The following is a 72,089-nucleotide window of genomic DNA, read 5'->3' as shown; positions in this document are numbered from 1 at the left end:
TTTCTTATGGGAAATATTACTTTGGTTTTCATACGTTTTGGATTTAGAATGACCTTCTGGAATGGATTAAGTACGAAATCCCAGGTACCACTGTACTCAGATTTTTCTCAGTAAATACGTTAGAATTTTTTTTGGAGGTTTGCAACTGAAAAAATTAAGAAAAAAGTTTGGTATGTCATTAATCCATAAACTATAGGTAGATACTAGTCTATTTTATCCTTTACTACCATAAAATATACACAAATCTATTAGGATAAGTTTATCAAAACTTGCCTATGCAAAGAATTACAGATTATACATGTTCCATTCATAGTTGAGAGAAATGTAAACAAACGTAAAGATGCAATAATGTAATAGTATTATAATAATAATTTATTATTATTATTATTATAATGATAACTAAGTGCTAAACCCACATGGGTCAATATAATAATAACATACTATGTAATAGTGAATTTACTGATAGGTGAACATGGACAGCAGGTGCGTTAAGGAAAACATGCAGGCATGTGTGAGCATGTTAGATAAGAATGAATGGAGACGAATGGTTTTTGAGAGTTGGCAAGCTATTGGAGTGGGAGCAGGGTAATATTTAGCAAAGGGATTCTGGGAAACTCGTTACCTGGACTTGAGTCCTGGAAGTGGGAACTGCAATACCTGAACTTTAAAGGAGGAGTTTGGAATATTTTCTGAACTCTAGTATTTGGCTGCCTCTACAAATACAGTGATTATGTGTGAATGACGATGAAAGTGTTGGTAGGTGACAGCCGACATATTAAAATAAATAATAATATAATTAATAATAATAATAATATAGATCATACACATTCCATTGGCAGTTGAGAGCAGTGTAAACATATGTAAAGATGCAATACTAAATCATAAATAAATGTAAATTTCTTTTTCACATTATCTTTTCATATTTGATATCTAGTGTTAGTAATACATATATCTACAGTGTTTTGTATCATATAAGACAATGTTGATGTAGGTACTGACAAACAGACAATTCATCTCGTAAACAGACGAGGTAGACTTCAGTATCGATAAATACAGTACAGCATGGTAAATGTATTTTATCTTCCTTATGATTTTCTTAACATTTTCTTTTCTCTTGCTTACTTTATTGTAAGAATACAGTAGGTAATACATATAATGTACAGAATAGTGTGTTTAATCAACTGTTTGTTATTGTTAAGACTTTTGGTCAACAGTATGCCATTAATAATTAAGTTTTGAGGAGTCAAAAGTTTTACGCAGATTTTCTACTGCGCAGGGGGTTAGCGCCCCTAACCCCCCACATTGTTGAAGGGTTAATTTTATGTAAATTTTTAATCTGTGCATGGTTTATCTAGACTTGTCCTAGTATATCCTCTGGCTTTCTTTGTATATATGTTTAGACATTTTTTACTGTTTTATTTTTTCTAGATGTTTATAACAAATATTTAAATCATCATATATCTAAATCTAGGAATGATAGACGACCACAGCAGAGCCCTCTGAGGAGCAAGGAAGCACCTAGAGAACAAAATAAGCTTACCACTGAGGCAAAATTGAAGGCATTTAAAGACTCTGAAACAAGACTAAGGGCCCAACACACAAACAAGCAGGTAGGAAGTTATGATGTATGTATATATACAAGTACCATCAGACTTATGAACGAGCTTGGTTCCGACCAACTGGTCGTAATTCAAAATCAACGTAAGCCGAACCTTTGAAAATTGCCAACATACTGGGTAGGACATGTCAAACCTTTGCTATATAAACTACATACATAGTACCGTAATGTAATATACAATCATTATTTCATTGTTTTTACCATAATGTACTATTGATACATTTTAATTTTTTTTTTTTTCAACAAGTCGGCCATCTCCTACCAAGGCAGGGTGACCCAAAACTAAGAAAATCCCAAAAAAGAAAATACTTTAATCATCATTCAACACTTTCACCTCACTCACACATAATCACTGTTTTTGCAGAGGTGCCCAGAATACAACAGTTGAGGAGAATATACAGTGGACCCCTGCATACCGTACGCATCGCATAACGTTCAATCCGCATACCGCTCGCTTTTTTCGCAAAAATTTTGCCTCGCATACCGCTCAAAAACCCGCTCACCGCTCTTCGTCCGAGATGCGTCCAATGTGCGCCCTTAGCCAGCCTCACATGTGCCGCCGGTGGCATTGTTTACCAGCCAGCCTCCGCGGTAACATCCAAGCATATAATCGGAACATTTCGTATTATTACAGTGTTTTTGGTGATTTTATCTGCAAAATAAGTGACCATGGGCCCCAAGAAAGCTTCCAGTGCCAACCCTACAGCAATAAGGGTGAGAATTACTATAGAGATGAAGAAAAAGATCATTGATAAGTATGAAAGTGGTGTGCGTGTCTCCGAGCTGGCCAGGTTGTATAATAAACCGCAATCAACCATCGCTACTATTGGTGGTACAGCTGCTGCTGCTGCTGTACCACCGTCAGCTGCTGCTGCTGCACTGTCAGCTGCTGCTGCTGCTGTACCACCATCAGCTGCTGCTGCTGCTGTAGCATCGTCTGCTGTAGCACTGTCAGCTGCTGCTGTACCACCGTCAGCTGCTGCTGTAGCATCGTCTGCTGCTGCACTGTCAGCTGCTGCTGCTGCTGTACCACCGTCAGCTGCTGCTGTAGTACCGTCTGCTGCTGCTGTAGCATCGTCTGCTGCTGCTGTACCACCGTCAGCTGCTGCTGTAGTACCGTCTGCTGCTGCTGTAGCACTGTCAGCTGCTGCTGTAGTACTGTCAGCTGCTGCTGCTGCTGCTGTAGCACCGTTGTTGGTGTGGCTTATTGAGAATACCAAGAAACAATTAACCCCAGAGGATTTGCCACCCAGGATAACCCAAAAAAGTCAGTGTCATCGAAGACTGTCTAACTTATTTCCATTGGGGTCCTTAATCTTGTCTCCCAGGATGCAACCCACACCAGTCGACTAACACCCAGGTGAACAGGGGAAAATGCCTGGAACTAGTGCTCATATTGGTGAATTTAAAGCCAGCAAAGGTTGGTTTGAGAGATTTAAGAATCGTAGTGGCATACACAGTGTGATAAGGCCTGTTCTGGAAGAAAATGCCAAACAGGACCTACAGTACTCAGGAGGAAAAGGCACTCCCAGGACACAGTGTCTCATCAGTCATTGCTGCATCTTCAATAAAGGTAAGTGTCATTTATTCTTCATTTAGTAGAGTAGTACATGCACAATATATATTGTGCATGTACTACTCTACTATTGTGCATGTACTACTCTACTATTGTGCATGTATCCTTCTCTTTGTGTGTAGGAAAATGTATATTTCATGTGGTAAAATTTTTTTTTTTCATACTTTTGGGTGTCTTGCACGGATTAATTTGATTTCCATTATTTCTTATGGGGAAAATTCATTCGCATACCGATCATTTCGCATAACAATCAGCCCTCTTGCACGGATTAAAGTCGCTATGCGGGGGTCCACTGTACGTATAAAGATACACAACATATCCCTCCAAACTGTCAATATCCCGAACCCCTCCTTTAGATTGCAGGCATTGCACTTCCCATTTCCCGAACTCAAGTCTGGCTATATAAAAATCCCTTCACTAAATATTGCCCTGCTCACACTCCAACAGCTTGTCAGATCCCAAATACCATTCGTCTCCATTCACTCCTATCGAACACACACATGCTTGCTGGAAGTCCAAGCCCCTCGCCCACAAAACCTCTCTTAGCCCTTCCAACCTTCTCGAGGACGACCCCCTGCCTTCCTTCCCCTACAGATTTATACACCCTCCATGTCATTCTACTTTGATCCATTCTCTCTAAATGACCAAACCACCTCAACAACCCCTCTTCAGCCCTCTGACTAATACTTTTATTAACTCCACGCCTTCTCCTAATTTCCACACTCCAAATTTTCCGCATAATATTTACACCACACATTGCCCTTACACAGGACATCTCCACTGCCTCCAACCTCCTCCTCACTGCAGCATTTACAACCCAAGCTTCACACCCATATAAGAGAGTTGGTACTAATATACTTTCATACATTCCTGTCTTGGCCTCCATAGATAACGTTTGTCTCCACATATACCTCAACGCACCACTCGCCTTTTTTTCCTCATCAGTTGTATGATTAACCTCATCCTTCATAAGTCCATCTGCTGACACGTCAATTCCCAAATATCTGAAAACATTCACTTCTTCCATATTCCTCCTCCCCAATTTGATATCCAATTTTTCTTTATCTAAATCACTTGATAACCTCATCACTTTACTCTTTTCTATGCTCACTTTCAACTTTCTACCTTTGCACACACTCCCAAACTCATCCACTAACCTTTGCAGTTTTTCTTTAGAATCTTCCATAAGCACAGTATCATCAGCAAAAAGTAACTGTCAATTCCCATTTTGTATTTGATTCCCCATAATTTAATCCCACCCCTCTCCCAAACACCCTAGCATTTACTTCTTTTACAGCCCCATCTATAAATATATTAAACAGCCATGGTGACATTACATATCCCTGTCTAAGACCTACTTTTACTGGGAAGTAGTCTCCCTCTCTTCCACACACCCTCACTATCCTCATAAAAACTCTTTACAGCATTTAGTAACTTACCACCTATTCCATATACTTGCAACATCTGTCACATTGCTCCCCTATCCACTCTATCATATGCCTTTTCTAAATCCATAAATGCAATAAAAACTTCCCTACCTTTATCTAAATACTGTTCACATATATGCTTCAATGTAAACACTTGATCTACACATCCCCTACCCATTCTAAAACCTCCTTGCTCATCTGCAGTTCTACATTCTGTCCTACCTCTAATTCTTTCAATAATAACCCTACTGTACACTTTTCCTGGTATACTCGGTAAACTTATTCCTCTATAAGTTTTACAATCTCTTTCGTCCCCCTTCCCTTTATATAAAGGAACTATACATGGTCTCTGCCACTCCCTAGGTACCTTCCCCTCTTTTATACATTTATTAAACAAAAATACCAACCACTCCAACAATATGTCCCCCCTGCTTTTAACATTTCTGTCATGATCTCGTCAGTTCCAGCTGCTTTACCCCTTATCATTCTACGTAATGCCTCACGCACCTCCCCCATACTCACATCCTGTTCTTCACTCCTAAAAGATGGTAACCTCCCTGGCCAGTGCATGAAATTACCGCCTCCCTTTCTTCATTGGCATTTAAAAGTTCCTCAAAATATTCTCGCCATCTACCCAATACCTCCATCTTCGCATCTACTAACTCCCCCTACTCTTTTTAACTGACAAATCCATTCGTTCCCTAGGCTTTCTTAACTTGTTTAACTCCAAAAATTTTTCTTATTTTCATTAAAATTTCTTGACAGTGCCTCTCCCACTCTATCATCTGCTCTCTTTTTGCATTCTCTCACTACTCTCTTCACCTTTCTTTTACTCTCCATATACTCTACTCTTCTTATAACACTTCTGCTTTGTAAAAACCTCTCATAAGCTAACTTTCTCTTTTATCACATTCTTTACTTCTTCATTCCACCAATCACTCCTCTTTACTCCTGCACTCACCCTCCTGTAACCACAAACTTCTGCCCAACATTCTAATACTGCATTTTTAAAACTATTCCAACCCTCTTCAACTGCCCCCCCCCCCCCCAACTACTCATACTTGCACCAGACCACCCTTCTGCCAATAGTTGCTTATATCTCACCATAACTTCCTCCACCCGTAGTTTATACACTTTCACCTCCCTCTTACTTGTTGTTGCCATTTTCCTCTTTTCCCATCTACCTCTTACTCTCACTGTAGCTACAACTAAATAATGAGCCAATATATTAGTAGTTTCCCCTCTATAAACGTGTACATCCTGGAGCCTACCCATGAACCTTTTATCCACCAATACATAATCTAACAAACTACTTTCATTACGTGCTGTATCATACCTTGTATATTTATTTATCCTCTTCTTCATAAAATATGTATTACTTATTACTAAACCTCTTTCTACACATAGCTCAATTAAAGGCTCCCCATTTTCATTTGCCCCTGGCAGCCCAAATTTACGTACTACTCCCTCCACAACATTTTTTTTTGCCCACTTTAGCATTCAAATCCCCAACCACTATTACTCTCACACTTGGCTCAAAACTCCCCATGCATTTACTCAACATTTCCCAAAATCAATCTCTCTCCTCTACACTTCTCTCTTCTCCAGGTGCATATATGCATACTATAACCCACTTTTCACATCCAACCTTTATTTTACTCCACATAATCCTTGAATTAATACATTTATAGTCCCTCTTTTCCTGCCATAGCTTATCCTTCAATATTATTGCTACTTCTTTAGCTCTAACTGTATTTGAAACCCATGACCTAATCCCATTTATTCCTCTCCACTGAAACTCTCCCAACCCCTTCAGCTTTGTGTCACTTAAAGCCAGGACATCCAGCTTCTTCTCAGTCATTTATGTACTGTATATTATGTATACATGGTAGTGGACTGTATTGTAGATTTTACATCTCGTACAGTATTGTATGTTTCTGTTATCTTTAAGTATTGTCGACACAGTGGAATGGGAGAAGACCAATGGTAGTCCTACAACCTATGCCCTAAGTAAAGAGAAACGACTCTGGAACGTGTAATACATATTCGGCTGGCTAGCTGGCTTGGTGGGTGGTTGGCTGCCTGGCTGACTGAATTTGGCTCTCTCTCCATCTGTATCTGTCTCTCTGTATCTCTGTCTGTCTCTCACAGGTACACATAAGTAAAGTTATCATTTTTTTTTTTTCAAGTCGGCCGTCTTCCACCTAGGCAGGGTGACCCAAAAAGAAAGAAAAAAAGTCCCAAAACCGAAAATATTTTCATCATTCAACACTTTCACCTCACTCATACATAATCACTTTTTGCTGAGGCACCCAGATACAACAGCTTAGAAGCATATATAAAAATACAATATAAAAAGTTACCTGAAATAATATAATAAACTCCATATAGAATATAATATCAGGGCCCCAATTATATATATACCATCCTATTACACATCCCTCCAAACTGCCAATATCCCAAACCCCTCCTTTAAAGTGCAGGCATTGTACTTCCCATTTCCAGAACTCAAGTCCGGCTATATAAAAATAACCAGTTTCCCTGAATCCCTTCACTAAATATTACCCTGCTCACACTCCAACACCTTGTCAGGTCCCAAAAACCATTCATCTCCATTTACTCGTATCTAACATGCTCATGCACGCTTGCTGGATGTCCAAGCCCCTTGCCCACAAAACATCCTTTACCCCCCCCCCCCAACCTTTTCAAGGACGACCCCTACCCCGCCTTCCTTCCCCTACAGATTTATACGCTCTCCATGTCATTCTACTTTGATGCATTATCTCTAAATGACCAGACCACCTCAACAACCCCTCTTCAGCCCTCTGACTAATAAATACTCTTATTAACTCCACACCTCTTAATTTTCACACTTCGAATTCTCTGCATAACATTTGCACCACACATTGCCCTTAGACAGGACATCTCCATTGCCTCCAACCGCCTCCTCGCTGCAGCATTCTCAACCCAAGCTTCACACCCATATAAGAGTGTTGGTACCACTATACTTTCATACATTCCCTTCACTGACATGGCTAACATATTTTGTCTCCACAGATACCTCAACTCACCATTCACCTTGTTTCCTTCATCAATTCTATGGTTAACCTCATCCTTCATAAACCCATTTGCTGACATGTTAGCTCCCAAGTATCTGAAAACATTTACTTCTTCCTTACTCCCTCTCTCCAGTCTGTTGACATCAAATATAAAAGTTTAACTCTAAATTTTTTCCCATTAGGTACTGTATGACAAGCAACCTGAAGCTCATCCTGACTACAATCGTGAGTGGAAGATCTTCTGGGAACGTCGGTGTGGTGAACTGGAAGAAAAGGGGATTGATGCATTTAGTCATGATTTCAAAAGTGAATGGGCAATTTTTTGGCGTCAACGAATCAAAGAACTGATGACCAATGAATTTAAATCCAGACGATATTCCCTTTTGAGGAAGTTTAACATGGATGATCCTGATTTAGAATTAAGGAAAAATTTTGACTCTCATAAAACAGATACAAAAGTCAATTCATCATGGAGCCCTGTTAGAAAAGATACAGCTAGTCGCATTGACAGATCACCAAGCCCTTGGGAAGATGAAAGAGTTAGTAAAAGTGCTAAAAATCCTTCCCCTCCTAAGGAAGTCAACAATACTCAAGTTGACCCTCCTAACACTTACGAAGAGGAATTTTCTGTTATTGGAACTTTGAAACTTCTAAATGAATTAGAAGATCAGCTTGGTTCTTTTGGTCCTGCTATCACAATCCTTCTTGATAAAGCTATTGAAAAAACTCAGAATGGTGGTGATGCAATGGATCTCTTTAGTGATCCAGATAATTTTGTCCTAGTTCGTTATGCAAGAGAGAAATTAAGTTCACAAGTTTCTGCAAGAATTTTAGGAGTTTCAGTTTTAGTGCGCACTCAGATGGCTGTTGAAAGAGCAATGTGGCTGCAATCAGAAGCGGAAAAATTTGCAAATAAAGAAAAATACCTTGGATTGGATATTACTAGCATTGCTAGAGCAACTCTTGGTAAAGATAAAATACAAGTTGCGCAATACATTGCACAACATCTCTTAAACGTTGGTAACTCAAATGCAAGTGAAGAAGATTTGCAAAATATACTAATTGCAGTTTCTGCTACTCATGCAAAAATTTTTATAGAGCAAGCAACAAAGCAAGCTCAAGACACCCCTTCAAATGTTTCACAACCTATTTATAGTTCAGTTTCAGAGCCTGTTCATAGTTCAGCTGCAGAATCTGTCCATAACTCAGTTGAACCTGCTTGTACTTCAGTTGAACCTGTTTGTGGTTCATTTACAGAACCTGTCTGTGGTTCAGTTGCAGATAGTCCTTTAAGGGAAAAGCCACAAAAATTTAGTACACTATCAGATACATCTCGGTCAAACAAGTCTCTGTTCCCATCAGCTATGTCAAGTAATCATACATCATCTACTAGTTCTGGTCATGATAGTTCTTCCAAAAGTCTTGGCTTGTCTATGTTACAGTCAGCATATGAAGATGAAACTGCAAAAGATATGGAAAAATTATCATTAGAAGACTTAAGGTCACTTCTGGCAAATTTCCGCTCATTAAGCCCAGAGGAACAGCAGGCTCTTACCACTTACCTAAAAAAATTAGAGGCGACTGATAGCAATAAAGTAATGAAGCTGCGTGAAGAAATGCAGAAAAGTGCGAAAAGTGCTGGGAAAAAGATAATGACCCCATCAAATGCCAACAATTCTCAAAAGCAATCTAATGAACTGTCCAGAGATTCTGTTGCCAGTAAGGATATACAGCATCCTGTCACTAATCCTCCAGCAAATCGGAATGCAGAGACGATTTCAACTCGGCAAACAAAGTCCAGTATGCAAAATGAACCTATAATATATAATCCCCTTGTAAAAACAGGTTTTTCAGATAGCTATCCACCAGAAAATTTACATCGAGCAGAACCTGAGAGAGAAAAACCACCCACTTATCAAGGAAGCTCAAAATCTCCAGTTGGTCTTACTGAAGCATTTAGAGAATTTGAATCTTCACATAATCAGACTGCTGATTCACAGAACAGGATGTCATTTGTTGGTAGGCCTTGTACAGCAAGGGATGGTTCAAGTTTCACTTCAAGCTCACGTTATGCTCAGCAAAGATTTTCAGAATCTTTTGACAAAGATTTCTATGGAAGTGATTATAATAAACATTTTGGACAAGGTGGCTCTCATAGCAGTATCCCAGAAGGTCCAGAGGGTCTACCAAGGTACAACAAACCAGGTGTACAGGATTTGCCAAATTATACACCTGTTCATGATAGAGGTTATCCATCTCGAGGTAATCAGTTTCAAAATAATTTTAATGAACAAGGGGAGAAAAACTGGTATGATGGAAGGCCGCCTCCTTTTGGACCACCAGGGCAGATCCAACAAAGTGGCTATGACAATTCCCATAGGAAAAGGCCACCTTTGGGAGGACCTCATGGGCCCCATGTTCCATTTCAACAACCATGGTAATTATCAGTAATGCATTTTCCATTTGTATATTTAAAAAAAATGTTTAAAAAAATGTTATACAAACATTAGGTTGATCTAAGCTCATTGTACTGTAATACACTTTTGAGAAAGAAAATTTGTAACACGTTATTTCATAAGATGTATTAACCCTTAAACGGTCCAAACGTATATATATGTTCTTACGCGTAGCGCCGCAAAGGTATATATACGTTTTATTTTTCGTGCCTTCAAATTTGGCATGATTGGCCTGAGATGACTTGTCAGCATAGAATAGGTCCTAACACTCAGTGTGTGTGGTATTATAAAAATCTGGGTCTCCTTAGTACCTTGTGGGAGCGCCAGTTAAATTAAGCGCCAGCTTGAGCAAACAGTGTGGCAAACACTAAGGATTCACTGATGTAATGTCATATTAACACTCCTCTTTTAAGAGGAAAGTGATGTTAACCCCAAGTTTAGGGTCTGTCTGTCTCTTCCTCTGTCTGTCTGTGTGTCTGTCTATCTCTGTATCTCTCAATCTGTCTCTCTTTCTATCTTGTCTGTCTATCCCTGTCTCACAGGTACACGTAAATACAAGTATGTATAGTGTAAATTACCTAGGATAACCCAAAAAATTCAGACAAAGTGCTATACTGTATTCTGCTTGAAGATGTGAGCAAACGTGGACGCAGTCTTGTGGCTCTCTGAGACAGAGAGCTAGACCGATAGACAGGAAGCTTGACAGACAGACAAATAGACAGACAGACATGTTTGTGTACCAGTGAAAACAAAGTGAGGGGGATGTTCATCAAATATCTCTAATCTTTTCTTATCAGCTGCACCCTCCCCCACCCTCGTGTATGCTCATCAAACGTCAGCTCTTTCAGTTGTTATCTCATCATGTCACTGTCAGGGGTGGACTTTGTTTGTCATGCTTCAAGGGAACTTATTATTCTTCTTTCTTTCTTTCAACACACGGGCCGTATCCCACCGAGGCGGGGTGGCCCAAAAGGAAAAACGAAAGTTTCTCCTTTTACATTTAGTAATATACAGGAGAAGGGGTTACTAGCCCCTTGCTCCTGGCATTTTAGTCGCCTCGTACAACACACATGGCTTTCGGAGGAAGAATTCTGTTCCACTTCCCCATGGAGGAACTTATTATTACCTATTATTATTATTCTTCCCCATGGAGGAACTTCTTATTACCAATTATTATTATTATTATTCTTCCCCATGGTGGAACTTATTATTACCTATTATTATTATTCTTCCCCATGGAGGAACTTATTATTACCTATTATTATTATTCTTCCCCATGGAGGAACTTATTATTACCTATTATTATTATTCTTCCCCATGGAGGAACTTATTATTACCTATTATTATTATTCTTCCCCATGGAGGAACTTATTATTACCTATTATTATTATTCTTCCCCATGGTGGAACTTATTATTACCTATTATTATTATTCTTCCCCATGGTGGAACTTATTATTACCTATTATTATTATTCTTCCCCATGGAGGAACTTATTATTACCTATTATTATTATGTATTATTATTCTCCTCCCCCCTCCTCCTCTTCCTCCCTCCTTTTCCTCCTCCTTCTTCCTCCCTCCTCCTTCCTCCCTCCTTTCCCTCCTTCTCCCTCCTTTCCCTCCTCCTCTTCCTCCCTCCTCCTCCTCCCTCCTCCTCCTCCTCCCTCCTCCTCCTCCCTCCTTCTCCCTCCTTCTCCTCCCTCCTCCTCCTTCCTCCTCCCTCCTCCTCCTCCTCCCTCCTCCCTCCTCCTCCCTCTCCTCCCTCCCTCCTCCCTCCCTCCTCCCTCCTCCTCCCTCCTCCTCCCTCCCTCCTCCCTCCCTCCTCCCTCCCTCCTCCCTCCTCCACCCACCTCCTCCTCCCTCCTCCTCCCTCCTCTTCCTCCTCCCTCCTCCCTCCTCATCCTCCTCCCTCCTCTTCCTCCTCCCTCCTCTTCCTCCTCCCTCCTCTTCCTCCTCCCTCCTCTTCCTCCTCCCTCCTCCACCTCCCTCCTCCTCCTCCCTCCTTCTCCTCCCTCCTCCTTCTCCTCCCTCCTCGTCCTCCCTCCACCTCCTCCTCCCTCCTCATCCCTCCTCCTCCCTCCTCCTCCCTCCTCCTCCCTCCTCCTCCTCCCTCCTCCTCCTTCTCCCTCCTCCTCCTCCCTCCCTCCTCCTTCTCCTCCTTCTCCTCCCTCCTCCTCCTCTCCTCCCTCCTCCTCCTTCTCCTCCCTCCTCCTCCTTCTCCACCCTCCTCCTCCTTCTCCTCCCTCCTCCTCCTCCCTCCTCCTCCCACCTCCTCCCTCCTCCCTCCTCCTCCCTCCTCCTCCCTCCTCCTCCTCCCTCTTCCTCCTCCCTCTTCCTCCTCCCTCTTCCTCCTCCCTCTTCCACTCCTACCTCTTCCTCCTCCCTCTTCCACTCCTCCTCCTTCCTCCTCCTTCCTCCTCTCTCCACCTCCTCCCTCCTCCTTCTCTTCCTCCTCCTCCCTTTTCCTCCTCCCTCCTCCTTCCTCCTCCCTCTTCCTCCTCTTCCTCCCTCCTCCTCCTCCCTCCCTCCTCCTTCTCCTCCCTCCTCCTCCCTCCTCCACCTCCCTCCTCCTCCTCCTCCTCCTCCCTCCTCCTCCTTCTCCCTCCTCCTCCTTCTCCTCCCTCCTCCTCCTCCCTCCTCCTCCTCCTCCTCCCTCCTCCTCCTTCTCCTCCCTCCTCCTCCTCCTCCCTCCTCCTTCTCCCTCCTCCTCCTCCCTCCTCCTCTTCCTCCTTTCTCCTCCTTCTCCTCCCTCCTCCTTCTCCTCCCTCCTCCTTCTCCTCCTCCTTCTCCTCCCTCCTCCTTCTCCTCCCTCCTCCTTCTCCTCCCTCCTCCTTCCTCCTTCTCCTCCCTCCTCCTCCCTCCTCCTCCTCCTCATTTACTTCCATATATCCAAAACATTGCTGGGATATGTAAATACTTTGTATATATTCCAAGACAATAGTAAATGGCTAAGGCAGGTGTAAATGTCAACCTGTCAGTGTGTGACAATTTGAGTACAATTTCAGTACCAAATACTAGTGTCAGAACAAAGATTGGTTATAAAATGACAAGAACTACTACAACTTTTAATTAATCAGAACATAAAAATTACATAAGATATGAAAAATAGAAAAAAAGGTATATCGGCAACACTTCTGCAAGCGGCAGGACTCCATGTTGCTGTCACTTGAGCATCCAGTGCCAACTTCTCCGCCTCATATCTCGGTAAGTACTGACCCTAATTTTTTTTTTTTTTTTTTTCCAAAATATTCGGGGCATAGTATATATATGTTTGGACCATTTAAGGGTTAATAATATGAAATTTTGTAATTTTTGTTGATAAAATGAAAAATGTAAATAAAATATATTGTACAAGAAAAACAATTATTGTATATTATTTAAGATGATACACCTGCAGGAATATGGTTCCATTTATTTTCTTTATTTCAGAATATGAGATACCGTGCAAGGTATGTTACCTTCTTAGGATATCCTCAGATTTTTTAAATAAAAGCTATTTGAATTTTGAATATATGTTAAACCTTTTATTAAATTGAAAAAATGGTTTCCTCAAATGATACTGTGATAAGTAGTATGAGTTATGAGGTCAATGAATTAACTGCAGCCTGGCTAATTAAAGTAATATAAACATAGACAGCAGCCTTAAGCAAAGACCAATGATGGAGTAAAGTTACACTAGGTTATTTTTTTGTTAGGTGGGTTTCTTTAGGCTTGGTTAGTTTTATTATTTGCACGGCATAATACTATCTCCTAAAATCCACTCAGTATTGTACAGTCAAACTATTTCATTGCTAAAATATGTAGAGAAGCAACATTATCTATACCCTCCCCTCAAGGGAGTTTCTTACATGATGATGAGAGGCTCTTGATCTAGGGAATTTAACCTGTGCTCCAGTTCCTTGAATTGAGCCTAAATGCCTTCCACTCTCTTCCCTTCCCCTACAGGAGCTTCATAATCCCTATGGGTTTAGTGCTTCCCCATGATAACTCCTCTTATAACATTTTCTTGACTAGACTAGCATTAAATTGTTTAGCTAATATCTCCTGATGTTCAATATCCAGCTTTTCTCTTTTTTTTTTTTTTTTTTTTTTTTTTTTTTTTTTTTTTTTTTTTTTCAAAACTATCTCTAGTATGTATTTGATTTAGACTCTGTAAGAGTTTCCACTCTAAGCTCTTGCTGTTAAATTCAGAAATATCCTGAGCTAGCTGCACCTGCTGCTCTATTTCTGTCATATGCTTAGGTATATCTGCATAACCACCTTCCATATTAATTTACTGTAATAAACCATTAATTTCCTTCTCTGCTTGAGCATTATTTTAAGCCAGTTTCTAATCTGTTGCTTCCCTTGTAATTACTGCTCTGCTTAATATTTTATGCATTTGTTGCAGGGAAAGCCTTAAAGCTTCTTTAATTTTTTAAGTTGCATTTTTATTATTTATCTCTTAATCCTTGCATTACTTGATTTTGTTCAATTTTAGCTAGTTAAGCCTCCATTCACAAGTTTTCTTGTATGTGGGTATATAACCATACATTTGCTTTTTATATCCATGGTATACAGTACCAAAATTTTGAAGAATAAGAGACACGGGCAGCATCTGGGCATCTTTATTGCTGAAACATCTTGCCTGCACAGTAGGCTTCTTTGGTTTATTATTATTTTTTTTTTTTCTTTTTCTTTTTTTTTTCCAACAAACCGGCTGTATCCCACCGAGGCAGGGTGGCTCAAAAAGAAAAACAAAAGTTTCTCTTTTTAAATTTAGTAATTTATAGAGGAGAAGGGGTTGCTAGCCCCTTGCTCCTGGCATTTTAGTTGCCTCTGACAACACGCATGGCTTACGGAGGACGAATTCTGTTCCACTTCCCCATGGAGGTAAGAGGAAATAAACAAGAACAAGAACTAGTAAGAAAATAGAAGAAAACCCAGAGGGGTGTGTGTGTGTATATATGCTTGGTTGGGATATTGGCAGTTTGGAGGGATATGTTGTGTATCTTTATACATATATGCTTCTAAACTGTTGTATTCTGGGCACCTCTGCAAAAACAGTGATAATGTGTGAGTGTGGTGAAAGTGTTGAATGATGATGAAAGTATTTTCTTTTTGGGGATTTTCTTTCTTTTTTGGGTCACCCTGCCTCGGTGGGAGACGGCCGACTTGTTGAAAAAAAAAAAACATGTATGTGTAGTGTGACCTAAGTGTAAGTAGAAGTAGCAAGACGTACCTGAAACCTTGCATGTTTATGAGACAGAAAAATGGACACCAGCAATACTACCATCATGTAAAACAATTACAGGCTTTCGTTTTACACTCACTCATTATTATTATTATTATTAATTTAAGGGCTAAATCCATAAGGGTCATACAGCACTGCAAGGAGGGATGTGTGAATGTTAAAAGTTAGTGAGGGGTAGCAGTGAACAAAATTAGGGGCTAATGGAAGTGGGGCCTAGTGTAAGAGTAAAACTGAAATTAAAGTTGGTGTATTAGGTTAGTTTCCTTTAAAATTTCAGTGTGTATGCTTCAGAGGTGGGCCTGTGAGAGAGTATACCTACCTTCACACCTGTTTACCTGGACCTGGAGTTTACCTGGAGAGAGTTCTGGGGGTCAACGCCCCTGCGGCCCAGTCTGTGACCAGGCCTCCTGGTGAATCGGAGCCTGATCAACCAGGCTGTTACTGCTGGCTGCATGCAAACCAACGTACAAGCCACAGCCTGGCTGGTCGGGTACCGACTTTAGGTGCTTGTCCAGTGCCAGCTTGAAGACTGCCAGGGGTCTGTTGGTAATCCCCCTTATGTATGCTGGGAGGCAGTTGAACAGTCTCGGGCTCCTGACACTTATTGTATGGTCTCTTAACGTGCTAGTGACACCCCTGCTTTTCATTGGGGGGATGTTGCATCGTCTGCCAAGTCTTTTGCTTTCGTAGTGAGTGATTTTCGTGTGCAAGTTCGGTACTAGTCCCGCTAGGATTTTCCAGGTGTATATAATCACGTATCTCTCCCGCCTGCATTCCAGGGAATACAGGTTCAGGAACCTCAAGCGCTCCCAGTAATTGAGGTGTTTTATCTCCATTATGCGCGCCGTGAAGGTTCTCTGTACATTTTCTAGGTCAGCAATTTCACCTGCCTTGAAAGGTGCTATTATTGTGCAGCGATATTCCAGCATAGATAAAACAAGTGACCTGAAGAGTGTCATCATGGGCTTGGCATCCCTGGTTTTGAAGGTTCTCATTATCCATCCTGTCATTTTTCTAGCAGATGCGATTGATACAATGTTATGGTCCTTGAAGGTGAGATCCTCCGACATGATCACTCCCAGGTCTTTGACGTTGGTGTTTCGCTCTATTTTGTGGCCAGAATTTGTTTTGTACTCTGATGAAGATTTAATTTCCTTGCGTTTACCATATCTGAGTAATTGAAATTTCTCATCGTTGAACTTCATATTGTTTTCTGCAACCCACTGAAAGATTTGGTTGATGTCTGCCTGGAGCCTTGCAGTGTCTGCAATGGAAGACACTGTCATGCAGATTCGGGTGTCATCTGCAAAGGAAGACATGGTGCTGTGGCTGACATCCTTGTCTATGTCAGATATGAGGATGAGGAACAAGATGGGAGCGAGTACTGTGCCTTGTGGAACAGAGCTTTTCACCGTAGCTGCCTCGGACTTTACTCTGTTGACTACTTCTCTCTGTGTTCTGTTAGTGAGGAAATTATAGATCCATCGACCGACTTTTCCTGTTATTCCTTTAGCACGCATTTTGTGCGCTATTACGCCATGGTCACACTTGTCGAAGGCTTTTGCAAAGTCTGTATATATTACATCTGCATTCTTTTTGTCTTCTAGTGCATCTAGGACCTTATCGTAGTGATCCAATAGTTGAGACAGACAGGAGCGACCTGTTCTAAACCCATGTTGCCCTGGGTTGTGTAATTGATGGGTTTCTAGATGGGTGGTGATCTTGCTTCTTAGGACCCTTTCAAAGATTTTTATGATATGGGATGTTAGTGCTATCGGTCTGTAGTTCTTTGCTATTGCTTTACTGCCCCCTTTGTGGAGTGGGGCTATGTCTGTTGTTTTTAGTAACTGTGGGACGACCCCCATGTTGGCAACAACATTGGTCTGATTTGCTATATAAATTACATTCTATTAAACCAGGTATAGGTTTCTGGCCATCTTGTCATCAGTGTCGAGGTTGGGAGACTACTCTCCCGTCTTTACATTGGCCACACTCGTCTTACTCGCAGGTATCTCATGAGGAGGTACCCTGTTCCATTTTGTGAGAATTGTCAGGTTACAGTTTCTGTTAGCCATATTCTGTTGGACTGCCCACTCTATCAACGAGCATGAAGAATTTACCTCCAACGTTGTCAATGCTCTACTGCCCTTACTTTACCTTCCCTTCTTGCTGGTGGACCTTCTAACCCAGACACTCTCGTTGACTTTTTGATGGCAACTGATTTCCTGCACAAACTCGGATGATGATGATGCTAGCACTCCTCACAGCCTTTTCTACATCACTCTCTTGCTACCCTTTACCCCTGCACTATCCACTGCCCTGCTGCACTCCATGACCTAATAATACCTCTTCCTCTTGCTAGCCAATTCCCCTGCACCCTTCTCTGCCCTGCTGTGCTGTTTGACCGTTGTAGGTTTAGTGCTTTTTTATTATGTGAGAATGTGTTGGGGTGGTTTAGACATCAGAATTTGATCTTGTTTGCACTGATATAGGACAATCTATTAAGGTATGTTGGAAGGACAGTGCAATGCTACAATCCTTGCAGATCAGTGCTGGTCATTTCTCCATGTCATATCTGTGAGTGGTGTGTGTCCAATATGTAAACATGAAAATGGTCTCCCAAACCTGGCAATGATGGAAAGGTCATGGCCAGAATCCTAAACAGGGTTTGATAGAAAACAATGTTACGATTCAGTGTGGACTTATGGTGTTGCCAGAGGTTGAGAGAAATCACAAAGAGAGTCTAAAAACAACTGTGAAAGGACAAGGCAGATATGGTCGTAATGTGGATGAAACCAGCTAAAATTGCATGTCTACATATCTGGAGGGAGTTCAGGGGGTCAACGCCCCTTCGGCCCAATCTTTGACCAGGCTTTCCTGTAGATCGGGTTCTCAAGGAAGGTTCCTTGATGCTGGTGAGGGGTTCTTGATCTAGGGAATTGGATCTGTGCTCCAGTTCCCTGAATTAAGCCTGAATGCCTTCCACATCCCTCCACAGGCGCTGTATAACCCTTTGGGTTTAGTGCTTCCCCCTTGCTTATAATAATAATGTGCTCCAGTTCCCTGAATTAAACTTTAATACATTCCATGTCCCCCCACAGGTGCTGTATAATCCTACGGGTTTAGCACTTCCCCCTTGTAGATGACTGGTTCAGATAACCGACAAGTTGATAAATTAGACACACATGCAACACTTGGGTATCTTTAATGAGGAAACGTTTTGCCATACAGTGGCTTCATCAGTCCATACAAAGGAGAATGGTGAAGAAAAGGAGTTTGAAGTAATTTACTAACTTTTTTCATTAAGGTGTTTGAGGAGGTAGATCATGGTAATGAATATGATATTGTGTATATGGACTTAAGTAAGCCTTTCGATAGAGTTCCACATCAGAGGCTATTGAGGAAACTTAAGGCACACGGAATAGGAGGAGAAATTTTTTCCTGGGTAGAGGCATGGCTGACAAATAGGCAGCAGAGAGTTTGCATAAATGGGGAGAAATCAGAATGGGGGCACTTCACAAGCGGTGTTCCTCAGGGGTCAGTGTTGGGCCCGTTCTTCACAATTTACATAAACGACATAGATGAGGGAATAAATAGCGACATAAGCAAATTTGCTGATGACACCAAAATAGGCCGTCCAATTCATTCTAATAAGGACACTAGAGCACTCCTCTCTGCTGTATAGTCCTTGTGGCTTAGCGCTTCTTTTTGATTATAATAATAATAATAATAACTAGAGCACTCCAGGATGATTTGAATAGACTGATGCAATGGTCGGAGAAGTGGCAGATGCAGTTTAATATTGACAAATGCAAAGTTCTAAATGTTGGACAGGTAAATAACCATGCCACATATAAACTAAATAATGTAGATCTTAATACTACTGATCACGAAAAGGATTTAGGAGTTCTGGTTAGTAGTAATCTAAAACCAAGACAACAGTGCAGTAGTGTCCGCAATAAAGCTAACAGAATATGTACTTGGCTTCATATCTAGAAGTATAAATAATAGAAGTCCTCAGGTTGTTCTTCAACTCTATATATCCTTGGTTAGGCCCCATTTAGACTGCTGCTCAGTTCTGGTCACCGTATTACAGAATGGATATAAATGTACTGGAAAATGTACAGAGGAGGATGACAGATGATCCCATGTATCAGAAATCTTCCCTATGAGAATAGACTGAAGGCTCTGAATCTGCACTCGAAAGGCATAGAATTACGGGGGATATGATCAAGGTGTATAAATGGAAAACAGGAATAAATAAAGGGGATGTAAATAGCGTGCTGAAAATTTCCATCCAAGACAGGACTCGCAGCAATGGTTTCAAGTTCGAAATATTCAGATTCAGGAAGGATATAAGAAAGCACTGATTTGGTAATAGAGTAACAAAAAAGGCACAATACCGTGACTGGAACGATACACCAATAACCCGCACATAAAAGAGAGAAGCTTACGACGTAAGCTTCTCTCTTTTATGTGCGGGTTATTGGTGTATTTGGTAATAGAGTTGTGGATGAGTGGAACAAACTCCCGAGTACAGTTATAGAGGCTAAACGTTGTATAGTTTTAAAAATAGGTTAGATAAATATATAAGTGGGTGTGAGTTGGACCTGACTAGCTTGTGCTGCAGGGTCTGGTGCCGTGCTCCTTCCTTGAGTGGAGGTGACCAGACTGGGTGGGTCATTGGGCTAATCAGTGGGGGGGGTGGGACACGGACCTGCTTCGCATGGGTCAGTAGGCCTGTTGCAGTGTTCCTTCTTTCTTATGTTCTTATGTAATCAGTCCCTCAGCCTCGAGTCGATGTAATCACTACATCAATCGCATGTAGTCCAACGTGACTCCCATTATGAAAATTTCGTCAGTTCTAATAAATAATCTCTGATGATTCATTCAGGAAAAGCAGCTTTATACCTGACACTATCGGGATTTAGAACCACCAACAGTGTACACTGCAATAGCATGACAGTGAGATTGTAAGTGATCAAGCAAGAGTGTAAAGTTCTAAGAGGCAAGTATCTTTTTTGATTATAATAATAATAATAATAAGAGGCAAGTAAACTTTTCCACATGGAAGTGGGGAAGAGCAAACATGAATTGTTTGAACTTTCCAAGGAGGTTCAGTGCTGTATGACCCTGGTGGGTTTAGCACTTTGTTTTGATTAAAAAAATCCAAGGAGGGAGGAAAAAGTAGGGTGAATATAAAGGGAAAGAGAATTGAGGGAAGCCAAAAGAGCAAATAAAGAGAGGAAATGGGCATAATAAATGTAGATTACAATCAAGTTAGCCTTACATCAGTTACCATTTAATACATGGAACCCTTCAAGGGATGTTCCATGATGCTGGTGAGGGAATCTTTATCTTAGGAACTGAATCTGTGCTCCAGTTACCTGAATTAAACCTGAATGCCTTCCATCATCCCCTTCCCCACAAGCAATGTATAATCCCTACTGGTTTAGCGCTCCCCATGATAATTTATACATGGAAGTTTTTTAATAAAATTTGTTACAAAATGTTTTGTTTCCATATTATGTACAATAATTAAACAGTGGGAATAAAATCAAGCTAAGTTTCTGTATGTTGGATTGCGTGCACCCAGCAGTAACAACCTGGTTAGTCTGGCCTTGATGCACCGGGAGGCCTGGTCGAGGACCTCAAGAGCGACCTCCAAGTAGGTAGATCAACTCTTGCCTCTGCTCAGTCCTGAACATCAGTAACAAATTACATTTTCTTCCAAGGACGTGTCACCTCATCGTGTACTGCTCTCTGGGTAATTAGTGCTGCCTCAGTTGAGTCTGCATGTCTTACTCTGCTGGTGTTTAGTTTCAGTTCAGATTAATATCTTTATTATGCACCCCATACCCATCCTGTGGGCGGTAGTCAAAAAGATTACAGAGGTACACAAGGGGTGTTTAGGCTTGCCAACTTTTTTGTTCCTGTTTCCATTCCAGAAAGGAACTCCTGTTACCCATCTATTACCTGCCCATCTTTGGGAACTGGTAAGGGCTCAATACTGCATAAACTGGTGGGTCTCAAAACCTCCCAGGAAAGAGACGACAGCTCCAGCGTTGGTGGAGTGCAGATGTCTCGAGGGAACTCCAGCTTAGGGACAAATTCCCCCATTCTTTTATTGGGACGCTTTTCCTATTTTTTTTAATGACGCCGCCTAAGAAGCTAGTTTATTGTGCAGTTATTTGCGCTGCCTCGGCGGTTAGTTTATTGTGCATCCCATCCTTATCCTGTGAGCGGTAGCTAAAAAAAAAAAAAAATACAGAAGTCACAGTGGGTCTTTATCTGATCCCACCAGATATGTTAGTTAATTTATACACATTACAATTTCTTCATATAGCTAATGTACACAATACAACATGGAGCTAAAACCTCAAAAACATTTAAGTATCTTATTACCACTACCCCTCAAGGAAGGTTCCTTGATGTTGGTGAGGGGCTCTTGATTTAGGGAATTGGATCTGTGCTCCAGTTCCCCGAATTAAGCCTGAATGCCTTCCACATCCCCCCCCTAGGCGCTGTATAATCCTCCGGGTTTAGCGCTTCCCCCTTGATTATAATAATAATTACCACTAAAACACTAGTTAATTATTAGGCTTCGGTCTCTACAAACACCATTCATATACAGGCTCAAGATTTCAGGCATCTTATCATTGACAATTAAATATTTTGCCACATCTGCAGGTGTTACATGGATGTACTCGCCTAATTGTGGTTGCAGGGGTCGAGACTCAGCTCCTGTGTCTCTCTCCTCACACTTTACATCTGATGTCATTGGTATAGAGATACCAATTACCTGACCAGCCGGGCTGTGGCTCGTACGTTGGATTGCGTGCAGCCAGCACTAACAGCCTGGTTGATCAGGCCCTGATCCACCATGAGGCCTGGTCACAGACCGGGCAACGGGGGCGTTAACCCCCGGAACTCTCTCCAGGTAAACAGCCATAGATACAGCGTAATCTTTGTCTAGACGCAACGACATCTACTGACTTTATTTTCTTCATAAATATGCTTAACTTGACACATTTCGCTGTTCATTAGTTCCTGTTTGTACTGATCTAAGTTCTACTTATTTCAAACTAGTTTGCTAATTCTTTTCTAACAATATTTTTTAACCTCTTACCTGGAGTTTACCTGGAGAGAGTTCCGGGGGTCAACGCCCCCGCGGCCCGGTCTGTGACCAGGCCTCCTGGTGGATCAGAGCCTGATCAACCAGGCTGTTACTGCTGGCTGCACGCAAACCAACGAACGAGCCACAGCCCGGCTGGTCAGGAGAAACAAAAATTATTTTCGACATTGTATTTGTTTAACGTTTATTTAGCTACGTTATCAACTTTATCATGGTCCTGGACGCCTATGTGACAGCGACGCCACACAAACTTAACCATAGATCTTTTTTTTTTAATTAATTTGTTTATATCTGTGGCTAACTTCATACACAATACGAGATTGAGGTGAGCATTGTACCACCACTCACAGGGTGAGCATTGTACTACCACTCACAGGGTGAGCATTGTACCACCACTCACAGGGTGAGCATTGTACTACCACTCACAGGGTGAGCATTGTACCACCACTCACAGGGTGAGCATTGTACTACCACTCACAGGGTGAGCATTGTACTACCACTCACAGGGTGAGCATTGTACTACCACTCACAGGGTGAGCATTGTACTACCACTCACAGGGTGAGCATTGTACCACCACTCACAGGGTGAGCATTGTACCACCACTCACAGGGTGAGCATTGTACTACCACTCACAGGGTGAGCATTGTACCACCACTCACAGGGTGAGCATTGTACCACCACTCACAGGGTGAGCATTGTACCACCACTCACAGGGTGAGCATTGTACCACCACTCACAGGGTGAGCATTGTACTACCACTCACAGGGTGAGCATTGTACTACCACTCACAGGGTGAGCATTGTACCACCATTCACAGGGTGAGCATTGTACCACCACTCTCCCCTCAAGGAAGGTTCCTTGATGTTGGTGAGGGGCTCTTGATTTAGGGAATTGGATCTGTGCTCCAGTTCCCCGAATTAAGCCTGAATGCCTTCCACATCCCCCCCCCCAGGCGCTGTATAATCCTCCGGGTTTAGCGCTTGCCCTTGATTATAATAATAATGTACCACCACTCACAGGGTGAGCATTGTACCACCACTCACAGGGTGAGCATTGTACCACCACTCACAGGGTGAGCATTGTACCACCACTCACAGGGTGAGCATTGTACCACCACTCACAGGGTGAGCATTGTACCACCACTCACAGGGTGAGCTTTGTACCACCACTCACAGGGTGAGCATTGTACTACCACTCACAGGGTGAGCATTGTACTACCACTCACAGGGTGAACATTGTACTACCACTCACAGGGTGAACATTGTACTACCACTCACAGGGTGAACATTGTACTACCACTCACAGGGTGAGCATTGTACCACCACTCACAGGGTGAGCATTGTACTACCACTCACAGGGTGATCATTGTACTACCACTCACAGGGTGAACATTGTACTACCACTCACAGGGTGAACATTGTACTACCACTCACAGGGTGAACATTGTACCACCACTCACAGGGTGAACATTGTACTACCACTCACAGGGTGAACATTGTACTACCACTCACAGGGTGAACATTGTACTACCACTCACAGGGTGAACATTGTACTACCACTCACAGGGTGAACATTGTACTACCACTCACAGGGTGATCATGGGGTGCACAATAATATAATAATAATATTTATTTCTACAAGTACATGTACAAGGTATAAAAGACTATGCGACTTCAATGACTCACTACTATATATAGAAAGTCCCTTGTTATGCTGAGCATTTCGGGCAAATTAGGTCAAGTTTGTCCCCAGGATCAGATCGACTGGTCCGAACCCTTGACTGGTCCGAACCCTTGATTGGTCCGAACCCTTGTCTGGTCCGAACCCTTGACTGGTTTCAAACGGTTTCGTTGGGCAATAAAGCAGACTGTAAACGGACGGGGTTGTAGGCGCCCTTATAAACACAAACATTAAATATAAATCAGGAACGTGCACGGTAAGCTGTCCAATATACAAAAACAGTTAGAAACAGAAATACAAATAGCTAGAGCTTCATTTAAGGAGGTTATTAATAGAATATTCAAGAGGTTGCTAGTAGAATTGCAGTAAATCAACCATTCAAATCATTATGAAGCTGTGTGTAGTCTGTGGTCAGTCAAACAAACGGGCTTCCACATGGGTAAATTGTCATTTTTGTGGAAATTGGTGTCACGCCCCTTGTGCAGATATCCAAGAACTAGCTACAAGCAGTATTAAAACAGGGAAGTGTTTTTGGGTATGCCCAAATGAGATAAATCTGTGGACTAAAATCACAAGGGTATTAAAAGAGGACAACATCAAAGCTGCTTTCATAGAAAACCTGGAAGCTTTCTACAACAGATGGGAACATAAAAAGTCTGGGCTGAATGGTACTGCCCTTGATACTGGCCATGTAGTCACAAACTGTAAGGCTGGAGGTGATGTCCTGGTAGTCAGTAAATGTGGGGCTGATAGTGCTGTCCTGGGAGACAGTAATGGTGAAGCTGGAGGTGCTGTCCTGGGAGACAGTAATGGTGAAGCTGGAGATGCTGTCCTGGGAGACAGTAATGGTGAAGCTGGAGATTTTGTCCAGGTAGTCGGGAATTATACGCAGGAAGGAATACATATAAATGACCTCATAGGGGACAGGAGCCATAGTAGGGAAACAAGTGTAGTCAAAGATAAGATAAAACCAATATTGCAAACTAGAAATACCGCAGGAAATAACAAACAAGAGGACTCCACTAGCAATAGTGAGGATATATTACCAAAAACAACTGGTGGGAGCTCCATTGTTGGTGCTAGGGAGGATAGAAGTAAGACAGGGAAACATGCACCAACAGGGAATACAGTCACAGAAACCCAAGGCAAACGGAAACCAAGCCTGTGCACATACTATGCACTTGGTATCGCCCACAGGATGGGTATGGGGTGCATAATAAACATATTAAACTAAAACTTGGTATCTGCTGGCATGGGAAATCTGGAAAAACAGATGGGACGTGCAACTATGACCACCCTAGAAAATGCCATGCCCATATGACAACAGGAAAATGCAAACTCCCTTCCTGTAAGCTTTTTCACCCTGAACTGTGTACCTCTTCAGTACAGGAAAGACTGTGCTATAACTTAAATTGCCAGGCATACTATCTAAAGGGGACAAAAAGATACAAAACATCCAGGCCATGGGAAAACCTGGGTAGCCACAGCCACTCAAGAGGGAGAGGTTTTTTAGTGCCAGGAAGGAAAAAAAACTGGCAGGAAATGGCAGAAATCGTACACCAAATCCAGTCATTCCTGGAGTGGAACCACAGTCGATGACCTCCACTCCAAACCAACAGATACAGATACTAATGCCGGAAAAAAAATCCCCCCCCCCAGTACCAACAATACCACCAGTCCGATAACATTCTTCTTTGCAAATATACAGGGTCTAAAGCCAGCAACAAACAACAAAATACCTTTCATCCGTGGACTGCTTGCAGAGGCAAAGGCAATGTTCGCGGCTTTCACTGAGACCCACATAAAGAATCACTTAGACAACGAAATATGATCCCAGGTTACAACCTATACAGATGTGACAAAGTGAACAGGCAAAAGGGGGTGGGGGGGTTGGCCTGTACATTGCAGAGTCACTTGTTTGCACAGAACTGCTTAATGCCTCAAATGATGTAGTGGAAGTTTTAGCAGTAAAGGTCGAGAACCAAAACCTAGTCATTGTGGAAGTCTACAAGCCTCCGGATGCAACATCCCAGCAATTCCAGGAACAGCTGTTAAAAATTGACCACTGTCTGGAAAATCTTCCAGCTCCTGCACCCAACATCTTGCTCCTGGGGGATTTCAACTTAAGGCACCTAAAATGGAGGAATATAGCAAATAATATTGTTGCAGTAATAACACCAGGAGGCAGCTCTGATGAAAACTCACACTCACACGAGCTTTTAAATCTCTGCACAAAATTCAATTTAAACCAGCAAATAATAGAGCCTACTAGACTGGAGAATACACTAGACCTCATCTTCACTAACAATGATGATCTGATAAGAAATGTCACCAGGGAATACAGGTTTAGAAACCTCAAGCGCTCCCAGTAATTGAGATAAAACACCTCAATTACTGGGAGCGCTTGAGGTTTCTAAACCTGTATTCCCTGGAACGCAGGAGGGAGAGATACATGATTATATACACCTGGAAAATCCTAGAGGGACTAGTACCAAACTTGCACACGAAAATCACTCACTACGAAAGCAAAAGACTTGGCAGACGATGCACCATCCCCCCAATGAAAAGCAGGGGTGTCACTAGCACGTTAAGAGACCATACAATAAGTGTCAGGGGCCCGAGACTGTTCAACTGCCTCCCAGCACACATAAGGGGGATTACCAACAGACCCCTGGCAGTCTTCAAGCTGGCACTGGACAAGCAACTAAAGTCAGTTCCTGATCAGCCGGGCTGTGGCTCGTACGTTGGTTTGCGTGCAGCCAGCAGCAACAGCCTGGTTGATCAGGCGCTGATCCACCAGGAGGCCTGGTCACAGACTGGGCCGCGGGGGCGTTGACCCCCGAAACTCTCTCCAGGTAAACTCCAGGTATATACTCAGATCACAACATAATTGAGGTTCAGACATGTATGCGTGGAGCCCCAGACCGACATAATGAGACTAGTCACGAGGGAGCATTCACCAAATTCAACTTCAATAACAAAAACATAAAGTGGGACCAAGTAAACCAAGTCCTAACCGATATAAGCTGGGAAGATATACTAAGCAACACAGACCCCAACTTATGCCTAGAACAGATTAACTCGGTGGCACTCGATGTATGCACAAGGCTTATTCCTCTAAGAAAAAGGAGGAGTAGATGTAAAATAGAAAGAGACAGGCGCTCCCTTTACAGGCGACGGAAAAGAATAACAGAGCGGCTAAAAGAGGTCAATATATCTGAAATGCGTAGGGAGACACTGGTCAGAGAAATAGCAAGCATCGAACTTAAGTTAAAAGAATCCTTTAGGAGTCAGGAATCGCGGGAAGAACTAAAAGCCATAAATGAAATCGAAAGAAACCCAAAGTATTTCTTCTCCTATGCCAAATCAAAATCGAGAACAACGTCCAGTATTGGGCCCCTACTTAAACAAGATGGGTCCTACACAGATGACAGCAAGAAAATAAGTGAGCTACTCAAGTCCCAATATGACTCAGTTTTTAGCAAGCCGCTAACCAGACTGAGAGTCGAAGATGAAAATGAATTTTTTATGAGAGAGCCACAAAATTTGATTAACACAAGCCTATCCGATGTTATCCTGACGCCAAATGACTTCGAACAGGCGATAAATGACATGCCCATGCACTCTGCCCCAGGGCCAGACTCATGGAACTCTGTGTTCATCAAGAACTGCAAGAAGCCCCTATCACGAGCCTTTTCCATCCTATGGAGAGGGAGCATGGACACGGGGGTCGTCCCACAGTTACTAAAAACAACAGACATAGCCCCACTCCACAAAGGGGGCAGTAAAGCAACAGCAAAGAACTACAGACCAATAGCACTAACATCCCATATCATAAAAATCTTTGAAAGGGTCCTAAGAAGCAAGATCACCACCCATCTAGAAACCCATCAGTTACACAACCCAGGGCAACATGGGTTTAGAACAGGTCGCTCCTGTCTGTCTCAACTATTGGATCACTACGACAAGGTCCTAAATGCACTAGAAGACAAAAAGAATGCAGATGTAATATATACAGACTTCGCAAAAGCCTTCGACAAGTGTGACCATGGCGTAATAGCGCACAAAATGCGTGCTGAAGGAATAACAGGAAAAGTCGGTCGATGGATCTATAATTTCCTCACTAACAGAACACAGAGAGTAGTCGTCAACAGAGTAAAGTCCGAGGCAGCTACGGTGAAAAGCTCTGTTCCACAAGGCACAGTACTCGCTCCCATCTTGTTCCTCATCCTCATATCCGACATAGACAAGGATGTCAGCCACAGCACCGTGTCTTCCTTTGCAGATGACACCCGAATCTGCATGACAGTGTCTTCCATTGCAGACACTGCAAGGCTCCAGGCGGACATCAACCAAATCTTTCAGTGGGCTGCAGAAAACAATATGAAGTTCAACGATGAGAAATTTCAATTACTCAGATATGGTAAACATGAGGAAATTAAATCTTCATCAGAGTACAAAACAAATTCTGGCCACAAAATAGAGCGAAACACCAACGTCAAAGACCTGGGAGTGATTATGTCAAAGGATCTCACCTTCAAGGACCATAACATTGTATCAATCGCATCTGCTAGAAAAATGACAGGATGGATAATGAGAACCTTCAAAACTAGGGATGCCAAGCCCATGATGACACTCTTCAGGTCACTTGTTCTATCTAGGCTGGAATATTGCTGCACACTAACAGCACCTTTCAAGGCAGGTGAAATTGCCGACCTAGAAAATGTACAGAGAACTTTCACGGCGCACATAACGGAGATAAAACACCTCAATTACTGGGAGCGCTTGAGGTTCCTAAACCTGTATTCCCTGGAATGCAGGAGGGAGAGATACATGATTATATACACCTGGAAAATCCAAAGGGACTAGTACCGAACTTGCACACGAAAAGCACTCACTACGAAAGCAAAAGACTTGGCAGACGATGCACCATCCCCCCAATGAAAAGCAGGGGTGTCACTAGCACGTTAAGAGACCATACAATAAGTGTCAGGGGCCCGAGACTGTTCAACTGCCTCCCAGCACACATAAGGGGGATTACCAACAGACCCCTGGCAGTCTTCAAGCTGGCACTGGACAAGCACCTAAAGTCAGTTCCTGATCAGCCGGGCTGTGGCTCGTACGTTGGTTTGCGTGCAGCCAGCAGCAACAGCCTGGTTGATCCGGCTCTGATCCACCAGGAGGCCTGGTCACAGACCGGGCCGCGGGGGCGTTGACCCCCGGAACTCTCTCCAGGTGGCCTGGTGGCTAAAGCTCCCACTTCACACACGGAGGGCCCGGGTTCGATTCCCGGCGGGTGGAAACATTCGACACGTTTCCTTACACCTGTTGTCCTGTTCACCTAGCAGCGAATAGGTACCTGGGTGTTAGTCGACTGGTGTGGGTCGCATCCTGGGGGACAAGATTAAGGACCCCAATGGAAATAAGTTAGACAGTCCTCGATGACGCACTGACTTTCTTGGGTTATCCTGGGTGGCTAACCCTCCGGGGTTAAAAATCCGAACGAAATCTTATCTTATCTTATCTTGTAAACTCCAGGTAAACTCCAGGATGCGACCCACATCAGTCGACTAACACCCAGGTACCTGTGTCACTGATACGTAAATAGGAACAACAGTTGCCTTAAGGAAACACGTCCTAGGTTTCCAACTGTACCGGGCATCGAACTACGGACTTCAGTGTGTGAGCTGAGTGCGCTACCAACCCAATAAACTTTGAATTTGAATTTGAACTACGTGACATGTGTTTCCCCAGGGAGTGTGACACCTGACTCTGCCGGTGTTTAGGCCTGGGGTCCACCTCTTCTAACTTGTTTTATTTATTTATTTCCAATTTGTGCACACATACAGAGGTACAAAAAAAATACAGATAAGAGCAGTATGCCAAAGCCACTTATACTATGCATAGCATTACGGGCTGGCTTAAAATTAACTTAAGATTAACTAAGCAATGATTATTATTATTATTATAATCAAAAAGAAGCGCTAAGCCACAAGGACTATACAGCACTGCTACTAAGCAATGATGAAATCATTGCTTAGCGCTGCCTTAGCGCTGTATAACCCTTGTGGTTTAGCGCTTGTTTTTTATAATAAAAATAATAATAATTTCTTATTGCCCCGTAGATTTGGACAACATCTTTTTCCCGGACTCTCCAGGTGGTAGAGCTTAAAACATCAGCTTTGGTGACCCTAGATAACCACAACAACATTGGTAGGCAAGACTGTTTAGTGCTCGGTTTTGAATATCATAATACTACTACTACTAATAAGAACATAAGAAATAAGGAACACTGTAATAGGCCTTCTGGCCCATGCGAGGCAGGTCCAAGTCTCCTACCGGCTTAAGCCAATGTCCCAACCTTGTCAGGTCAGGTCACATTCACTTAAGGAAGGAACACGGCAACTGTAGCACAAGCTAGTCAGGTCCAACTCACACCCACTCATGTATTTATCTAACCTATTTTTAAAACTACACGTTTTAGCCTCAATAACTGTACTCGGGTGTTTGTTCCACTCATCCACAACTCTATTACCAAACCAGTACTTTCCTATATGCTTCCTGAATCTGAATTTTTCCAACTTAAAACCACTGCTGCGAGTCCTGTCTAGGCTAGATATTTTCAGCACGCTATTTACATCCCCTTTATTTATTCCTGTTTTCCATTTATACACCTCAATCATATCCTCCCTAGTTCCACACCTTTCTAGAGAGTGCAGATTCAGGCCCCTCAGTCTATCCTCATAGGGAAGGCTTCTGTTACATGGGATCAACTTTGTCATCCTCCTTTGTACGTTTTCCAGAACATTTATATCCATTCTGTAATACGGTGACCAAAACTGCAGTATAATCTAAATGAGGCCTAACCAAGGATATATAGAGTTGAAGAACAACCTGAGGACTCCTATTATTTATGCTTCTTGATATAAAGCCAAGGATTCTGTTTGCTTTATTGCGAACACTTATGCGCTGTTGTCTTGGTTTCAGATTACTGCTAACCAGAACTCCTAAATCTTTTTCACAATCCGTAATATTAAGATCTACATTATTTAGTTTATATGTGGCATGGTTATTTTCCTGTGCAACATTTAGAACTTTGCATTTGTCTATATTAAACTGCATCTGCCACTTCTCCGACCACTGCATCAGTCTACTCAAATCTTCCTGGAGTGCCCTAATGTCCTCGTCAGAATGAATTCGACGGCCTATTTTGGTGTCATTGGCAAACTTGCTATGTCGCTCTTTATGCCCTCATCAATGTCGTTTATGAACAGCAGGGGGCCCAACACTGACTCCTGTGGAATACCCTTTTTTATTTCTCTCTTTAACTGAATATATTAATTTCTTAATTGCACCTCTCCTCTTTTGATTTGCCTATATATGCCTCTCTTTTGACCAGTGAGATGTTTTAATCTATTGTTCATCCATTTAGGATCATTTTTGCTTGATCTGATTTCCCTATTTGGAATGACCTGACCCATAGTCATGTCATTCCAGTTCAGCCCACCCAAGTAATTTTTCAGCCCTTTGAAATCAGCCAAGTGGAAGTCAGGGACAGAGACTTGATTGCCATTATTAGGGGAATTCCATGATATATTAAAACTGAGTGATTTGTGATCACTTTCCTCCAAGCTTATCATTAACCTCAAGATTATTAATTAGCATTTCCCTGCTGGCAAGAACCAAGTCAAGCAGGTTATTTCCTCTAGTTGGCTCTGTCACAAACTGTTTTAAAAAACAATCCTGAATCGCATCAAGAAAGTCACTTGACTCTAAATTTCCTGTCAAATTGGCAGGCAGGGTAGTAGGTCATCCTGAGTTGCTCTTTATAAAACTACAAAGAAGCCAATAATACATTTTACAGAAAGGTACTGTAATAATGTTAATTATAATTTCAGAAAATATAGGCATGAGTGATGAAAATTAAAATCTAATTAAAGACTTTCATGAACAAATAAATTTTATGTACGATCTTGTAGGTGGAACTTGACCCTGGTGATTTAGCGCTTAGTTTTGATTATAATAATAATATTAATAATTAGGTGGAACTCAAGGTAATATTATTACATTAAAAATTAATGGAGGAGAGCTGTAGTTAGCATCCTGGCCCAGGCTAGGCAGGTCTAACTCCCAACTACACCAACCCGTCTAACCAGTTTCTAAGGCTACCCAAAGTTCTGGCTTCAGTGATGTTATATTTGGGAGTTTAAGAACATAAGAATAAAAGAAGACAGCAGTAGGCGTAGTGGTCCATGTTAGGTAATTCCAGCTTGTTAAAGGAAACGTACATTTATGCAGCATTGTCTTAGCCTTAAATTTCATCTAATGAGAATTAAATCTTTTTTCACTTTCAGTTTGACTGAAATCTATATTATCTTCAGTTTAGCACTTTTTTTTTATTATAATAATAATAATAATACATTATCTTCATATAAGTGCCATACTTATTTTCTCAACAATAAACTGTATTTTGCATTTTTATGATCATAACATCAACCTATCCAGGTCATCCTCTAGCTTTCTGGTGTCTTCATCAGAAATTATTTGATGGCCAATTTTAATATCATCAGCAAACTTATGCCGTTATTTATTCCTTCATCCACATTGTTAATGTAGATTGTGAAAATGGGTCCTAATTCTGACCTCTTGTGGCACACTACTTGTAATGAGTCCCCATTCTGATTTCTTTTCATTTATGCAAATTGTCTGTTACCTGTTTGCCAGCCATGCCTTGACCCAGAAGATAATTACTTATATCATTCTTTATATGTTAAATACATACACATAATTTGTATTAATATTGGATGAGTTATCTTTAGTTAAATGTTCATTTATCACTACTGTATGCCTCTAATAATTTTGAGAATATTACAACCAACTTAAAAAGATCAAACATTATTTTTAAGAACATCTGTCAATATGACATGAATAAAGCAATGCAATACAATATAGACATAGTATCAGAGTGGCATGTTATGATGTCTTAACCTAGGATATATTTTTAATATTCTAAGATATTTTGTTAGTAGTACAATACAAAATAGATTCAAATTCAAATTCAAAGTTTATTCTCTATAAAGATTACAATGTTGAATTTACAGAATTTGGTTGTTATGTGGTGTACATATAGTTAAATAATGATTACAGAGTGTACCACTAGAACGCCTAGCATGGCTAGGCATTTCGGGCAGACTTAGTTTAATTCTTTATTTTAAAATATTACAAATTATGAGGTAAGTTGGTATTATGGCTAAGTGACTAAATACTAGTTTGTGAGTTTAGCAATGTGAATGCTTTTGTTTTGGCACAGTACATAGTTTCAGTATTGGAGTATTATAGGATTCATTATTTTAAGATTGAGATTAATATTTCTGTTTATGGTCAAATGAGTGAGTGAGTGTAAGTGTGAACCACCAGGTGGTATTCGTGTAGTTAGTTGATGGGGTTTATCAGGGAGATAAGATGTTTTCTAATGGTAGTTTTGAAGGTGATGAATGTGTCTGCAGTTCTAGAGTTCTCAGGTAGGGTGTTCCAGATTTTAGGGCCTTTGACATACATTGAATTTTTGTAAAGGTTTAGTCGGACATGGGGAATGTCGTAGAGATGTTTGTGTCTGGTGTTATGCCTGTGGGTTCTGTCACAACTATCAAGAAAGCATTTTAGGTCAGGGTTGATATTGGAGTTTAAGGTCCTGTAGATGTAGATTGCACAGTAGTAAGTGTGGATGTACTGAACAGGGAGTAAGTTTAGATCTATGAAGAGTGGGGGGGTGTGTTGCCAGGGATGGGATTTAGTGATTATTCTTACTGCAGCTTTTTGTTGGGTTATTATTGGCTTTAGGTGTGTTGCTGCAGTTGATCCCCAAGCACAAATAGCATAGGTGAGGTATGGATAAATAAGTGAGTGGTATAGTGTGAGAAGGGCATTTTGCAGCACGTAGTATCGTATCTTGGAGAGGATCCCAACTGTTTTGGATACTTTTTTGGTTATGTGTTGGATATGGGTGCTGAAATTCAGGTTGTTGTCAAGGTATAGGCCTAGGAATTTGCCCTCATTATGTCTGGTAATTAGAGTGTTGTCGATCTTAATGTTAATTTGTGCATCCTGCTCTGCTACCAAACATAATATAGTAGGTTTTGTCAGAGAATGGGCTTCAGGTGTTGGGATACATTTGGAAGATCATTGATGTATATGAGGAAGAGCAGGGGACCAAGGACACTTCCCTGCGGAACTCCAGTATCAAGTGGCCGTGTTGTTGATGCTGTGTCTTTAATGGTAACATACTGATACCTATTAGTAAGGTAAGATTTGAAATAAGCAAGCGCATGGCCTCTTATACCGTAATGGTCAAGTTTGTGGAGTAGGATGTCGTGGTCTACTGTGTCAAAAGCTTTTCTTAGGTCAATAAAAATTCCTAGTGGATATTCCTTATTTTCCAATGCTGTGTAAAGCAGATCTAGCATTTTTATGATTGCATCATTAGTGCTTTTATTTTTCCTAAATCCAAATTGGCAGGGGTTGAGTATGTTTTGTGCTGTTATAAATGAATATAGTCTCCTGTGCACGAGTTTCTCAAAGATTTTGGATAGCAATGGTAAGTGTGATATTGGCCTATAGTTGTTTAAGTCTGTAGGGTCACCACCTTTATGTATTGGTGTAACCCTTGCCATCTTGAGTAGTTTCGGGAAGGTGCTAGTTTCTAGTGACTTGTTAAAAAGTAATGAAATAGCATGCGAAAGGAGTTGTTTTTAAGTGACTTTATAATCTCGGTGACTTCCGAGGGCTCAGTTGGTGCAAGATAGAAGGATGGCTCATAGCTCAGTGGTAATGCCTAAACAGTGAACCTGGGTCAATCCTATGTGAGTCGAGATATATGGGCACATCTTGCATCTGTTACCCCCCCTGCACATTGTTCAAATTCAAATTAAAATTTCCAAAAATTATTTCTTTGTGTAGTTAATATGTAGTAAACATGTAGTAATATGTAGTAAAATATTGTTAAGCCAAAGAAAGCCACTAACATGCATGAATATTTCAGGCAGCAACCTTCTAAATAAATAATTGCATTAATGTTGGTAGAACTACCAACAATATGTTAGGTAAGAGGACACAGTTGCAACTAATGTGACATTTTATTGTGGCAACATTTTGCTCTCCAGGAGCTTTGTCAAGGCATTATGGCTTGTCAAGCCGTTAGGGCTTGATAAAGCTCCTGGAGAGTGAAATGTATAAATTTTCTTGAGTATTTAGCATTTTCTTAAGACATTTCCATGCTAACTTTCTGCAGAGAGACTTCTGCAAACAAGTTACAGTAACAATGTCAAGTTGTTGTCTTACTGAGCTACCACGTGAAGTGTTGGTTTTTATTTTACGGTGGTGCAAAGCTCGAGATTTGGCTGCTCTTGCTTCAACTTGCAGTCTCTTCCATCAGTTGACTTCAGATGAGCATCTCTGGAAATATTTATGTTGGAGAGGTAATATTTTTTGCTGTAACTGAATTACTTTTGTATCATATATTTATTTTTTCCTGTATAGTTTGCTTAAGTAACTTAATCGTTCATTGAATAAGTTCTTAAAGCAAACATTTGGTAACTGCTTTATTTGTGAGGGTGAAACCAGCATATGTGATTTATAACTTTTTTTAAAATATGGCTACAGATTCTATATTATTTAAAAGGGTGGAGACAATAAGTACATAATATATGTTGGGAAATTTTAATTAGGAAAACTCTTTACAATTCCAGTTTTTTTTTTTTTTTTTTTTCAAATAGGCAAACTCTTAATGAATTTTTTAAAAATTTCAGATTGTATTAAAATTATTTTTTTAAATGAATGAAGATTGTGTATGTATTTCAATTTGGAAAATTCCCTACTTTAGAATATATATAGCCCTTAATACAACAGCAGTGCCTCATTTCTGCTGGATGCTGCAGTATAATAAAAATTTTAAGTGTACTATCTCAGAAACCCAAGTGCTTTCATTATTCTAGAAAAACATATACTTTATAATTTATACACCGTTGTATTACTGTTTATCATTTCTGTAATATTTTGTCTTTGCTTTTATCTGCTTTTTTTCATCTTACCCAGGCATACACTTTTAAATCACACTTTTTATGTACCCTTTGAGCATTTCTCGTATGATCAGTCAAATTTTATAATATTCTACGTAGATCTTGATTCTGCATTAAATGTTCAGATGTTTGTAAATCTTGGATCTCTTGTACAGTACTATGTTTATATTGAAATGTTTTTGAAAAAATACACGTTTTATTTTACAGGTGACTAGCTTTATGCTATAATCCAGTTTTATATCGTATCATCATTTTGCTGTATTATTTTAAATATTCTTTAATTAACCATGCCTTTAGTAGTTTTCATTTATCAGAGACATTTGCTTATTTACCTGCCTTTCAGAAATTAGATATATTATCAGCTATTTAGCAGTGATGTGTTAATATATATCTTTATACTCTCAGATATTGCAAGGTTAGTATAAGTGCACTTGGTGATTTTTTCCCATGATTAAATATTGAATCTTTTCTAGATTTCAGCATTGATCAACCTGAGCTTGGACCCATAGATAAATATCGGAAGCTTTATACAAACCGTAAGTACAATGATGGTTAAAAAATTTGTGCAGAAAAACATACTGATGCTTAATTTGCGGTAATCATTGTTGATTGTTTTGAATTGTTAATTACAGTACATGTACAGTAATACCTAGATTGAACTGATAATGAACTGTTTACATCAAATAAAATTGCATGCTCAGTACCTTTATGATAGAACATATTTCACAAAGTGATTTTTTACAAGTCTTTGAGAAGCACCATGAAGAAAGAGCAGGAACTATATTTAGTGTGCTTCCAGGTCAAATAGGTATTTAGTGTGCTTCCAGGTCAAATAAGCTTTTAACATAAAAATTTTGTGAGTGACTTGTTATATAGTAAAATGGGTGTGTAGGATTTGTGAAGAATTCAGTCTTGGCTCCTGGCCCTGCCTCTTTAACTGTCTGTGACTAGGTTCACTCTGTACCAAGTTGGCATCCTCCTCCCCCCCCCCCAAAAAAAAAGAAGCCTTCATCATCGTTCATTCAACAGTCATCTTTTCAGAAGTACAGACATATTTCAAATGACCCTCTAACCTGCAACATTCCTATGATTAAAACTGTTCCACTACCTCTTTGTTCAGGGCATTTTACTGAGGCTGAAGAAATACAGTACTGTATTTCCTGACATGACTGTGGGGGTGTCCCATACCTCAATCGCTAGTGCACTCGGCTCACACACTGAGGTCAGGGATCATTCCCCCAGTATGGCTGGAAAACATTAGAACATGTTTCTATAAGACACCTGCTGTCCATGTTCACCCATCAGTAAACTGGGCACCTGGGTGTTAGTCAACTGGTGTAGGTCTCATCCTGCAACAAAATTGACCTAATTTGCAAGAAATGCTCTGCATAACAAGGGGCTTTCTATATATATATTAGTATGTCATTGATGTCAGCTAGACCTGTATACCTTGTACATGTACTTGTAGAAATAAAGATATTATTATTATTATTATTTTTATTATTACTATTTTTATTATTATTATTATTATTATTATTATTATTATTATTATTATTTAATTACTTTTCTTTTTGTTTTCCAACTGTGTGCTTATAACAGCCTTTACCTGTCCACCTTATAAGGTCCTGTGAATATCTGCAAGTCATTGTTATGTCGTCCCTAGCTCTGGTACAGCACGCTTTTTTACATGCCTGAACTTTTATAAAGAAGCGGAACCATCTGTTTGTAATCACAGTAAAACATGCTGTATACACTAATATCAGGATCACATCTATGCTGGATATCTGTATCCTGTATATTGTATTTTTTTTAACAATATTGTAGGCTTATACAGGTGCTTCTTTACTCTTGATGGGAGTTACATTTCAACAAACCTATCGTAAGTCAAAATATAAATATGATATGCTAAATAAATAAGTAAATAAATAACTAGTCACTGACTAAGTAAATAAACAAATAAATTAATACAAGTTATGGACTTACCACCTTCATGCTGGGTAATTATCTTAAGTTTTATCTCCAAAGTAATTGCTCTTGCACCATTGTAAAGTCGAAATATTGTAAGTTAAAGAACACCTGTATATAGTTTTTTATTTTGCTAGCCTTATGTGCTTCAGATTATAAGACTTTTAACTGGGTTTTATCTAGAAAAATGGAAAGTGCCAAAGTGTAATGCAACCATCAGTAGGACAAGTGTTTTGTAGATTACATTTTTCCTGCACGAGACTTAAAATGCAATGTGATAACTCATAGAAAAGGAACCATGGGAGCATAAAAAGATTAAAACATGTGAATAGTGAATATTTAGAAAAGGCCATCTGAAATCATGTCTGTTATGGCCATCTCCCTTTATAGAAGCTTCCAGGGAAGCATAAGAACCACTATTGCTCAAAGCAGTTTACACCTCATTTCTCCTCCAGCAAAAGAAAAGTAAAATTGCTGTAAGTTACACAGACTATTATAAAATTACTATACAGTACAGTACTGTCCCAAAGTACTACTGGTTACAATACTCATATTCTTTGTGTCTGGTTGTTTTTTGCATCAGCAGACTAAATCCACTACAGGCAGGCACCGGTTTACAGTGCTTTGTTTACAGCGTTTCACTAATACAGCGGTTTTCAATTACGTATAGCCATTCTTCATTTATTGAGACTTCCTACAATAAATATACAGTGGACCCCCGCATAACGATCACCTCCGAATGCGACCAATTATGTAAGTGTATTTATGTAAGTGCGTTTGTACGTGTATGTTTGGGGGTCTGAAATGGACTAATCTACTTCACAATATTCCTTATGGGAACAAATTCGGTCAGTACTGGCACCTGAACATACTTCTGGAATGAAAAAATATCGTTAACCGGGGGTCCACTGTATTCACCACTCACTATAAGGACGAAAATATTTTAAAGTAAGTACAGGATGGCCATCACTAATCTGGCATCATTGGGACCTGTAGTGTGCCGGATTAGTGAGTTTGCCAGATTACAGAGTGGTTAGGTTAGAATACACTTAATTAACCTATCAATAGAGACTTTCTGCTAAATCTTCCTCATTTTCATCACTGCTTTCTCCTCCACTGGCTTGCTGCTGTGGATTTACAACCATCTTCACAATTTCTGAGTCAGTATAGTGATGAAATTTGAGTCAGTATAATGATGAAATTTGAAATTATGCTAACTGAAATTAGTGCCGGATTACTAATGGAACCGGATAACTGACTGCCAGATTAGTGATGGCCAACCTGTATTGTGTATACTGTATATGCATTTTTTAGGCTTTGTTATATTGTACACTTAATATATGATAGCATAAACATGTTATCAGGTTTTTATATGCATTTGAAAGTGAAAAAAGGCTATGATTCACTTTACAGTGATTTTTTGCTTTATAGCAGTAGCCTGGAATCTAATCTGCTGTATAAGTGGGGTCCTTTGTACTTCAGAAAACAGGACGATTATTAAATATTAATTTTAGTCTGCTAATGAGAGGTTTTACTGTACAGAAAAATATTAGACATGTAGAAGTTAAGTAGTACTATTATTAATATAGTTTTTCCTTTCAGTGCTGCACAGATATGGATATATGTTGGGGGTCTATCAGTCTCAAGTTGCTCCTTGTTGTGGACTCGTCGAAATTAGGGTTTGTATTGGATCTTGAATACCATGCCAGATACAATTTTTTAACCCTGCAAAGAGTCAGTATGTACTTAGTTTTGTAAGCAGTATTTCAGCCCTACATTTTGGCTTTGGATGACTAAAACAATTAGAATCAGTGCTGTGTACAAGAGTGTAATATTTAGTTATTAAGGCTTATGCAGGCAAAAGATATATAAATTGCCTATGAGGTAGAATTTTCAAATTTCCTCCATGACACTGGTTTCCTTACTATAATTTGAATGATTACCATTATATACTCACCATTCCATGTACTGGTTCTCTTATCATATTTACCTGGAGATGACTTTGGGGGTCAATGCCCCTGGCACCTAATCCCAACCTAGGACTCTTGGTAATTGGCCTGATCAGCTAGGCTGTTGGTATTAGCCACATATTCCAGGTATGGAGTCCATTGTGTGCACCACAGCCCAGCTGATCAGGAACTGATTTGAGGAACTTTTCAAGTTTCTTTTGAAAATAACTAGAGGTCTGCTAGTAATCCCTCTTGTGTTTGAAGGGAGGATATTGAAAACTCTCTGTCCCTTTACACTTATTGAGTTGTCTCCTGGCATACTCGGCAGATGTTCGCTTGTCAGCAGAGGTAATTTTGCACCAAGCCTCTTGGCAGACAGTGCACAATGGGAGGCAGCTAGTGTGTTAAAAAAACTGGGACCAATTCCTTTAGAATTTTCCAGGTGTAAATTTTGATGTATCTTAGTACAGTGTGAGGGGACTTGAGAGACTTCAAGCATTCTTAGTAATTTCAGTGTTTGACTAAGTTTATATGGACTCTGCAGTTTTATCCACCTTAAAACAAGTTGTTAGTATACAGCGATATTCCATCCTAGTGAGAGCAACTTGAAAAGTTTCAACAGTGGCTTGGATTCTCATGATAATTTTACTAGTACGTAGTTATCCAGCCAATCATTTTCTTGCAGCTGTGATAATATTGCTGTGATCCTTGTATGTTGTGTACTTCATATCAGTTTTTATAGCCTCAATTTTTTAACAGCAGAAGAATTGAAATTTGTCCTAAGTGAGCATCATATTGTTGTCAGTTACTCACGGAAAGACTTAGTTTATATTGGCTTGATTTGTGTCCTCAATATTGAGGCTGCCACTCATATAAATTCTAGTATTATCTGCATATGATAATACAGTGCTATGATTTATGTCTCTTGTCTATGCTGGATATGAGAATGAAAAAGAGAATTGGGTCAGGTACTGTGCGTTGGGGGACAAAGGTCTTCACTGTGACAGCCTCTTGATTTTTATCCTGTTCACTATTACTTTTGGGTTCTATTTGGTAAAAAGTTAAATATCCATCTCTCCACTTTCCAGTTATTCATTTTGCACATATTTTGTGCACTATTATACCATGGTCACACTTGTCAAAGGCTTTTGCAAAGTCTGTGTACACTATATTTGCTTGACTTCCAGTGCATTCAAGACCAAGTCATAATGGTCCAACAGTTGCAAGAAGCAAAAGTAATCTGCTCTGAACTCATGTTGCCCTGGGTGGGCAACATGGGACATATGTGCTGTCAGCCTATGGTTAGCTGCATTTGCTTTTGATACCTTAGTAGAGTGGCACTATATCAGAAGTTTTAATGATTATGGGATGACTCCAGTGTCCAGATTCCTTAGAATATTGAAGGCACATGATAGTGAGCTCTTTCAATTTTTTATGAACATGGAGTTCCGTGAGTCTGGGGCAGAGTGCATAAGCATATTATCAATGGCTTCTTTGAAGTTGAGTGGGGCCAGGTTTATGTCAGTTACGTAGATCTACATCACTGGGGTCAGTGTCAGTACTGGAGATCTATGTGTAAATCATAATGCCTTCAGATTTGGTACTAGAGGCCTAGACATAAGAAAACAGGTCTGTCTGGTCAGTGTGCACAGTATACAGGTGTTCCTCGACTTATGATGGGGTTATGTTCCAATGAACCCATCATAAGTTGAAAATATTGTAAGTCAGAGATGATATTTTTTTAACATGCTGGCTATCTCCCACTCAGGCAGGGTGACCCGGGAAAAAAAATGCAATTTCACCATCATTTACCTTATCATTGTCTTGCCAGAGGAGCACAGATGCAACAGTTTAAATATTCTTTAAATATTCTCTTTATAGCTGCTGTCATGGATTACACGTATGGTGAACAAATGTGACAAGCCGATTAGGTTTGTTGATTGTATATGAAAGAGTTACAAGTTGTACATAAAATTATTTTTACCATCTCATAGACACTGCAAAATGTCTACAATATGTATCAGGTCATGACTGGAAACAGGCCTACATATGTCAACTTCACTTTGCCCTGTCATCGAACAAATAATGCCAAAATACTAGGTCATAGCTTCACAACAACTGTACTGATGACCAAATACCCTCTCATTTGAGGCATGGTAATAACTTTGTAACTGCACTTCCTGTTTCTGACTGTACATCATACATTTATACACATAGTTTTGAGCAAGGAGTAATTTAAGGAACTTAATTCACACATTGGTTACATAGTTTGATTATACAAGTACAGTATGTATAGTAAATGGTTAAATCTAAAAGCAGTGATAAGTGACATTTGAACTGTCATATCTGTGCACCTCTGCAAAGACAGTGATTATGTGTGAATGATGGTGAGAGAGTTGAATGATAGTGAAAGTGTTTCTTTCTTTTTTGAGTCACCCTGCCCCAGTGGGAGACGGCCAGTATGTTGAAAAAAAAAAGTGTAGAAATACTAGAGAGATAAGTGTAGAAGTTTGTTGTGCACTTTAAAATTTATATGTACACAAATCTTCTTTCAACACACCAGCCGTATCCCACCGAGGCAGGGTGGCCCAAAAGGAAAAACATAAGTTTCTCCTTTTACATTTAGTAATATACAGGTCTCCCTCAACATTCGCATTTTCAACTTTTGCGGACTTCACACATTCGTGAATTCCCAACTGCCAAATTCCCAGCCACCAAATCATATTTAAGTTTTTTGCCACCCGCGAGTCCCTACTCCCCTCCCTCTGATCCCCAAAACTGGCAGCCAGCCCTCCCACTACTCAGTGTACTGAGTGTTTTGTTTGTTCATTATTTGTTATTAAACTACAGTATAAATAATGTCAACCCATTCATGACTGAATATTGGAATGGCTATTCGGACAGGTATTGGATGGTGACATCATATGTTTACTCTCGAACATGGCAAAGAATCAAACATTTCTGCTACTGCTAATAATAATAATAATAATAATAATAATAATTCTTCTTTCAGCACACTGGCCGTATCCCACCGAGGTGGGGTGGCCCAAAAGGAAAAACGAAAGTTTCTCCTTTTACATTTAGTAATATATACAGAAGAAGGGGTTACTCGCCCCTTGCTCCTGGCATTTTAGTCGCCTCTTACAACACGCATGGCTTACAGAGGAAGAATTCTGTTCCACTTCCCCATGGAGGTAAGAGGAAATAAACAAGAACAAGAACTAGTAAGAAAATAGAAGAAAACCCAGCGGGGTGTGTATATATATGCTTGTACATGTATGGGTAGTGTGACCTAAGTGTAAGTAGAAGTAGCAAGACGTACCTGAAACCTTACATGTTTATGAGACAGAAAAATGGACACCAGCAATCCTACCATCATGTAAAACAATTACAGGCTTTCGTTTTACACTCACTTGGCAGGACGGTAGTACCTCCCTGGGCGGCTGCTGTCTACCAACCTACTACCTAAGAATAATAATAATAATAATAATACGATAGCATTGAAGGAAATTGTACAAAAATATGAGGGTTGAAGGAGTGGTGGAAGAAGTGGTTGAGGCATCGTCAGTCAGTGTGGCTTTGTTTATGCTGGGGTGAGCATTAGTCTCCACACTCTTCCAAATATTTCATAATTCATTGTGTTTGGTGCTTGTAGATTGAGTGTGACCGGAGTGGTAGAGGCAGTGGTTGAGGCAGCAGTTGAGGCAGCTGTTGAGGCAGTGGTATTTAATAAGATATATGTTATTAATAATAATAATACATGTTATTATTAATAACATGTATTATTATTATTATTAATAACATGTTATTAAAAACCACTCTCTCAACCACTGCCTCAACCGCTGCCTCAACCACTGCCTCAACCGCTACCTCTACCGCTGGCTCTACCACTCCAGTCACACTCAATCTACAAGCACCAAACACAAGGAATTATTGTGAAATATTTGGAAGAGTGTGGAGACTAATGCTCACTCCAGCATAAACAAAGCCACACTGACTGACAATGCCTCAACCACTTCTTCCTCCACTCCTTCAACCCTCGTATTTTTGTACTATTTCCTTCTTCAATTCTATATTAATAATAATAATAATAATAATAATACGATAGAATTGAAGAAGGAAATTGTGCAAAAATACGAGGGTTGAAGCAGTGGTGGAAGAAGTGGTTGAGGCATCGTCAGTCAGTGTGGCTTTGATTATGCTGGAGTGAGCATTAGTCTCCGTGCTCTTCCAAACATTTCACAATAATTCATTGTGTTTGGTGCTTGTAGATTGAGTGTGACTGCTACATAATTAACCATGGGCCCAAAGAAACTTGCTAGTGCCAGCCCTTTGGTAAAGAAATTGAGAAACACGATATAATTGAAGAAAGAAATTGTATCAAAATACGAGCAGTGTGCCGCAGTGGTTGAGACACTGGTGGAGGCAGTGGTATTTAATAACATACATGTTATTAAACCATAACATGTATGTATTTAGTACAATATTTTATGACATTCTCATGTAAATTATGATTGTTCATGGTTCAACAAATTAAGGAAGCAGTATTGTATTATATTTCCCTACAATATATTGGGGCACCAAACATTCGCAATTTTTCAACATTTGCGAGGCTCTTGATCCCCTAACCCTCGCGAATGTTGAGGGAGACCTGTATACAGGAGAAGGGGTTACTAGCCCCTTACTCCTGGCATTTTAGTTGCCTCTTACAACACATATAGCTTACAGAGGAAGAATTCTGTTCCACTTCCCCATGGAGATAAGAGGAAATAAACAAGGACAAGAACTAGTAAGAAAATAGAAGAAAACCCAGAGGTGTGTGTGTATATATGCTTGTACATGCAAGTAACAAGACATACCTGAAATCTTGCATGTTTATGAGACAGAAAAAAAGACAACAGCAATCCTACCATCGTGTAAAACAGTTACAAGCCTTTGTTTTACACTCGGCAGGACGGTAGTATCTCCCTGGGCGGTTGCTGTCTACCAACCTTCTACCTTCTACACAAATATTAATGGTAATTGCAACTCGTCAGGTTAGAGAAAATTAAATATATTTTCTTACTTTATAGTACAAGGCTGGTTCACTGGAGGGTGTGCACTGGGAACCTTCATTGGAGCAAAATATATTGGCCCCACTAAATGAGAGCATTGTCTTTACTATCGATGGCAATGAAGAGCCTCCTAAGTGTCTTTGTATACCACACATATATCCACACACTTGCACCTTGGAAATTGACAAGGTTAGTCATTGTTTCTTATTGAATCTTTGCCTTTAGATCACATTTATAATGCTGCTGCTCCAGTTGTTTCTTACCAATGATGTCTTGCCCAGATTATTTTACATAGGCACAGTACAGTATATACTATTTCCTTTCTTTCTTGCAATGATATCTACTTTTTAGATTTTTTGTCTCGCAGTAATAGTTAATTATCCAAGTTTCTATTATCCTTGGTTTTAATTACTGTAACTTTAAAGAGCTCATATTTCTAATTAAGACTTCATGTTCATATATATCTCTGGATTATTTTTTTTTTAATAACAGTGTATCTGTCTTAAATTTAAAGAAAATTGAGAACCTTAAATGTATATTTTCTTCAGAGGAAGGGTGTTGTGACTCAGTACTGCTCCAACTCTGGAATGCATGTCCAAAAAATCGGGGACCACTTTGGATTCAATACTCTGGATCTTCGTGTAGAACCAAGGAAAATTTATCTGACATTTTTAAATGAAGTGATTGGGTGAGTAAACAACCAAAATATTTCACAAAGAAAATGCTAATGCTTTTCAGTTCTTGCTTAATCCATGTTATAATCAGAAATGCATTTGCAAACCATAATACTCTGTACTCGTCTATTTGTGGTTGCAGGGGTTGAGTCATAGCTCCTGGCCCAGTCTCTTCACTGATTGCTACTAGGTCCTCTCTCTCTCCTTGCTCCATGAGCTTCATCAAACCTCGTGTCTTAAAGCTATGTATGGTTCCTGTCTCCACTACGTCGCTTGCCAGACTGTTCCACTTCCTGACAACTCTATGACTAAAGAAATACTTCCTAAAATCCCTTTGGCTCATCTGAGTCTTCAGCTTCCAATTGTGACCCCCATGTTTCTGTGCCCCATCTCTGGAACATCCTGTCTCTGTCCACCTTGTCAATTCCTCGCAGTATTTTGTACGTCGTTATCTGTTTCCATTTATTCAGTTAAGAATACGTATTTACCCAATGTTTTACATTCAGTACTCTTTCTTTTCAGTTGCAAATACACTAGTATCAAGCAATATTTCATCGATGTGTGTTTTATTATTATTATTTTATTATCACACCGGCCGATTCCCACCAAGGCAGGGTGGCCCGAAAAAGAAAAACTTTCACCATCATTCACTCCATCACTGTCTTGCCAGAAGGGTGCTTTACACTACAGTTTTTAAACTGCAACATTAACACCCCTCCTTCAGAGTGCAGGCACTGTACTTCCCATCTCCAGGACTCAAGTCCGGCCTGCCGGTTTCCCTGAATCCCTTCATAAATGTTACTTTGCTCACACTCCAACAGCACGTCAAGTATTAAAAACCATTTGTCTCCATTCACTCCTATCAAACACGCTCACGCATGCCTGCTGGAAGTCCAAGCCCCTCGCACACAAAACCTCCTTTACCCCCTCCCTCCAACCCTTCCTAGGCCGACCCCTACCCCGCCTTCCTTCCACTACAGACTGATACACTCTTGAAGTCATTCTGTTTCGCTCCATTCTCTCTACATGTCCGAACCACCTCAACAACCCTTCCTCAGCCCTCTGGACAACAGTTTTGGTAATCCCGCACCTCCTCCTAACTTCCAAACTACGAATTCTCTGCATTATATTCACACCACACATTGCCCTCAGACATGACATCTCCACTGCCTCCAGCCTTCTCCTCGCTGCAACATTCATCACCCACGCTTCACACCCATATAAGAGCGTTGGTAAAACTATACTCTCATACATTCCCCTCTTTGCCTCCAAGGACAAAGTTCTTTGTCTCCACAGACTCCTAAGTGCACCACTCACTCTTTTTCCCTCATCAATTCTATGATTCACCTCATCTTTCATAGACCCATCTGCTGACACGTCCACTCCCAAATATCTGAATATGTTCACCTCCTCCATACTCTCTCCCTCCAATCTGATATTCAATCTTTCATCACCTAATCTTTTTGTTATCCTCATAACCTTACTCTTTCCTGTATTCACCTTTAATTTTCTTCTTTTGCACACCCTACCAAATTCATCCACCAATCTCTGCAACTTCTCTTCAGAATCTCCCAAGAGCACAGTGTCATCAGCAAAGAGCAGCTGTGACAACTCCCACTTTGTGTGTGATTCTTTATCTTTTAACTCCACGCCTCTTGCCAAGACCCTCGCATTTACTTCTCTTACAACCCCATCTATAAATATATTAAACAACCACGGTGACATCACACATCCTTGTCTAAGGCCTACTTTTACTGGGAAAAAATTTCCCTCTTTCCTACATACTCTAACTTGAGCTTCACTATCCTCGTAAAAACTCTTCACTGCTTTCAGTAACCTACCTCCTACACCATACACTTGCAACATCTGCCACATTGCCCCCCTATCCACCCTGTCATACGCCTTTTCCAAATCCATAAATGCCACAAAGACCTCTTTAGCCTTATCTAAATACTGTTCACTTATATGTTTCACTGTAAACACCTGGTCCACACACCCCCTACCTTTCCTAAAGCCTCCTTGTTCATCTGCTATCCTATTCTCCGTCTTACTCTTAATTCTTTCAATTATAACTCTACCATACACTTTACCAGGTACACTCAACAGACTTATCCCCCTATAATTTTTGCACTCTCTTTTATCCCCTTTGCCTTTATACAAAGGAACTATGCATGCTCTCTGCCAATCCCTAGGTACCTTACCTTCTTCCATACATTTATTAAATAATTGCACCAACCACTCCAAAACTATATCCCCACCTGCTTTTAACATTTCTATCTTTATCCCATCAATCCCGGCTGCCTTACCCCCTTTCATTTTACCTACTGCCTCACGAACTTCCCCCACACTCACAACTGGCTCTTCCTCACTCCTACAAGATGTTATTCCTCCTTGCCCTATACACGAAATCACAGCTTCCCTATCTTCATCAACATTTAACAATTCCTCAAAATATTCCTTCCATCTTCCCAATACCTCTAACTCTCCATTTAATAACTCTCCTCTCCTATTTTTAACTGACAAATCCATTTGTTCTCTAGGCTTTCTTAACTTGTTAATCTCACTCCAAAACTTTTTCTTATTTTCAACAAAATTTGTTGATAACATCTCACCCACTCTCTCATTTGCTCTCTTTTTACATTGCTTCACCACTCTCTTAACTTCTCTCTTTTTCTCCATATACTCTTCCCTCCTTGCATCACTTCTACTTTGTAAAAACTTCTCATATGCTAACTTTTTCTCCCTTACTACTCTCTTTACATCATCATTCCACCAATCGCTCCTCTTCCCTCCTGCACCCACTTTCCTGTAACCACAAACTTCTGCTGAACACTCTAACACTACATTTTTAAACCTACCCCATACCTCTTCGACCCCATTGCCTATGCTCTCATTAGCCCATCTATCCTCCAATAGCTGTTTATATCTTACCCTAACTGCCTCCTCTTTTAGTTTATAAACCTTCACCTCTCTCTTCCCTGATGCTTCTATTCTCCTTGTATCCCATCTACCTTTTACTCTCAGTGTAGCTACAACTAGAAAGTGATCTGATATATCTGTGGCCCCTCTATAAACATGTACATCCTGAAGTCTACTCAACAGTCTTTTATCTACCAATACATAATCCAACAAACTACTGTCATTTCGCCCTACATCATATCGTGTATACTTATTTATCCTCTTTTTCTTAAAATATGTATTACCTATAACTAAACCCCTTTCTATACAAAGTTCAATCAAAGGGCTCCCATTATCATTTACACCTGGCACCCCAAACTTACCTACCACACCCTCTCTAAAAGTTTCTCCTACTTTAGCATTCAAGTCCCCTACCACAATTACTCTCTCACTTGGTTCAAAGGCTCCTATACATTCACTTAACATCTCCCAAAATCTCTCTCTCTCCTCTGCATTCCTCTCTTCTCCAGGTGCATACACGCTTATTATGACCCACTTCTCGCATCCAACCTTTACTTTAATCCACATAATTCTTGAATTTACACATTCATATTCTCTTTTCTCCTTCCATAACTGATCATTTAACATTACTGCTACCCCTTCCTTTGCTCTAACTCTCTCAGATACTCCAGATTTAATCCCATTTATTTCCCCCCACTGAAACTCTCCTACCCCCTTCAGCTTTGTTTCGCTTAGGGCCAGGACATCCAACTTCTTTTCATTCATAACATCAGCAATCATCTGTTTCTTGTCATCCGCACTACATCCACGCACATTTAAGCAACCCAGTTTTATAAAGTTTTTCTTCTTCTCTTTTTTAGTAATTGTATACAGGAGAAGGGGTTACTAGCCCATTGCTCCCGGCATTTTAGTCGCCTCATACGACACGCATGGCTTACGGAGGAAAGATTCTTTTCCACTTCCCCATGGACAATAGAAGAAATAAAAAAGAACAAGAGCTATTTAGAAAAAGGAGAAAAACCTAGATGTATGTATATATATATATGCATGTGCGTGTCTGTGAAGTGTGACCAAAGTGTAAGTAGGAGTAGCAAGATATCCCTGTTATCTTAGCGTGTTTATGAGACAGAAAAAGAAACCAGCAATCCTACCATCATGCAAAACAGTTACAGGTTTTTGTTTCACAGTCATCTGGCAGGACGGTAGTACTTCCCTGGGTGGTTGCTGTCTACCAACCTACTACTGTGTGTATGATAATAAAATACAGTACGTATACAGTACAGTATTTACATTGAATATTAATGTTATCTGGCTCACTGAAAGTGATACTGTATTTCCATGGCTGTAAGTAGACCTGCCATTCAGAAGGATGAGTCTGTGCACAAGTAACTGGTTCTGAAGTGCCAATATTATAAGTACACAAATCAACGTAAATCGGGACTCATTGTATATTAAAATTATTTTACTGTGCTAGTTTGGCCACAATTATCATTTCTTTCTCCAACAGAAGAGGTTTGTCTCATATGCCCTTGATTTTACCAACTCCAAGCGATGTCCCAGATGCTTTGAAAGCAAAAGATGGTTCCATCCCAGAGCACATAATGACACCAGGACTCTTTCAGGGCACCTATGGTTCACATGGCCTGGAATTGATTCTCTTTAGATACAAAGATGAAAATGAAATACATGGACATAAGGTAAAATTATATGAATAAATGATTTTATAGCATTTTGCAAGTAAATGCTCAACTCTGTCTTTTACCTCTATTACCCCCTTCCCCCATACCTTTTTCTTTCTTCATTCTGTTGCTTATCCCTCCTCCATTGTTTCACTTTTCCTATTTTTCCACTCCCCATTTTTTTTTACTCATTTCTTATTCATCTCCTTACCTTTTTTCTTCTATTTACCTCCTGTTTAATGTTAAGTTTTAATGTGGATGAGTTGTGTTTTAACCATGTAATGGAGTTTTTATTTACTCTGGGATGATAGGGCTATTTAATACATAATAGATTATGGTATGCTTGCTAGGCTGGGTTTGTGGGACTGGGCAGTTGTGGCATTAGGGCACATTATGTAGATTTTGTTTACACTGAATGCAGAATGCTTAGTAATTCCTGTACACTCCATTTGCTCATGGTAATGCTATCAATAGGCAACTTTGGTCAGCAAGTTTTTTTCCTAAAATATGTCTTCCAAAAAGTAAGCTAAAAATATGATTGCTAATAATGTACAGGCAAAAAATTCTGTATAAAACTAATTTCAGTTTTGTCTTATTAGGTGACAGGTGACACCAATGTTTATGCAGGCAAAATCTCAGTAAAGATTCTCTTAAAATACCCAATGAAACTTTCTGTGGAAATCCAAGGAAGTATATCTGCCCTGAAAGATGTGCAGCCTAAAATTAGTCATACATCCTCTGAACTTTGTGAGCAAGTTTTTATTCTTCCTGCTGACTGTCATAAAGCTAGTAATACACCTTTACCCGAGAGGTGTAAAGCCAGGTTAGTTAAAATTTGTTTTCTTTGCTCTTTATTTTGCAACTCCAAAAGAGGTTTTGTGTGCAAGGGGCTTGGACATGCACCAGGCATGTGTGAGCATGTTAGATAGGAGTGAATGGAAACAAATGGTTTTTGGGACCTGACGAGCTGTTGGAGTGTGAGCAGGGTAATATTTTGTGAAGGGATTCAGGGAAACCGGTTAGCCAGGCTTGAGTCCTGGAAATGGGAAGTACAATACCTGCGCTTGAAAGGAGGGGTTTGGGATATTGGCAGTTTGGAGGGACATCTACACTGTTGTGTCTGAGCGCCTCTGCAAAGACAGTGATTATGTATGAGTGATGGTGAAAGTGTTGAATAATGATGAAAGTATTTTTCTTTCTTTTTGGGTTTTTCTTTCTTTTTGGGTCACCCTGCCTTAGTGGGAAATGGCCTGTGTGTTAAAAAAAAATATATATATATTCTGCATAGGGAAGTGGAATAGAATTCTTCCTCTATGAGCCTTGTGTGTCATAAGAGGCGACTATCATGCCGGGAGCAAGGGGCTAGTAACCCCTTCTCCTGTATAAATTACTAAATTTAAAAAGATCAACTTTTGTTTTTCTTTTTGGATCACCCTGCTTCAGTGGGATACAGCCGGTTTGTTGAAAGAAGAAGAAGATATATATGTTCAACATGCTGGCCTTAACGGTTTGCAAACAGGCAAAATTATTTACAAACATTATCTCTCAGTCCACAGCAGGATTCGAACCTACACACTCTGCATCAAAGTATGTAGTACCTTCTCCACTCGGTCAGATCCCAGAAAAGTATGGGCGCCTAGCCAAGATTAAGCGGTCACTCCCACACCCATGGACACTAGGCCAGTGATACGTTATTTCATCAAATTCTGCCACGTGAAGTGAACAACAAGAGAGATTTTGAAATGCTTAACAAATCGCAAACAGGGAAAATTATTTACAAACATTATCTCTCTGTCCACAGCAAGATTCCAACTACGCTGCATCAAAGTATGTACATGTAGTACAGTGGACCCCCGGTTAACGATATTTTTTCACTCCAGAAGTATGTTCAGGTGCCAGTACTGACCGAATTTGTTCCCTTAAGGAATATTGTGAAGTAGATTAGTCCATTTCAGACCCCCAAACATACACGTACAAACGCACTTACATAAATACACTTACATAATTGGTCGCATTTGGAGGTGATCGTTATGCGGGGGTCCACTGTACTTTCTTCACTCGGCCAGATGCCAGAAAATTATGGGCCAACACATCAGCCGTCTCCTGCTGAGGCAGGGTGACCCAAAAAAAGAAATGAACACTTTCACCATCACTCAACACTTCCACCATCATTCATGCATAATCACTGTCTTTACAGAGGTGTACAGATATGACAGTTTGGATGTCACTCCAAACAGCTAATATCCCAAACCCCTCCTGTAAAGTGCAGGCATTGCACTTCCCACCTCCATGACATAAGTCCAACTACCCAGTTTCCCTGAATTTTTTTCTTTTTCTTAACAGGCTAGCCATTTCCCACCAAGGCAGGGTGACCTGAAAAAGAAAAACTTTCATTATCATTCACTCCTTCACTGTCTTGCCAGAGGCATGCCCATAATACAGTTATATAACTGCAACATTAACACCCCTCCTTCAGAGTGCAGGCACTGTACTTCCCATCTCCAGGAATCAAGTCCGGCCTGCGAGTTTCCCTGAATCCCTTCATAAATGTTACCTTGCTTACCCTCCAACAGCACAAAATATTACCCTGCTCATACTCCAACAGCTTGTCAACTCCTAAAAACCATTTGTCTTCATTCACTCCTATCTAACACACTCACACATGCCAATTGGATGTCCAAGCCCCTTGCACACAAAACCTCTTTTATCCCCTCCCTCCATCTTTTCCTAAGATGACCCCTACCTCTCTACTACAAATTTATACACCCTCCAAGTCATCCTATTTTGCTCCACCCTCTCTAATTGACTTGACCACCTCAACAACCCCTCCTCAGTCCTCTGAATAATACTTTTAGCAACTCCACACCTCCTCCTAATTTCTACACTACAAATTCTCTGCATAATATTTACACCACACATTACCCTTAGACACGACATCTCCATTGCCTCCAGCCTCCTCCTTGCTGCAACATTCACAATCCATGCCTCACACCCTTATAAGAGTGTTGGTGTCCCTGTACTCTCATACAACCATGAATAAGTGGTATTTTAGCAATAACAAACTCCAGCTAGCTGAGGATAGAACTTGTGTTGTTTTAGCCCACCTCCTGGGAAGCACAACATTCTAACCACTACACCAGCATTCCTACAAACATCATGTACCTAGTATCACTAATCATGTTTCATGATGCAAGGACATACATAGCTGTGGTAAGCTAAAAACTAATTTCATTCTACTCCCATTTAATACATCAGCCTACACAAGCAGTCTACATATTAATGCAACCATGAACAAGTGGTACTTTAGCAGTAACAAACTATGGCTAGCCACGTCCATAAATAAAGAAGAAATACGTTTGTGCAAAATGGTTGCTTCTGTGGCTTTGCAGGGAAGTTCCTTGATGCTAGTGAGGGGCTCTTGATCTAAGGTATTGGACCTGTGCTTCCCTTCCTTGGATCGAACTTGAATGTCACCCATTCCCTAGGTGTTGAATGACCCCTGCAAGTTTAGCTCTCATGAATGTTATAATAATAATAATATTATTAATAAAATGCACAGAAGAAATTAGCTTACATAATAATGATGCACTACATTATTAATTTTTATTATTTTTAACACAGTGGCCATATCCCATCAAAGCAGGGTGACCCAAAGAAGAAAATACATACATTCATTTAATTTTTATTAGTGTAGTAGTATTACTATATTAATCGGGAAATGCTAAGCCAGTAGAGGTCATAACTGCATCTCGAAAATGGGTAATCAGGTTTGATGCGATTAAATAATTTATAATCAAATTGAGCACTAAACCCAAGAGGGTCATAATGCATGATGAAAAAAAAGAGGACAGATTCAATTCCTTGGATTAAGGATGCACTGTAAACCCCCAATCCCTAGATCTAGCACGTACTTTCTTCTTTCAACAAACTGGCCGTATCTCACCAAGGCAGGGTGGCCCAAAAAGGAAAATGAAAGTTTCTCTTTTTAAATTTAGTAATTTATACAGGAGACGGGGTTACTAGCCCCTTGCTTCCGGCATTTTAGTCACCTCTTACAACATGCATGGCTTAGGGAGGAAGAATTATGTTCCACTTCCCCATGGAGATAAAAGGAAATAAACAAAAACAAGTTGAAGTGTCGGCAGATGGATTTATGAAGGATGAGGTTAATCATAGAATTGATGAGGGAAAAAAGGTGAGTGGTGCGTTGAGGTATATGTGGAGTCAAAAAACGTTATCTATGGAGGCAAAGAAGGGAATGTATGAAAGTATAGTAGTACCAACACTCTTATATGGATGTGAAGCTTGGGTGGTAAATGCAGCAGCGAGGAGACGGTTGGAGGCAGTGGAGATGTCCTGTCTAAGGGCAATGTGTGGTGTAAATATTATGCAGAAAATTCGGAGTGTGGAAATTAGGAAAAGGTGTGGAGTTAATAAAAGCATTAGTCAGAGGGCAGAAGAGGGGTTGTTGAGGTGGTTTGGTCATTTAGAGAGAATGGATCAAAGTAGAATGACATGGAAAGCATATAAATCTATAGGGTAAGGAAAGAGGGGTAGGGGTCGTCCTCGAAAGGGTTGGATAGAGGGGCTAAAGGAGGTTTTGTGGGCGAGGGGCTTGGACTTCCAGCAAGTGTGCATGAGCGTGTTAGATAGGAGTGAATGGAGACGAATGATACTTGGGACCTGACGATCTGTTGGAGTGTGAGTAGGGTAATATTTAGTGAAGGGATTCAGGGAAACCGGTTATTTTCATATAGTCGGACTTGAGTCCTGGAAATGGGAAGTACAATGCCTGCACTTTAAAGGAGGGGTTTGGGATATTGGCAGTTTGGAGGGATATGTTGTGTATCTTTATATGTGTATGCTTCTAGACTGTTGTATTCTGAGCACCTCTGCAAAAACAGTGATAATGTGCGAGTGTGGTGAAAGTGTTGAATGATGATGAAAGTATTTTCTTTTTGGGGATTTTCTTTCTTTTTTGGGTCACCCTGCCTCGGTGGTTTCCGGCCTAATTTTTTAAAAAAAAAAAAAAAAAAAAAAAAATTCAGGGAAACTGGTTATTTTCATATAGTCGGACTTGAGTCCTGGAAATGGGAAGTACAATGCCTGCACTTTAAAGGAGGGGTTTGGGATATTGGCAGTTTGGAGGGATATGTTGTGTATCTTTATATGTATATGCTTCTAAGCTGTTGTATTCTGAGCACCTCTGCAAAAGCAGTGATAATGTGTGAGTGTGGTGAAAGTGTTGAATGATGATGAAAGTATTTTCTTTTTGGGGATTTTCTTTCTTTTTTTGGGTCACCCTGCCTCGGTGGGAGACGACCGACTTGTTGAAAAAAAAAAAAAAAACTAGTAAGAAAATAGAAAACCCAGAGGGGTGTGTATATATATGCTTGTACATGCATGTGTAGTGTGACCTAAGTGTAAGTAGAAGTAGCAAGATGTACCTGAAATCTTGCATGTTTGAGACAGAATAGACACCAGCTATCCCTCCATCATGTAAAACAAGTACAGGCTTCTGTTTTACACTCACTTGGCAGGACGGTAGTACCTCCCTGGGTGGTTGCTGTCTACCATCCTACTACCTAGGAGATCTAGTACTCTATAACCAAATTCAACTCTTGGTTTTCTTGCCTCATAAAATGTATTAAATGATGAAATCATAGCTTATTTATTTTTGTGCCTATTTCCCTACTTTTCTTATAAAGCTGTAAAAGGTATATATGTATATATATGTCTTGACTCATGTTTAGAGTAAGCGAAGCTTCAGTGCAGCAGTTATTATATTAACGTTTTTATTTTTCAGGTTTCATGGATTTGGCCAAGTAGCATTTCTTTGGTTTCAGAACCCACATTTTGTGCCAGTCCAAGTAATTGTGTTCAACAACGACCTTCTTGGTGTACTTTGGTTAGAACTCGAAAAATTTAGTCTCTATTCTCGTATAAAGAAAGAATTTACCTCTAACATTCTTCAGGTTGATCAAAGTGTTGTATGACTTGAGGTAAAGTATAAAGCTAAAACTTATGATAATCTAGACAGTTACCTTTTTAAGAATTCATTACTAACTTACTGTAGTAATACCATGAGTATTTGATAATGTAATGAAAAACTCAAATAAACTCAAATAAATTTACTGTATCTTGTTTGAAGAATTGCCTCATATATGTTGAGCAAGGGTTATGGAGCTAGAGTGCTCTGGCATTGTAGATGAATGGTTCAGAGAACCGACACGTTGATAAATTAGACACATGTGCAACTCTTGGGTATCTTTATTGAGGAAACGTTTCGCCACACAGTGGCTTCATCGGTCCATACAAAGGAGAAACGTGAAGAACAGGAGGAGAATGAGGTAATCAGTCCCTCAACCTTGAGTCGATGTGGTCAGTCCATCAATCTTGAATAGAATACAGCATATGTGCAGAGAAGTAGCTTATGTACCGTAGGCAGGAGAGGTGCAGCAGTCGTAGGTGGTGTCACATTTGTCCAGTGTGGAAGTAGGTCGTGCCCAAGGGTTAGGCAAGCGAAGAATTCCCAAGTATTAAGATCCCAAGAAGTTGCAGTGTCTGACAGGATTGTAGATGAATGGTTCAGAGAACCGACACATTGATAAATTAGACACATGTGCAACTCTTGGGTATCTTTATTGAGGAAACGTTTCGCCACACAGTGGCTTCATCAGTCCATACAAAGGAGAAACGTGAATAACAGGAGGAGAATGAGGTAATCAGTCCCTCAACCTTGAGTTGATGTGGTCAGTCCATCAACCTTGAATAGAATACGGCATATGTGCAGAGAAGTAGCTTATGTACCGTAGGCAGGAGAGGTGCAGCAGTCATAGGTGGTGTCACATTTGTCCAATGTGGAAGTAGGTTGTGCCCAAGGGTTAAGCACCTCTCCTGCCTACGGTATATAAGCTACTTCTCTGCACATATGCTGTATTCTATTCAAAATTGATGGACTGACCACATCGACTCAAGGTTGAGGGACTGATTACCTCATTCTCCTCCTGTTCTTCACGTTTCTCCTTTGTATGGACTGATGAAGCTACTGTGTGGCGAAACGTTTTCTCAAAAAGATATCCAAGAGTTGCACATGTGTCTAATTTATCAACGTGTCGGTTCTCTGAACCATTCATCTACAATTCTGTCAGACACTGCAACTTCTTGGGATCTTAATACTTGGGAATTCTTTGCTTGCCTAACTCTTAGGCACGACCTACTTCCACATTGGACAAATGTGACACCACCTATGACTGCTGCACCTCTCCAGCCTACGGTATATAAGCTAATTATTATTATAATAAAAAAGAAGCGCTAAACCACAAGGGCTATACAGCGCTGCAGGGCAGGGAAGGAAGCGAGGCTATCGGGCAGCAGAAGGGGGGAGGGATGATTAGTAGGTTACCGAAAACAGTGGGGCAGGGGATAGTGCAGGGGAAGAGGGTAGCAAGAGATTGAGGTAGAAAGGGCTGAGGGGAGTGCTAAAAGTATCATCATCAGAGTTTGTGGAGTCAATTGTTGTCAAAAAGTCAATGAGAGTGTCCGGATGAAAGGTGGGTCCATCAGCGAGAAGGGAAGGTAAAGAGAAAGCAGCAGAGCGAAGATGACGGAGGTAAATTCTGTGTGCTCGCTGATTGTGTGGGCAGTTGAACAGAATGTGGCTGACCGATACTGGAACCTGACAGAGAGGAGCAGGGCGCCTCTCCATGAGATATCCATGAGTAAGACGAGTGTGGCCAATGTGAAGGCGGGAGAGAGTAGTCTCCAAACCTCGACACTGATGACAAGAAGACGGCCAGTAACCTATACTCGGTTTAATAAAACGAAGTTTGTTATCGAGCAGAGCAGACCAACGTTGTTCCCAATGGGTGTGAAAGTGGGTAGCTATAACAGCAAAATAGTCCGTGAATGGAACACCTCTATATGAAACTGGAAGGTCATGTACTGCTGACCGTGCAGCAGTGTCTGCCTGTTCATTGCCCTGTTTGTCAACATGACCAGGGACCCAACAAAAAACAATATCTTTATGTTTGGTAAAGATACGGTGTAACCAAAGTTGAATATGGAAAACTAGGTAGTGAGGTGTATCAAATTTTTGTATAGCCTGTAAAGCACTAAGGGAGTCTGAGACAACCACAAATGATGACACAGGCAAAGATGTAATATGGATAAGTGCTGCAAGAACAGCATACAATTCAGCAGTAAAAATGCTAGCCAAAGACAGTAAATGCCCTCGCACGATGCTGTCCGGAAACACTGCTGTGAATCCGACACCGTCAGAAGACTTAGAGCCATCTGTGTACACTGCGATGGCATGAGAACGAGATTGGAAGTAGTCAAAAAAAAGAGAGCGGGAAGCTACCGTAGTTAATTGGGCTTTTGAGCAAGGGAGTGAGAAAGAACAGACTTGAACAGCTGGAACTTCCCAGGGGGGTAGGGAAAAGTGAGATGCTACATGAACATAGAAAGGTGGCAACTGAAGGGAAGACAAGAGCGAATGTAGGCGAAGAGAAAAGGGACGGAGCAAACAGGGGCGGCGAACAAATAATGTCTACTAAAATCGGCGACTATTCTATAAATGGAAGGATTGCGGAGATCATGAGAGCGTACATAGTAGCGAAGGCAATGGGCATCATGGCGATTGGACAAGGATGGAACATTCGCTTCTGCATAGAGGCTCTCAACAGGGGAAGAGCGAAAAGCACCAAGGCATAAACGTAATCCCTGATGATGGATGGAATTAAGGCTAGAGAGAGTAGCAGGAGAGGCCGCTGAATAGATCTGGTCACCATAATCGAGTTTCAATAAAATGAGGGCTGAATGTAGGCGAAGGAGGGTTTGACGATCAGCTCCCCATGAAAGATGAGCAACGCTTTTAAGAAGGTTCAGCCGGCAATGACAAGTTGCCTTCAGAGAGGTAATGTGAGGTTTCCAGGATAACCTACGGTCAAAGAGAAGGCCTAGAAACCTGATTGTATCACATTCAAGGATACGTGAGCCATAAAGGTACAAAGGATGATTGGAAATGACAGAGTGTCTAGTGAAAGTAATTTGGTGAGTTTTGGTACTGGAAAATTTAAACCCATGTGTGGTGGCCCAATTAGAAACACAGTTGACTGCATGCTGGAGAGAAACTGTAATGAGGTGACAGTCAGCGCCTGCACAGGCAATAGCGAAGTCATCAACATAGAGTGACGACCAAATATTGGATGGAAGACTAGAGGCCAAATCATTTATAGCAAGGAGAAAAAGTGTTGTGCTCAGGACACATCCCTGGGGGACACCTTCACCTTGGACAAAGTCCGAGGAGAGCACATTATTAACCCGAACACGGAAATGTCTGTCAGTTAAAAAGTTCTTAAGGATGGTAGATTGCCTTGGAGGCCTAAGGAGTGGGCTTGGGCCAAAATATTATACCTCTAAGTTGTGTCATATGCCTTCTCAAGGTCAAAAAATATGGCAATAACTGAGTGGTTATTCGCAAAGGCATTACAAACTTACGTATCTAAGCGTAGTAAGGGGTCTATGGTAGAACGGCCCTTACAAAAGACGTCGATTTACCAGACGTTCCATCACTTTGCAAACTGCACTGGTAAGAGAAATGGGACGGTAGTGGTAGGCATCATGTCCCGTAGTACTCGGTTTTCGGAACAGGAGAACAATGGCAGATTTCCACAGCTGGGGAAGAACTCCTTGTGACCAAATAAGATTGAAGAGGTGTAAGAGGACTGCAAGCACTGACTTATGTAAATGTTGTAACATCCGAATATGAATGTCGTCAGGCCCAGCTGCCGATGATTGGCAAGTGGAGAGCGTCGCCTCCAGTTCCTGAAGTGTAAAAGGCACATTATACGGTTCTTCAATGTGAGAAGAAAAATCCAAGGGTGCTAACTCTCTGGCAGACTTTGAGGAAAGAAACATAGATGGAGCCCCTGAGAAATACGGACCAGATGATTGCCAATTTCAATGGCAACGTCAAGAGGGTTTGCTATATCAACACCAGCAACCTGCAAAACAGGAGCTGGGTCAGGAGAACATTTACCACTTAATTTCTGTACTTTTTTCCAGACTGCACTCATAGAGGAAGCCGAGGTGATGGTAGAAACAATCTCGCCAGCAAGTGCGTTTAGCATCACTGATGACACGGCAAGCGACTGCTCACTTCTGCTTAAAATCAAGAAGTCTCTCCGTGGTTCTATTGTACCGGTACCTGCCCCACGCAGCACGTTTCAAACGTACTGCACGAGCACAGGCAGGAGACCACCATGGCACACACTTCTGAGAATGTCTGCCTGAGGTTTGGGGATAGAATGAGAAGCTGCGGTTAAAATTGATGTCGAGAAGAGGTGTGAAAGTTCTTCAATGGTGGATAAAGAAGGAACTTCACTAAAAGCAGTTGTGAGTAAAGGTCCCAATTTGCTCGATCAAATTGCCAGCAAGTGCTACAAAGAGGTGGTGAATATGAAGGAGAAGCAAGAATGATTGGAAAGTGATCGCTGTCATGTAAGTCCATTAGAAGAGACCAGACGAAGTCTAGTACAGTGGAGGAAGAGCAGACCGAGAGATAGATGCAAGAGAGTGTGAGTACGAGGATCAAAATGGGTGGGGGTACCCGTATTTAAAACATGGAGGGGGTGAGAAGCGAGAAAGCCTCCAACTGAATGCTGCGAGCCACAATGAGACCCACCTCCGAGGAAATTGTGGGCATTAAAATCGCCAAGTAACAGAAGTGTCATTTTAGTGCCAGGAATGTCTTTCTTGTTTATTCTGGACCCTATTCGGAAATTGGCATCTTTTGAAATTTGTGTGAAATTGGCAAAATTGCTAAATTCTGACCACTGTACTGGATAGTTGAATTTCATAAATGGGTGGTTTCTTGCACCCATTCGATAGAAAAAATGGAGTTCTAGCGAAATATTCATGTTCTTTGTCGACTAGTACAGTGAAATTGGCCGAAAATGGGGCTCAAAGTGGGCAAAATCGCCGATGCGTAAACATCGCCGAGACCGCTAACTTTGAGAGAGCATAATTCCGTAAGTTTTCTATCAAATTTCAAACTTTTGGTGTCTTTATGATCAGGAAAAGATTCTCTATCTTTTCATTAGAGAAAATAATTTTTTTTTTTTTTTAAATTTGGCCGACCCTGAGAACGAGTTTCGGAGAGGGCCTGTCGACCCTCAAAGGGTTAAAGGTCCCATCTGAGAAAGGATCCGAAGAATACAATAAATTATAGCCTGAGATGGGTTGGAAAACAGCTGAGTGTAATTTTGGTTGTTGTAAGCAAACACCAACAGGGGAAAACCTGGAAAGAAACATCTGAAGCTCACCCCAGTTACCCCTGAGGTCGTGGATATTCCACTGTAAATAGGACATGATTGGCAACGAGGAAAATACCAGGAATCCGCAGGTAAGGGCACCTACGGACTAGAGGGGTTAGAAAAGTCTACGTGCGGTGGCATCGGAAAACATTCAAGCAGCAAAGGAACGGAGTGTTGCGAAGAATGGAGTTGTGGAGATGCAGGAGAGGGAAGAGAAGGAAGAAGTGGATCAGTGTCCATTGAAGGTTTAGTCCCTGCAATATACAGTGGACCCCCGGTTCGTGAAGCTATCGGTATCTGATAAATCCGGTATCCGAAGCATTATATCGCAAAAAATTTGCCTCGGTTCCCGTTACAAAACCCGGTATGCGATACGATTCGTACGAGACATGTCCAGTGTTTACAAGCCAGCAAGTGTGCGCGCATCTAAGGATACATTAGGTACATTCCATATTATCCATATTATCACTGTTTTTGGTGCTTGTTTCTGCAAAATAAGTAAACATGGGCCCCAAGAAAGCTTCTAGTGCCAACCCATCGAGACCAAGGGTGCTAATGACTATTGAAATTAAGGAAACGTGTGCAAAGTGGCTTGAAGTGCAAACCTTTTTTGATGAAAATCACCCTGACACAGCTACTGCAAGCCGTGTTGGCAACCTGTACACTGACAATGTTGTGAACCACTTTAGTTAAGTCATAAAGGAACGAGAGGTACAGGCCTCTATGGACAGATATGTTGTGCGACAGAAGTCCAGTGACTCTCAAGCTGGTCCTAGTGGCATTAAAAGAAGAAGGGAAGTAACCCCAGAAAAGGACTTGCTACCTCAAGTCCTAATGGAGGGGGATTCCCCTTCTAAACATTAAAAACTTCGACACTCTCCCCTCCTCCCATCCCATCAATCATCACCAGATCTTCATTAAAGGTAAGTGTCAATTATTCTATTGTGATTATTCTATTGTTATTATTGTTATTGTAATTATTATATTGTATTAAACTTAATATATCATGTGGTAAAAGTTTTTTTTTTCATACTTTTGGGTGTCTTGCACGGATTAATTTGATTTCCATTATTTCTTATGGGGAAAATTGATTCGCTTTCTGATAATTTTGGTTTACGATGAGCTCTCAGGAACGGATTAATATCGTGAACTGGAGGTCCACTGTATTCTGAAATAGCATCAAGTGTTTCTGAATTCAAAGACGTTGTATGGGAGACAATATTGGAGATAGAAGGAGGAGGGTGAGTAAAGATTGGGACAGTAATGGACTGTACTAAAGTAGGGGGACACGAAAGCATGTTGGGAACTGGAAAAGAAGTGTGGGAGGGGACAGAAGAGGCAGAAACCTGGGAGGCAGCAGAAGAGGGAAAGACTTGGCAGGCGACAGGGGAGGAAGGCACAGAACGAGGAGGGTGAACCTCCACACTTGTAATAGAGCCAGTGAGAGGGGAACAACCAGGTAGAGACTGGAAAGGTAAAAAGTGGGGGTGGAAGAAGGGAAGGAGGGGGCAAAGAAGATTTGAGCAAAGGGGATTTTTTTGACTTCTGAGAAGTAGAGGGGCGATTGGTAGAAGGTGTCGTACGAGATCTTGTCGATACCAGGGCTTGTGAGGGAAAACTCGAAGATGTCAGAACAGACTGAGGTGTTGAAGTAGGGACGTCTGAGCCCAGGACAGCAAAAGAATTAGATACAGGAGTGACTATGGGAGGGGTAACAACAGAGGAGGCTGCAGAAGATGGGACCCCAGAAGTGGGGGGATGTTTTGAAACACGAGAATAAGAAACACGGGGTAGTCTCCCTTGGAGGTGGAGATGAGAAACTGCCATAGCATAAGGGAGACCTTCTGCCTCTTTGAGGCAATGGATTTCACGCTCATTTAAGTAGACCTGGCAACGGCGAGAGTACGAAGGGTGAGCCTCATGACAAGGCATGAGGGAAGTCGACTGCAAAACGTATTAGAATGGTTGTCGGCACCACAGACTGGGCATTCAGCTATTGATCTGCAATATTTCCCTGGGTGACCAAATCGCCAGCAATTTCTACACTGTTGCGGTGTAGGGATCACCTTTCGAACTTGTAACCGATGTCCTGCTACATAAACAGAGGACTTGAGTTCACAGCTGTCGAAAGTTAATCAAGCCCATGGGCAGGAAGGACATAGGTGTCTACCTTGAGGATTGGGAGATCTTGGAGTTCCAGCTGTTCAAGAATATCATTGCCACATGCATGAAAATTCTGTTGGACTATGGTATAGGGCAGAATGACAGTACCACTACAAGAATTGAGGGATTGATGTTTTTCGATAGTGACAGGAATAGTATCGTTATGTGAAAGAAGAGAAAGATCATGAGCTTGGGTAGCATTCTGAACAGTGATGATGCACATACCGCTCTTCAGAGCATGGAAGGAAATATCTCTACCAACATGGCGGAGGAGCACCTTGCCAGTACTATGGTCGGAAAGATAGGCAATAGAGGAAGTCGGTCGTAAAGTAAAGAATTTAGCCCATTGTGCATTCCGAAACTGAACATGGAAAGGGAGTGCTTGATGTGTTGATCTTTTCTGAGAAGAACGTGGTGGTGGTGAAGCATTATCATCAGGCAATTGTCGTTGGCATTTAGGGGTGGGACCGGAGTTGGTCCGATGTGAAACGGGCTGGCGATTCGAAAATTGCTGCACCGTAGAGGGAGAGGCCGGAAGCATAGTCAAAGGAGAGCGGAGGTCAGACAAATCGAAGGAGTCAGTCGAAACCCTGGTACCTGAAGCGGGTGAGGAAACAGCACCAGCAAGAGGTACAGGGGCATCAGGAGTGTCCGAAGAGTGGTCAAAAAACGAGGCAGGGTCAGAATAGGGTGCAGTATCAAGAAGGGGCCCGGGAGTAGTAGGTTCATGGACTGGGTTCTCCATGGTTAGGCTACTTCTTTTCTTTTTGTTTTTAAGAAAAAAAAAAGAAAGAAAAGAAAATACGTAAAAATAAAAAAAAGAATAAAAAAAGAGGGGAGTGGGGAGGAATAGTTCCCAGGAGGAATAAAAGGGCCGTAAATCTCCCTCCACGCCCATGAGGACCTCAGCACCGCAAGTAGTGCAGATGCAGCATGGAACCCGTGCCATACCCTACCCTTCATGCCAGTAAACCAGCAATCTGGGATAGCAACCTCACTGCCTCAGTGGACAAAAGAGAGGGCAGCCGGATATCCGCCACAAAGCATACCTCCTTCGGCCACCACCCCCGGAATCCGAAAGGTGGCTTCCAGAGATACACCCATCGCCCAAAAGACACCCAAAGCCACCCTCCGGGATACCGGAGAGTGATCAGGACATCCCCAGGCGATCCAGATTCCACGGCAAACTATGCCACCACCAAGAACCTCAACGGAATAGGATGGACCCCGGTACCCTTTCCCCTACCTAGAAACTAGCATGCCTGTGGGAAAAATCCCAAAGGCTAAAAAGAGGAAGGGCAAAAGGGAGGGGTGGGGAGGAGGAGGAGGAAAGAAAAAAGGGGAGGATGGGATAGGGAAGGGGGGATTGGGGGGTAATTAGGTTCGGTCTGAGGAAGGAGACCGACAGGTCTAATTCCTCAGACCAAGAGCTTTTTCACCACGCCAAGGAGCCCCCCTTGAAGAGGACTTACATGGGTAAATGCATGAACACATACATATGTATGTGCCATGCATTTTAGGCAGAGCTCAAATAAATTTTTAAAGATTATTTTTGGCAGTTAGGCTTGTTGAAAGATTTCGTATACCCTTTATGCTTGTTACAGTACGTATTATACATAGGAGGAACCCTCATGGGTCATACAGCATCTGGGGAATGGGAGGCAGATTCAATCCAAGGAAAGGAAGTTTAATTCCTTGGGTCAGCATATAGGTACAGGTCATATAAATTTAAATATTTAACCCTTTCAGGGTCCCTAGGCCGTCTCAGAGACTTGTTCTCGGTCGCCAAAATTTAAAAAAAAAAAAATTATTTTTTCTTATGAAAAGATAGTTTATTTTTTTCTAAACATTATAGGCTAAACAAAAAAGTTTTACTATCAATACTTACCGAGATATGGAGGCGTGAAGTTGACAGAAAATGCCCGATATATGGTAACATCGCCGACTGCCGTCACCTGGTATTACTTTATTTAGTTTTTTATGTACTATTTTCTATTATTTTTTAATTTTTTTTCCAAGTAACTTTTATGGCCTGTGAGACCAATATGAGCACTATTTTGTAAGTTATTTCTTTTTCTATACTACACAATAACTGCATAAACACTATTGTCACTGTTTTGTTTACAGACAATATTTACACAAACAAATGATATGAAATGTTGTTTATTACTATTTTTCTATATTTTATATACACATATACAGTCACAGGACATGTTTCTAGAAGTTCTGCAGCCTGTGGAAGTCTTTGAAACATGTCATGCACAGTGGTGTTTTACACTACTCACACATAAAACGAGTGTCTCTGCGTTGTTGTGGGCGTTTTTTTGTATGTGCACAGACATAACACCTCTTCTGAGCCTTTTTCTTGAAAGCAGTAGCAGGCAGTTTTACTAGGAAGTGATCACCATGCTTCAGACGAGAAGGTAGTTGTTGATAATTTAGTGGGCGGTCTATTGCAGGTGTTGTTCCTTGGTACTCAGTGGTCAGTCGTCACGTGAGGTCACAGACCCTGAGCTGCTTTGGGGATTAGTGTGGACGGTTACAAAGCATGGCTTGCTTCTGCAGTGTTTTAAAAATTGAGGTTGGAGAGTTGAAGGAGGAGGTCTTGCTTCTCCAGGAGGAGATTAGGAGGCTGAAGGTCCACCTCAATGGGTCTGGGAGAGAGTGTGAGGTGGCTGGAGTTGTGGGGAATGAGGCTTCTAGCAGCGAGGTGCAGTCTGTCTCTCGCTGTGAGGAGGCTGTAGTTGGGGAGGCAGCAACGGCTACCAGCAGTGAGGTGCAGCCCAGCACCTGCTACAAGTGGCGAGTAGTTCACAGTAATGGAAGGCGCATCAGAGTAAGGAAAGTTAAGAGTGAAGATCTGAAGGTAGGAAATCGCTTCTCTGTTCTTCAGGATGAATGTACTTCAGTGGCCAGTGAAGGTAAGGGTACTACTGCCCCTGCTAATGGAGGTAAGCGCATTCTTGTGGTTGGTGACTCTCAGGTAAGATACATTGACCGTGCTTTTTGTAATAGGAATAAGAAGATGAGAGATAGAGTGTGCTTCCCTGGAGCTGGTGTTGGGGACATTGTCAACAGGCTGGATAATATCATGTCAGGTAATGGGAGCAAGCCCATTATCTGTCTCAGTGCTGGTGGAAATGATATTGGGAAGGGTAGGAGAGAAGAGCTGCTAGATAAGTACAGGTCAGCTATAGATTTCATTAAGTCTAAGGGAGGGATCCCAATCATATGTAGCATCTTGCCTAGAAGGGGAGTAGGAAATGAATGGTTGTCTAGGGCAATTGGTGTAAATTGCTGGCTAGACAGATACTGCAAGGAACTTGCAATCCCATTCATTGACAACTGGAACAACTTTTATGGCAAACATGATATGTATGCAAGGGATGGGGTACATCTCTCTGGGGATGGGGTGGTAGCACTTGCAGACTCGATTGAGAAGGCCATTGGTGAAATGCCTATGATTTTAAACTGATGGAAGATAGAGGTATGGGTGTGTGTGGGAAACAAGCAGGTTGCAACACTTGGGTTGGAAACAGTAAATGTATAAAAGGCATTCAGCATGAAGTTATAAATAAAGACAATAGATCAGGTCAGCAAACAAAGGGGGACAGCAGAGGGCAGCAAGGGACTAGCTCCCTTAAGGTTTACTATACTAATAGCAGGAGTGTAAGAAATAAGATAGATGAGCTAAGATTAATTGCAAGTGCAGGAAACATAGATATTATTGCTATAACAGAGACCTGGCTCAATCTGAAAGATAGAGAGATGCCCTCTGAATGTCACATACAAGGCTATAAATTATTCCACACTGACAGGGTCAACAGGAAAGGTGGTGGAGTAGCGATGTATGTCAGAGACAATTTAAATTGTTGTGTTAGACAAGATATTAAATTAGAAGCGTCAGCCACTGAATCTGTTTGGTTACAGCTTCTCGAGGGCCGAGAAAAACTAATTTTGGGTGTGATTTACAGGGCCCCAAATCTTGATAGGGAGTGCAGTAAACTTCTATGGGACGAAATTCGTAAGGCATCTACATACGAAAATGTTGTGCTAATGGGAGATTTCAACTATAGACAGATTGACTGGAGCAATTTGACAGGAAATTTAGAGTCAGGTGACTTTCTTGATACGATCCAGGATTGTTTTTTAAAACAGTTTGTGACAGAGCCAACTAGGGGAAATAACCTCCTTGACTTGGTTCTTGCCAGTAGGGAAACACTAATTAATAATCTTGAGGTTAATGATGAGCTTGGGGAAAGTGATCACAAATCACTCAGTTTTAATATATCATGGAATTCCCCTAATAATGGCAATCAAGTCTCCGTCCCTGACTTTCGCTTGGCTGATTTCATAGGACTGAAAAATTACTTAGGTGGGCTGAACTGGAATGACCTGACTAAGGGTCAGGTAGGTGGTGATGGTTGCCGATATGATGCTTTCCAGGGCATAGTTCTAGCTGCTCAGTCAAATTATGTTCCAAATAGGGAAATCAGATCAAACAAAAATGATCCTAAATGGATGAACAATAGATTAAAATATCTGATTGGTCAAAAGAGAGGCATATATAGGCAAATCAAAAGAGGAGAGGGGCAATTGAGAAATCGATATATTCAGTTAAAGAGAGAAATAAAAAAGGGAATTAGAAAAGCAAAAAGAGATTATGAGGTTAAAGTTGCAAGAGAATCGAAGACTAACCCAAAAGGATTCTTTCAGGTATACAGAAGTAAGATCAGGGACAAGATAGGCCCACTCAAAAGTTCCTCGGGTCAGCTCACTGACAGTGATAAGGAAATGTGTAGAATTTTTAACACATACTTCCTCTCAGTTTTTACACAGGAGGATACCAGCGATATTCCAGTAATGATAAATTATGTAGAACAGGACGATAATAAACTGTGCACTATTAGGGTCACAAGTGACATGGTCCTTAGGCAAATAGATAAATTAAAACCTAACAAATCCCCAGGCCCTGATGAATTGTATGCAAGGGTTCTAAAGGAATGTAAAGAGGAGCTTAGCACACCTTTGGCTAATCTTTTCAACATATCACTACAAACTGGCATGGTGCCAGATAAGTGGAAAATGGCAAATGTGATACCTATTTTCAAAACAGGTGACAGGTCCTTAGCTTCGAACTATAGACCAATAAGCCTAACCTCCATAGTGGGAAAATTTATGGAATCAATAATTGCCGAGGCAGTTCGTAGCCACCTTGAAAAGCATAAATTAATCAACGAATCTCAGCATGGTTTTACAAAGGGGCGTTCCTGCCTTACGAATTTATTAACTTTTTTCACTAAGGTATTTGAGGAGGTAGATCATGGTAATGAATATGATATTGTGTATATGGACTTCAGTAAGGCTTTTGACAGGGTCCCACATCAGAGACTATTGAGGAAAATTAAAGCACATGGAATAGGAGGAGAAATTTTTTCCTGGATAGAGGCATGGTTGACAAATAGGCAGCAGAGAGTTTGCATAAATGGGGAGAAATCAGAGTGGGGAAGTGTCACGAGCGGTGTTCCACAGGGGTCAGTGTTGGGCCCCCTGCTGTTCACAATCTACATAAACGACATAGATGAGGGCATAAAGAGCGACATCGGCAAGTTTGCCGATGACACCAAAATAGGCCGTCGAATTCATTCTGACGAGGACATTCGAGCACTCCAGGAAGATTTGAATAGACTGATGCAGTGGTCGGAGAAGTGGCAGATGCAGTTTAATATAGACAAATGCAAAGTTCTAAATGTTGGACAGGACAATAACCATGCCACATATAAACTAAATAATGTAGATCTTAATATTACGGATTGCGAAAAAGATTTAGGAGTTCTGGTTAGCAGTAATCTGAAACCAAGACAACAGTGCATAAGTGTTCGCAATAAAGCTAATAGAATCCTTGGCTTCATATCAAGAAGCATAAATAATAGGAGTCCTCAGGTTGTTCTTCAACTCTATACATCCTTGGTTAGGCCTCATTTAGATTATGCTGCACAGTTTTGGTCACCTTATTACAGAATGGATATAAATTCTCTGGAAAATGTACAAAGGAGGATGACAAAGTTGATCCCATGTATCAGAAACCTTCCCTATGAGGATAGACTAAGGGCCCTGAATCTGCACTCTCTAGAAAGACGTAGAATTAGGGGGGATATGATTGAGGTGTATAAATGGAAGACAGGAATAAATAAAGGGGATGTAAATAGTGTGCTGAAAATATCTAGCCTAGACAGGACTCGCAGCAATGGTTTTAAGTTGGAAAAATTCAGATTCAGGAAGGATATAGGAAAGTACTGGTTTGGTAATAGAGTTGTGGATGAGTGGAACAAACTCCCAAGTACCGTTATAGAGGCCAGAACGTTGTGTAGCTTTAAAAATAGGTTGGATAAATACATGAGTGGATGTGGGTGGGTGTGAGTTAGACCTGATAGCTTGTGCTACCAGGTCGGTTGCCGTGTTCCTCCCTTAAGTCAATGTGACCTGACCTGACTAGGTTGGGTGCATTGGCTTAAGCCGGTAGGAGACTTGGACCTGCCTCGCATGGGCCAGTAGGCCTTCTGCAGTGTTCCTTCGTTCTTATGTTCTTATGTTCTTATGTACTTGAATACTATTTGTCTGATGACAGACAAACAGAATTCGCCATATGGTGGTTTGTTTCTGGTCCTCATCTTGTACATATTATAAGCATTGAGCATGGAAATGTCCAGAAAGTTGGAAAAAGAGTTTTATGTACCACTTATAACTCTTGCGAACGCAATCAGCAAACCCAACCTGCATGTCACATTTGTCCACTGAGCGCATATTGAGGGTGTAATCAATCACAGCTGCAGGTTTTAGAATGGGTTCATTGCTTTCTCTATGCTGCCTACCAGTGTTTGTCATTTCGTTAGGGTGAACTGATGACAACAGTGTGACATCTCGTTTGTCATGCCACCGAAATGCCATGATGTCATTGGCAGCAAACGCCTGCACCTCACCTCTACGAGTGCCGGTGTCAAACCTGGGCATATGTTTACGATTTGCATGCACTGTGCCACACACATCTGTCATGTTCACTTGCAAAAAATCGCTGAGTGAGGGGCTTGTGTACCAGTTTGTCAGTATATAAAATATGCCCCTTACCAAGGTATGGTTCTATCATTGTTCTAACCACATCAGCAGAGATGCCCAATAACTTCCTGGTATTTTGCAATGTATAACTTCCAGTGTACACAGTAATATCCAATACCAGACCACTGTAACAATCACAAAGCACAAACAACTTTATACCAAAGCGTTTCCTCTTGCTTCGTATGTACTACTTGAAAAAGAGTCTTCCTTTGAACAGAATCAAAGACTCGTCAATTACAAGCTTCCTGAAGGGATAAAAATACATATTGAATTTCTCTTTCAGATACACAAACACATTCCTAATCTTATATAACCTGTTGTTTCTGTCAAGCCTGGTTTTGTCTGAAGCATACGTAATAGTAGCACAAATCGATTCACTCCTATTATATCACTGAAACTTGGGGTTGCAATCAGGCAGTCTGTTGACCAGTATAATTTCACACTGCTTATACACATGTGGCATAAGTATTATTGTGGCAAAGAAAAGATACATCTCAGCCACAGTTGTCTCCTTCCACTTGTGTAGCAGTGAGCTTGGTGAAAGTATTGTGTTTGCCATGGTGTACTCGTAGTATCTGTTGCTTTCCCTGACAATAATTTCCATCAGGGGTTCGTCAAAGAATAACTCAAAACATTCTAGTTCAGTGGCATTGTTCCCCAGTGTACAACATGGCTGTATTCCACTTTGGCTTTCATCAAACTAGTGGGGATTTGGAACAAAATTGACAGCTTCCTGCCAATCCCAGGTGCGGTCTGCTGGTGGGTACTGCACATTGACAGGTGGTTGTGGTTGTGGAGGTTGTGGTTGTGGAGGCTGGTGTGGTGGGTGGGTGGGGGATGGTGGCCTTTGTTGTAGATCAGCTGAGGCAGCAGCGTAGGTGGCAGCATGGCCCACTGCTGGTGCCTCATGGCTGGCACCACCACCATGCACATATTCCATCCCAATTGCAACACTATCATTGTCATTTTCACTGTCTGTTCCTGTTGTACAGCCAC

General features: G+C 41.1%; 2 protein-coding genes across 7 annotated transcripts in view; both read left to right on the top strand.

Moving 5' to 3' along the window:
• Positions 1-13,638, top strand: part of LOC128695046 (uncharacterized) — a gene marked incomplete in the record, with an annotated part of 159,169 nt that extends 145,531 nt beyond the window's left edge. The window contains 3 exon segments of the mRNA XM_070091331.1: positions 1,472-1,610; positions 7,863-10,117; positions 13,566-13,638. Coding sequence (XP_069947432.1) covers positions 1,472-1,610; positions 7,863-10,117; position 13,566 — 2,395 coding nt within the window.
• A 16,676-nt stretch (positions 13,639-30,314) lies between these two features.
• LOC128695160 (F-box only protein 31) lies at positions 30,315-56,634 on the top strand. 6 transcript variants are annotated; one of them, XM_053785630.2, is made up of 9 exons: positions 30,315-30,398; positions 35,473-35,659; positions 36,733-36,795; positions 39,827-39,903; positions 45,246-45,416; positions 45,776-45,915; positions 50,328-50,517; positions 51,099-51,322; positions 56,306-56,634. In XM_053785630.2, the coding sequence occupies exons 2-9, from the start codon at positions 35,503-35,505 to the stop codon at positions 56,493-56,495; spliced, it is 1,212 nt and encodes a 403-aa protein (XP_053641605.1). In that variant the 5' UTR covers positions 30,315-30,398; positions 35,473-35,502; the 3' UTR covers positions 56,496-56,634. The 6 variants fall into 6 exon arrangements, with proteins under 6 accessions (XP_053641605.1, XP_053641604.1, XP_069947430.1 ...); XM_053785629.2 differs by lacking the exon at positions 30,315-30,398 and adding an exon at positions 30,405-30,554; XM_070091329.1 differs by lacking the exon at positions 30,315-30,398 and adding an exon at positions 30,408-30,505.
• Positions 56,635-72,089: the final 15,455 nt, after the last annotated feature.

The sequence above is a fragment of the Cherax quadricarinatus genome, chromosome 35 (assembly GCF_038502225.1).
Source record: "Cherax quadricarinatus isolate ZL_2023a chromosome 35, ASM3850222v1, whole genome shotgun sequence".
Classification (NCBI taxonomy): Eukaryota; Metazoa; Arthropoda; class Malacostraca; order Decapoda; family Parastacidae; genus Cherax; species Cherax quadricarinatus.
This window is presented reverse-complemented; position numbering and strand designations above follow the sequence as displayed.

Excerpts from the sequence above, each read along its gene's own strand:
- LOC128695160 (XM_053785629.2), top strand. Across the intron at positions 35,660-36,732 it reads GAAATATTTATGTTGGAGAG|ATTTCAGCATTGATCAACCT; the intron begins GTAATATTTTTT and ends AATCTTTTCTAG. Across the intron at positions 36,796-39,826 it reads TCGGAAGCTTTATACAAACC|TGCTGCACAGATATGGATAT; the intron begins GTAAGTACAATG and ends TTTTCCTTTCAG.